This window comes from Cricetulus griseus, chromosome 6 (genome assembly GCF_003668045.3).
Source record: "Cricetulus griseus strain 17A/GY chromosome 6, alternate assembly CriGri-PICRH-1.0, whole genome shotgun sequence".
In the NCBI taxonomy this organism is placed as follows: domain Eukaryota; kingdom Metazoa; phylum Chordata; class Mammalia; order Rodentia; family Cricetidae; genus Cricetulus; species Cricetulus griseus.
Window position 1 is genome coordinate 83,487,179 of NC_048599.1, and position 70,055 is coordinate 83,557,233.

The 70,055-nt window shown below is 51.9% G+C and overlaps 2 protein-coding genes across 4 annotated transcripts; one reads left to right on the forward strand and one right to left on the reverse strand.

The window, feature by feature from the left end:
* Positions 1–30,895: 30,895 nt before the first annotated feature.
* Positions 30,896–49,308, forward strand: Tspan18 (tetraspanin 18). The gene is made up of 7 exons (XM_035446132.1): positions 30,896–30,958; positions 33,644–33,838; positions 42,526–42,600; positions 43,490–43,588; positions 44,687–44,869; positions 47,949–48,032; positions 49,261–49,308. The coding sequence occupies exons 1-7, from the start codon at positions 30,896–30,898 to the stop codon at positions 49,306–49,308; spliced, it is 747 nt and encodes a 248-aa protein (XP_035302023.1).
* Positions 49,309–53,730: 4,422 nt separating this feature from the next.
* On the reverse strand, positions 53,731–57,522 carry Tp53i11 (tumor protein p53 inducible protein 11). 3 transcript variants are annotated; one of them, XM_035446978.1, is made up of 6 exons: positions 57,254–57,522; positions 56,666–56,724; positions 56,419–56,467; positions 55,979–56,075; positions 54,275–54,376; positions 53,731–53,924 (listed from the first exon to the last, which is right to left on the reverse strand). In XM_035446978.1, the coding sequence occupies exons 1-6, from the start codon at positions 57,425–57,427 to the stop codon at positions 53,791–53,793; spliced, it is 615 nt and encodes a 204-aa protein (XP_035302869.1). In that variant the 5' UTR covers positions 57,428–57,522; the 3' UTR covers positions 53,731–53,790. The 3 variants fall into 3 exon arrangements, with proteins under 3 accessions (XP_035302869.1, XP_027278241.1, XP_035302870.1); XM_027422440.2 differs by lacking the exon at positions 57,254–57,522 and having other exon boundaries at positions 56,056–56,075; positions 56,666–56,705; XM_035446979.1 differs by lacking the exons at positions 55,979–56,075; positions 56,666–56,724.
* Between the last annotated feature and the right edge of the window lie 12,533 nt (positions 57,523–70,055).

A 70,055-nucleotide genomic window follows, 5' to 3' on the forward strand; every position in this document is an offset into this window, starting at 1 on the left:
CTGCCTCTGTTCTCTAGAGTGGGGAGAATTCCTTGGCATCTTCACCTCCTTTCACATTCTGGTACAGATTATGAAGTTTCCCACAGGGTATTGGAAGAACTGCATCTTGGTGTTTGGGATTATTCTCCATGCCAACCCTCCAATGTGTGATTCCCTTTGGCGTGTAACATGCTTTCCTGCTTGTTACATCCATTAGTTTAAGTCAGTGAGGGAGGTGCGGCCACAGTTATTAGAAAGATCTCTAGCAGTAGACTTTTACTGAGGACCTGCCTGAGGCAGGAGACACGGCTGAGTGAATTGGAGTCTGTTGAGTAGCATACGGGATAATGTACCATGAAGATGTCACAGAGACTCATTAGTCACTCAGAAGTGCAACTGTGCAGAGTGTGTGCCAGAAGCCATGCTGCTTGCTCAGGGAGACTCTCAACCAGGACGAAGCATGTGAGTTGGGTCCTGAAAGATGAGTTGGAGTTCATCAGAGACCAGCAGAACTGTCTGGTCAAAACCATGGCCCTGGGACTTACCTACAATCAGCAGGCCAGGAAATAGGTGGCGTTCTGCTCCAATTCAGATGTAGGCATTAAGCTAAGAATCGATGGGAATTGGTGTTATGAAAATAGGAATGCCCACCTCCAAATGTAACATTCTTTTGAATCTGATGATGTTCAGTTCCTGATGGTACAGATCCAGGAGTGGACTTGTTGGGACACGTGGTGATTCGGTGTTGGAATTCTTGAGGGTATGGCACCTCTTTGAGTACTAGATTGGAGATGACAATGATAGCCACCAAATGAAAGACAGAATGGGCAGCAAGGGCTCCGTGTGCCACACAGGCAGTACCAATGAGGCTGAAGGGTTGGGAGGGAGGTGAGGGACAGGGGTCTTCTGTGCCTAGTTGTCTGCCTCTGTCTCCGGGCCAGTGAGCACTTGGAGGATTCCTGTTCCTCAGAGGACAGGAAGGCAGAAGCAGGTGGCTGGTACCTTCTGAGCCAGCCCCACTTGCAGCTGGAGGGTCCTGGAGGCCGCCCCCTCAGGACATCTTCTCCCAGGAAACTACCATGCCAGAGAGCTCCAGCACAGTGCCTGGGTGGGATCTCTCATCTGCCAGATGTCCCTCACTTGCCTTTGGAGCTGGTCAGGCTTGGCAAGCAGCCCAGCCTCTCCCTGTATCCCCAGCCTCCCCCTGTATCCCCAGCCTCTCCCTGTATCCTCAGCCTCTCCCTCTGTCCCCTAGCCTCTCCTGTTACTTGCTCTCCTCTGAAATAGCCAGAGTTGGAGACTGGGAGGGAAGGGGAAGGCAGTGGCAGTGAGATCACCCAGAGGGGATCCTTAAACTTGCTACAGGGCAGCAACACCCTGGTGGCTCCTATTCTTGCCTTCCCTCCTCCCAAGTTGCCTCTCCAGAGAGGCTGGGCATGGAAGTGCATGCTGGTGATCACAGTAGTGGGGCAACTGAGGCAAGAAGATCATTTATGAATTTAAAGCTAGCTTGGCTACAGAGTGAGATCCTGTCTCGAACAAATGAAAACAAATGTTTTAAACTTACAGGACATCAGGCCACTGGGGAGGAGGCTGGGAGCCCACCTGGGCTCTGAATGGTTAGAACACTAGGAGAGCCATGGTGGGGAAGGTGGGGGTGGGAAGAGGAAGAAAGCTCACTGCCCATCAAGTGCCATGTTATTACCAAACCCTCAGTAATAAAATATTTCTTTTCCATGTAATTGCAAGGTAATTACGCAGTGTGGCTGGTGTATTAATCGTGTTGATTAATTACACTCAGGTAGTAATTAAACATCTGCTTCATAATCACACACAGCTTGAAGCGTGACATGCACATGCACACAAACGCACACACACACACAAACACACACACACACACACACACACACACACACACACACACACGCATGAGGACCATTGGTGGCACACACACACATGTGCAAGCGCACACACTGAATTTAGAGACAACACAACTACTCACCCCAAACACAAATTCATGCAATGAGCCTCATCTGGGACCCAGAGAGCTACTGACCTAGGTTGGAGACAGAACATCTATTGTCCCTCAGTAGTGAGCACACTGTCCCCAGAGTGTGTCTCTTTCCTGGTCAAACTTGGTTGGCACGGGCTCAGCCTCACTACACAGGCAATGTGCTAGAGTGACTTAGAACTGTCTGCCAACTTGGCCATCAACCTGTGCCCTTTAACTCTGTGGCTTAAATGACTGTCTCTGTCTCTGTCTCTGTCTTCCTCTCCCCCTCTCTCCCCCTTTCCTCTTCCATTTCTCTTTCCCTCTGCTTCTCTCTTCTCCTCTCTTTCCCCTCCCTCCCTTTCTCTCTCTCTTCCTCCTCCTCTCTCCTCTCTCTCCCCCTTTCCTCTCTTCTCTCTCTCCCTGTTCCTCTCTTCTCCTGTCCCCTCCCTCTCTCTTCCTTCGGCTGCTGGTCTGTAAAACAAAGAAATCTGTGTGCAGAAGCTCCCAGGCCCTGTCCAGCTCTGCCATACATGGATTCTAATTTCACTCTTACTAATTAGGAATGAGAGACAATTTAAATTCAGCACCTAGCATCCTTGGTGTGTGAACAATGGGAAATAACTCCTCCTTATGACTTCCCAAAGACCCCATGAGTGAGGAGAAAATGCTGGAATCGACGACTGCTCTCCTGCAGCCTCCCCTGCTGCCAGCGTCCATATTCATTCTCGAGTTTTAAATTTTCATGTTGATGTTTATGGGCTACCATTAGGTGATATGAGCCCTCCCGAAGGTTGGTTTTTCATTAACTTAACTCATTTCACTTATTAGCTGAAGTTTAATAAGCAGGCCGTGCAGAGTCATACAACAGTCTTTCTCTTTAATAATATTTTAAAATCAGACTGCTCTGAGTCATCGTGTTTATTTGCTTGTAACTTGCTTCTCCTGGGATGTGCGGCCTGATGAGACCCAGAGAGGCCAGCCCTTGCTGGCTGCTCGACCTTGAGCATCAGTGTCCTTCTTCGCAATGTGGGAAGGCATGCTGGGAATAAAATCAATAGCACATCAGCACTCAACATCCATCACTAAGCACCCAGCCCTTGCCGACTGTACTCAGAGTGCTTGGTGAACTCTATATCCCTATGGGGTGGGAAACTGAGGCCCAGAGGAGTGAAATAATAAGTAACCTCAAGGTTGGTGGCAGTGACAGACTGGGTTGTGAACAACACAGTTCATTGTCTTCCTTCCAACAGGGTCTCTGCCCCATCCTGCCTTGCCTTAGCGTCCCTCCACAGCCCCTATCTTCCAGAACCTCTCTAAGCCAGGCCTCCGAGGCCCCCATCTTCTGTCCAAACTATCATCCTCTGTTTCCACTTACCTATACTCCCGCTGTCTCCAGCCTGACAGATGCTCACCTCTGCTCCACATCCTTTGGTGGGTCCCCATTGCCTGTGGATACAGTCCAGCATCCTCAGCCTAGTATGAAAGGACCTAAGTCACTGCCCTCTTCCTTCCTCCTCTGCCCATGTCATCTCCAGATGGCTACTGTGGCACATGGCCTTGAATGCCTATTCCACTTCTGGGCACCCTTGTCTCTGCCACAGTGCCCTCCTCTAATCCCCAGACATTCAAATCTGCCCTGGTCTCTGAGAAACCTTCCTGGTGCCCGTCTCCCCTCTGAACTCAGCCACACACTTCTTAACTCTCCCTTCCTTCCCACACTTGGGCTGTCTTCTCCTTTGGGTTCTGGGCTCCTTGGATAGTGAATATATGCTCTGGTCCCGCACACAGCAGGTGTTCAGTTAGTGCTTTCAAATGAGTGAAGATTCTTGTTCCTCCAGGTTCCTGGGGTATTGAGCTTGATATCAGGCCCTGGACACTTAGGGAAAGGCGCAGTCCAGGTTCACTACGCTGCCAGCAGTGTGGTCAGCCTCCTGTCCTCCCTCCCTTCCTCCGGCCCTCCATCCATCCATCCATCCATCCATCCATCCAGTCATCCCTCCACCCATCCATCCTTTCCACCATCCCTCTGTTGGCTCCATTCCCCCGTGTTTCTCTCCCCTTCCAAGGTTGCCACTTTCTTTCCTGGCATCAGTTCAGACATGAGCCACTTTCTTTTCTCCTCTTGTCCAAATCTTCCAGCCTATGACTGCTCATCATCTCCTGCTGCTGGAAGGGCCTCTGGTCTCTAACAGGATCCAGTGAGGACTTGAGAAGTGTGAGATAGTGAAAACAAGACATGGGGTTAGGGAGCTGTAGTTGCCTCCCTTTTTGTTTTAACTGCTTGGGCTGGAGCCAGGGCCTTGTACATGCAAGGGACATCCTTTACCGCTAACATATATCTTCAACCCAATCCTCAGTTTTATGGAAAGGGAAACTGAGGCCCAGGAGTGACAAAGGGATTTCCATAAAGGCATGGTTAAGACCTTGGGTCAAGGCTCATTGGGAACTCTGGACTATTTCTTTGGCCCATGCTGGCCTCTGGGATGGGGATGTCTGAGGCACCCAGCTTCCACAAGTTCAGATAGGTCTTACCTGCCATGATCACCCAGGCAACAGAGGCCAGGGTGTGAATGCAGATTTGAGGCTCTACCGGACCTCTCTTCCTTCCTAGCACATATGAAGTTCCCTACATGTGACAGCAGGCCTGGCATACACCAGTCTCCATCTGTAGGACCAGTTTCCCTGGGCTGGACAGGCCACCCATGGGTGGAGATGCTGAGCCAAGGACAATGTGAGGTTGAGCAGCAATGAGCAGCAAAGCAGGTCAGGAAATGTGAGGGCCTATTAAGACCCGTAGGGACAGACCTGACTCACAGAGGCTAAGTGCCTGTATAGTGACCTGAGGCTGTGAATATCATAGGAGCCTTGTTCCATGTCCTCGCTAGCTGGCCCTTCTGGGGTCAGGAGCTTCACTCCATGACAAAGATGATACTTGCACAGCAAATGTGCTACTAAAACTTGGAGCTGCCCATTCTCCCTGCCCTGTGTCCTGGTGCACACATGTCTCTGACACTATGGTGTTCTAGTCATGGTCTGTTTTCAACATGCTTGGTGACCAAATCATGAAACCACGCACAACTGGGTCTGCTGATTTGATCTCTCTGAGCCTCAGTTTCTCATCCATAAAATGGAATGACAACCCATGAGGATTAAATGAGAAGCCTGTGGCATGCTTGCAGACCACAGGACTTTGCCATCTCCTCAGACGTGAACCTCTGCTCTGCCCCCAAGATCTTGAAGAAGCAGGTAGAATATGCACGCACGTCACCTTTCACAGGTGGAAAAATTAAGGCACCTGCAGGCCAAGCAGGATTCAGGAAAGTTAGCTTGGCTTTGGGACTAGAACCTTGATTCCTCACTGTCCAACTGTCCAACTCTGAGAGAAAGACCCCACCCCAGGTTACCTCCTTGTCCATGATGTGGGTTAGGGGGATGGGATCAGGAAAGCAAGGGCCTCCAAAATAAGCCTCTTTAAGTGTGTGGGACAGAGAGAAGAGGATTGCTGGGAAGAAATTCCCTAGAGAGGCTGAGAGACAGACTCAGTGGCTGAAGTGAGGGCAGGGACAGTGGAGAGCCATCCAGAGGCACCATGGCATACCCTCCTGCAGAGACAGTGTCCCTGGTCCCCTTCCTCTTGCAGCTGTTTGCTCCTTCATAATACCTTTTTGGAAAACCTGGGACTATCCATGAGCCTCCGAGACCCTCCCCATCCTCAGCCCTGGCTGCCTTCTGGTGCAGCATTAGCACACACCAGCTCATGCATTGCTAATGACATTGACATTTTGCTGGCTGGCAAAAGGTGGTACTTGGTGGCTAGGGTGGAGGACATCACTGGTAGGTGAGGGATTGGCAGCCTAGAGAGAGGACCAGGCAAGCCAGGTGGAGGACGAGATGGGCTATGAGAGGGACACTTGGGGTAGAGGGGGGAGCAACTGGAGGAATTGAGAGTCACTGTGTATCTAATCATTTGCCAGGACACCAGGCAGTCCACCAAGGTATGCATCACCTCCCTTGTATATGTGACTACACACACACACACACACACACACACACACACATTCTATGACCTGCCAACATTTGCTAAGCAATTGCCCCATGTCAAGTGCTCTCCATGGGCTTCAAGACAGATGAGGCATTTTAACTCACAACAACCTTTGGGAGAGAGATACCATTTCCATCTAAATGAAGAAACTAATGCTCTGAGAAGACAACTGATGTGCCCAGGGTCCTACTTATGAAACAACGTTGTTGTCCAAGCATGTGGCCAAGATCTACCTGTCTCTCATGCTTCTGGCTTCTGGGCACAATTTCCCACCCCTTGCCTGGACTCAAACACAGCCAGGAAGCAATTCTTTGTTGTGATCTGTGACTGAGCAAAAGTGGTGCCCCACACTCCTGACAACATGTCAGGGAAGCTCCTGCGCAAGCCTGACAAGGAGAAAAGAGTAGGCCTACCTGGAGTATGGGGCATGCATTTGGAGAGACCCACGTTTGCTCTGCCAATTTGCTGTGTGGCTCTAGTCAAGTCACTCCCCCTCTCTGGGTATCAGTCTCCTCACTGGTTACAGGAGACCATGGATCTATCCCGCTTGCATACCACAGGTGTATTTTCACACAAACAAGGACCTTTTCTCCAAGAGGCTCAGACACCAACACTTCCACTCATTTGGACCACTGAAGTTATGAGTGAATTGGGCACATTCATTAATATCCCTTCTATAGGACACTTTGCTCTGTGCAGCTTGGCAGCAGGCTGGCACATGTTACTCTGCTACTCTGGCATGCATACATCCATGTACCATGTGCACATACCTATATGCTTCTGAATTGTTTCCTCAATACTTCAGCTGGGCCCTGGTGGCAGGTCCCCACATCAGACCCCAGGCTCCTGCAGACTTGGCTCTTTGTACTGTCTCCTGGGAGCACAAGGGCATTGCAAACAAGACCGGAAAGGGAAGCCTGGAGCATAGGGAGGTGATGGCGTCAACCTGGCCAGACAGTCAGGACTCTCCTGCTTCCCTTACAGGTAGACACCTGCTGGATAGCCTGAAGAAGCCAGCCCCCCTGATACGGCCATCTCTGCAGGTGAACTCCTTGGTGTGCTTTCTAAAAACAGGAGCAGGCTCCCCAGCACCGCTTACCAGGTAAGGGAGTTCTGGCTTGCCCTTTAGGACAAGATGACTTCTGCTGTCTTCTTTGTTGTCACTGAGACAACCAGCAGGGTACCCTGTCCTCCTCCATAGCCCTCACTATCCCATTGGTTAGCACAAGGACTCAATGATCAAAGCATCTAAAAGGCCATGCTTTCCCACTGCGCAGCTACTATCTGCCAGATCCGCAGGTGGCATCAGGCTTTCTCATGAGCTTCCATCTGCTTCCCTAATGGTCACCCTGCTGTTTGAGCCCCCAGAGCTTGGAGTTAACTCCATTCAATGGGAAGGGTTCCCCCTACCTCCTCATGAAGGAGGAACTTGATTTAGCCTCAGAAGACCCAGGTCTAGGATGAGCTCTCTCCCTGGAGGACCAACCCAGCCTGGTTTCTCCAAATCTCCTCAAGGAGAAAAGGAGTGGTGGGAGACAGTCCCAGAGGAACTGGTAGCCCCCATCTGGGAACCCGAAAGCAACAGCTCTGCCCCACACTTAGAGTGTGATATAGGATTTCATGTGGAAAAAAAGATCGCTCTGCAGAAAAGCTTGAAAAGCACAGCTTAGCACACGGCTACCAAGCAGCTGCCATCAAGGGCTGCTTGAGGGCCATCCTGTACCTGGTGCTGGTCAACCACAAACCTACAAACCTCTGGGCACTCCACCAGCATGGAGAGCTCTCCCCGCTCCCCAGCTCAGACTCACCACACAGACCTGCCCTTATATGGTGTGGCTAGCTCCTCATGGTCAAAGCCTGCTCATCCCCCAACCAGCCTCTGGGTCCCAAGTGGCTGCTGAGTGCTGTTTTGTTAGACACTGGGAACTGAGCAGGGCACAAGCTCACTGCCCTGATCTCCAGGAGTTCTTCTGAGGGCAGGATCCTCTTCTGGGGTTTTATCCACCACCACTCCCCAGGGTCTCCCTCCATGCCCAACCCTGGTCAGACATGGGGGATGTTTGAAGGCTCTGTCAGTTCTCACCATTTTGCAAGAGCCTCCTCACATGGATCTGACATATTAACAATCATATAACTACTTGGTCCTTGCCCTCCAAGGCTCAGAGCTCCAGATGCCCTAGAGGGGAAAAGGCCCTACCAGAGAGCTCTGTGCAGACCTCTCAGGTTCTAAGCCATTCTGCAGCGTAAAAGCAGGAGCCTCTGGTGCCAATACTCCAAGTTTCAGGGGCTCCCAGCCCACTCTGCGGGAGATCTGGGGCCCCAAGCTAAAGGGAGACGATGCCTCTTGGCTGGATAGTAAATCAGGGCCTTGGTGTCTAGGAACTGGGTTTGAAAATTGGTTGGGATACTGGGCAGAAGATATGGGAATGTCATGCAGAAGGTGAGAGTAGAAGCTAAAGAAGATGAGTCCTCAGAGCAGGCCATCCTGGTGTACCTTGGAGCTGGCTGGAAGCCTGTGATAGATTTCCTGCTAAGCTGCTTGTGCTGGAGCTGACGGGCCCTTGTCTTAGTCCCTCTCTTGCTCTTGGGAAAGCATGTAGGTGGCCTTTTGAGAAGCAGGCACTGACTTCATTCCCTCGCTGTCTGCAGGATTTCTGTGTCTTGCTCTGGTGGGTTGTTTCTTGTCTTCTGAAACAGGTTCTCACTGTCTTGTCTAGGCCATTCTCAAACACACCATCCTCCTGCCTCCACATTCCTAGTACTTGGGTTTCAGGAATGCATCATAGCAAGCATCATGGCAGACCTTGAGTTAGATGTTGGTAATTTGCTTTGTTTTTGAGTTAAGCGCTTATGATGTAGGCTAAGCTGACCTTGAACCCCCATCCTCTTGCTTGTAGCTCCCAAGTGCTGGAATTGCAGGGTGTACCACTGTGCCTGGCCTCTGCTTTTGTTTTCCTCAGTTTTTACAGCCTCCCTGTCCTTCAGTTTGTCATCTGTGAAGTGAGAGCAAAACCCCTCCCAGCTTTACTCATGTTATCCCCAGTCAGTCCCCAGCCACACACTCTTCCCAGTGTTCCTCCACCACTCCCAAGGGCCTTCCCCGTGTCAGGAAGCACACACATAACCCACTTCTTCCAGAGCTCAGGTGTAGATAAGATGTGCCTCCAGAGTGCCGTTGATGAAGCATGCCAATGCCATTAATATTTAGGTGTGTGCGTGTGTGTGTGTGTGTGTGTGCGCGCGCACTGCGCGCGCATACTGCTACACATGTAGAGGTTAGAGGACAACCTTCATAAGTCAGTTTTCTCCCTCCACCATGTAGGACCTTGGAATTGAATTGGGTCCTCAGGTTTTATGATGTAGTGGCTTTTTGTTTGGTTTGGTTTGGTTTTGTTTGGTTTTATTATGGTGTGGTGGTTTGAGTGATACTGTTCCCTAACATTTTAACAATTGGTTGCCAGTTGGTAGAGCTATTCGGGGATGTGTAGAAAATGTGGTCTTTCTTGGGTGTTGGCTTTGAGGTTTCAAACCCTTGCACTGTTCCCAGTTTTCTCTCTGCTTACAGTTTAAGGTGTGAGCTCTTAGCTGCTATTCCAGCTGCCATGTCTGCCTGCTATTGCACCTTCCCACTGTGATGGTCATGCACCCTTATCCCTCTGGAACCATGAACTCAAATAAACCCTTTCTTCCATAAATTGCCATGGCCATCGTATTTTATCACAGCAACAGAAAAATAACCAAGACAGGTGTCAATCACCTTTATCAGTTCAGACATCTTGCCAGCCCTTGGATTTCAACTTGAGCATCTTAGGCAGGGTTTGGAGCACAGGTTATTCATCCAGGCACTCAAATCCTGGTGATGAACTGGGAGCCATGCCCCTAATTCCAGATGGGGTACAGCTTTCTTCTCCCCATCACATTCATTCATTTGTTCATGAGCCCTTAGCATAAGCCTGGGTCCTGAGAGTCACATACGATATATCCCCTTGAAGAGACCACAGAGCATCCTACTCACAGGGCTCTGGATCTGCAGACTAAAACCTTGGGCATAATCCCACTCTTGCCCTATTGATTCCTGGAACTTTAGTTAAGCCCCTCTTGCCTTCCTAGACTGAAGTACTGTTATCCCTAGACCCAAAGTGTGTGCTGAACTATCAAGTCCCAGCTCTGCTCTCTGCAGATAGATGTGTCCCAGGGAGGCAGTAGGGTCTGCCTGTAGGTAAAAATAGTGGCATAGCACTTAGTTTTCACTGCTTGGAACCTGAATTACAAGAGATTGGGATATTTGTAGACAACACAAATATTGGAAATTGTAGAGAGTCCTCCCTGTCCAGCATCCTCCTTGCCCCTTCTTAATGGCTGTGGACATCTCTCTCCCGTCTCCAGCAGTGTGCAGAGCCTGGTGTGTGAGGCATCTGTCAGTGGCTGGCAAATGGGTGGGACCAATGGATAGATTGCAGTGGCTCTCCACAATCTATTCTTCCCAGTCTCAGGCCACGTGTAGAGATGCTAGTCTCTGGCTTTGTGTCCCTGACAATTTGATTTTGCTCCTGGAGAATGTCATTAGTTTTCCAGTAGTGCAGTGGACAAAGAACAAATAGCTTTGAGTTTATCAGTTTCTGCATCAGTAGCAGGAGGCAGCCTGTGGGTTGGCTGTCAAAACTGAGAATTTAGACCCAGCTTCTAAGCAGGAAGGCCTTGAACCAGTTCTTGTAGTGTCCAACTATGGAGGGCTATGGTAAGCTATAAATTAAACCCTGTGTGCAGGCCACCTCACAGCATTTGGGATGTGGGATAAGGGCTTGGGAAGGATACTTGGAGGGTGTGTTTATGGCCCCACTTTAAGAATTCCAGCAAGGCCAGGCGGTGGTGGCGCACGCCTTTAATCCCAGCACTCGGGAGGCAGAGGCAGGTGTAGTTCGAGACCAGCCTGGTCTACAAGAGCTAGTTCCAGGACAGCCTCCAAAGCCACAGAGAAACCCTGTCTCAAAAACAAACAAACAAACAAACAAACAAAAGAATTCCAGCAAGAAGCCATGCATGGTGGCACACACCTTTAATCCCAGCACTCAGAAGCCTGAAGCAGGCAGATCTCTGTGAGTTCAAGGCCAAACTGGACTACACAGGACAGCCAGAGCTCCATGATAAAGAGACTATGTTGCAGAACAAAAAAAACAAGTAGCTTTGTTTCACCTCTTGGCTCCTCCATTCCCACCACATAGCCATGTTCTCTTTCAACATGGAGCTTCCCCAGACTGCAGTGTGCCTCTGTGTCTTCTCTTGATAAGGACGGGAACAGTCAAAAGCAGGCAGACAGTACATGCTGTCCAGGCTGTAAGCCTTGAGAGAGGGCAGTACAGAGTAGCCCCAAGGGAATGGGGCAGCCCAGCCTCCCTGCACCTTCAGCCTCTGACTCAAGGTCGCTTGAGGTCTCAGAGACCTGGGGAGGCCAGAGCTTACACCCAGCCACATTCAGCCCAGGCTGGGAAAGCCAAGTAGGCAAATGTGGCCATATTCTGCATCTGTCTCTCCAGTCACATGTCCCAGAACTTGGCTCAGCCCAGCTTCCTGTTACCTGGCAGGGCAGCTGCTGGCTTCTCTCCACCTGTGGAGGGTCTGGGCTGTCACACTCAGTGTCTTCCAGTGCTGCTCTGGGGAAGCGGCTCGGGTTGAGAGAACATAACCGAGGCCCCCATGTCAGTGCTGAAGGGACACCCAGCACATTTGAACTTGACCCTGACACTGCTGTGTGAGTGGTGCCATCTGCCCTTTCCTAAGCGTTGGACTAGGATGGAGTGGGAGGGTTGAGAAGAGATAGGTCTCTATGTGGGGCTCAGGCTTTTCCCTAGGGGTGCTAGGAGCCATGGCAAGGTTTATACAGAGGAGACAAACAGTCCTGTGCCCTTGGAAAAGTGGTGGGAAGCCATGGGCAGTGGTCAAGAGTGAACCATTGCCAGCTCATCAAGGGTGACGGTATTTCTGGCATTTGGAGACTGTCACTGCAGGGTCCCCTCCTGGTGACAGCTTCTTTGGAACAGGATTAGCCTGCAGGTAGATGGGAAAGAAGACAGGACAGACTTTAGATGCCCTACATCAAGGAAGAGCCCTATCCTATGGCTAGAAAGTTCTTTTACCAATGGAGCCTAGTGCCTTTCTGCTTTTCCTCCTTGCCTGAGGACTTGGAAGCTGTCAAGAACCATCAGGCTCTGCAGTTAAGTCTTGGCCACATTATTCTCTAGGTGCTCTTTGTCTACTTGGGACAAAGGAGACAACATTCCAGCTGCACTTCTGGGTCCTCGATTGTAATGGAGGCATTGTAAATGCCAGAACAGAGCCCGACTTCCCCAAGAGGGACTGCTTGGGGCCTGGACCTGCAGTCAGCACATTTGATGTCAGTAACTTCTCTTGCTGTGACAGAGTGCCCAACAGAAGCTACCTCAGGGAGGAAGGGTGTGTTTAGGATCTCGGTTTGGGGGATGCACTCCATTGTGGTGTGAAGGTATGAAAAGGACTTTGTACAGCAGTTTGCAGCTCATCTTGCTCCATCTCAATGGATCAGGAAGTACGGGGCTTAAATTGGAAGGGGTGTGGGATGTCCAACCTGTGGCTATTGGGACACAACCTTGTCATCTACAGAGTTCATGCTGGGAAACCTTGGGCCATAGGTTAGACACATCTGGGCTTGGAAACTTCAAAGCCTGCACCTCTCCAAACTCCTCTAGCTGAGGACCAAGTATTCAAACACATTAGCTGTGGGGACCTTCTGCACCAAATGAGAACACAGGTGAAGGGGAGCCGGCAGACCCTTCCTCATGACTTAACCTCCTTCTCCAGGCTCTTGAGTCCAGCTCTGTGAAGGGAATAGTGTGGAGGGACCCTGCAAGACCAGGCTCTTACAGGGGCAGGACCTCAGAGCTCATTCTGTGGAGACTCCAGTCACAGCAGGGAGGCGGGACATTGTAAAGGGTGCACTGAGCCTGGTCCTCAGGGCACTAGCAGTAGAGAGGGAGAGCAGAGCCCTCAAGGGCCAGGAGTAGGCAGGGATAAAAGGGGCAGCCAGGTGGAGTTCAGGGCCCTGTTTTATGGGGGTGGCAGCAAGCAGGCTTCTACATGCAGCCACAGCTCAAGCTAATTTAGGTTAAAGTGAGTTGGCACAGGGCCCACTGGAGGCAGCCCTGGCCCCAGTTCTGGGCCTGTGTGTGTTCAAATGTCACATCAGCTCCATCCAGCTTTGCACTGGGCTCCAGCTAGAAGATGCCAGTCAGATCCTACCCACCAGTCCCTTCCCTTGGGTGGCTTTGAGTTTCTTCCTCACTTGACCCAGGACATATAACTCCCTACGGGAAAAGTCTGGGAGGATTTGTCCCTCTGAAGGCCACTTAGCTGGGAGGATGTCCAGGTCATCTCTTTTGACTCTCTGAGAGGTGGTCACTGAGTCTCTGATTACATACCTCTAGCAATGGGCAGCTCCCCTCCAGCTAAGAACGCCAAGTTCAGACTGTTTTGAAAGTTATTTCCCTGTTTTCACGGGCCCTGGGTTGAATTCTGTAGCTGCCACTTGCAGTGTGCCTCAGTCAGGAACTTTGCTCCTAGCACTCAGAACCCTCTTATCTGAAGTGGGCTTGGTAAATGTCACCCTCACCTATAATCAGGTACCTGCTGTGTTAATGGATGCTGTTAGAGGAGCACTGAGCAGTGAGTCCTTCCCTACCTGGCTGCAATTGACTTTGTGACAACCTACTAAACATACATTATTTAACAACAGCAGACATGTCACATGTGCTTCAGCCCCACAGCCGTCTGGTGAGAGGTTCACTCTTAGCATCCTCATTGTGCAGGTTTAAAAAAATCTGAAGCACATAGAAGTGAAGTAACTTGCCTAAGGTCACACAGCCATCACCTGCCCGGTAAGTTAATAGCACCCAGTTAATTATTCAAGTCATATTTATCAAGTGGAGTCTGGCTGCGCTGGCCACCTGACCCTGACCTCCAGAGAGTCAATCTTGTAGATGAGACAGGGCTGTGAGGAAGTTTCCTAGAGGAATTTTTTCATTTGGAATTGGAAACAAAATGGGAGTTGGGTTTGGATCCGGTCTGAGGTAGGAAAGTACATGGTTGGGGTTCTTGAAGGATGGCGAGCTGATAGCTCTGCAGTCCTGTGAGGCTCCACAGAGCCTAGAGACCCCAGAGCCTCATGTGTAGCAGCTTAGAGAGTTCAGATTGGTCCCATGATTTTGGCAGGAGTCTTTACAGTACCTAAAGAACCCAGGAGCTCTAATCATACTTTGACTGCCCAGAAATCTCTGAAATTCTCTGGGTCCTGGGCACGGTCATCAGGGGCACATGACAGTGGCAGGATGACAAGGCAGCTCCAGGGTCCTGTGTCCCTGCTGCTATGCCTGGGAAAAGGAGAATTTGTAAACTCAGGGTGGGTGACCTAGTTACTTCCCTATGGATGTGATAAAACACCATGACCAAGGCAACTTATACAAGACAGAGTTTAGTTGGGCTTCTGGTTTCAGAGGATCAGAGTCCATGATGGCAAAGGCATGACAAGCAGGAACCACTGGGAGCTCAAAATTGCAATCAGGAAGCAGAGACTGTGCTGGGGTGGCAGTGGAAACGTTTGAAGCCTCAAGGCATGCCTCCAACTAGGCCACACCTCCCAATCCTTCCCAAACAGTTCCACCAACTGGGAACTAAGTATTCAAACATATGAGCCTTTGGAAGTTATTCTCATTCAAACCACTTATAGAGGATAAGCTCTTAGCTGGGAGTTCAAAGGCTGGTAAAAGGAATGGGGATGGAAGTGTGTTTCAAGACTCTGCAGAGAAATGCCCATACAAGGGACCTGGAAGCCCTTCTCTATTAGTTGATTTTTCTATTACTGGGATAAAACATCATGGCCAAGACAGTTTATAGTTCCAGAGGTATAGAAGTTCACCACTGTCACTGTAGGGAAGTATAGCAGCTGGCAAGTAGGACTCGTCAGAACTGGGCTGTCCCAGATTGGCATTGTTGGGTCTAGTATAGCTGCACTGTACTAGGCCAGCTGGGCCATGTCTTTGTGCCAGACTTAACCCCACCTATGGCATGGGGATGGTGTTACTCATTGCACTGCTATATTCTGGAGCCCTGTGTGCAACCTGGGAACATGTACCTGGCCTCTTGGCTAAGTCCTTCACACCACCAGCCTTGGCTTCCTCAGCTATGGAAGAGGTGAGCTAGCACAGTATGAGCCACACAGCGTTGTCATTAGCTTATCCCTGGGCATGGGGCAAAAAGTGGTTTCTTCTTTTTTCTTTGTTGTTTATTTTGTTTTGTTTTTTCAAGATAGGGTTTCTCTGTGTAGCTTTGGAGCCTGTCTTAGAACTCAGGCTGGCCTTGAACTCACAGAAATGTGCCTGCCTCTGCCTCCTGAGTTCTGGGGTTAAAGGCATGTGCCACCAGCCTGACTGGAGTGTGGTTTCTAAGAGCACAGGTCACTCTGGCCTCCTAGCAGTCCCTGGTCTTTATGCCTTTGCCTCTGAGTGACATGTTCCTCCTGTGTGTCAGGGCCTCTGGCCAGGAGCTGTTCTGCCTGCTTGGCTGAACTGCATTCCTCTCAATATGTGATAGTGTGTACTGACCCCAGGGCAGATGAGCAAACAAGGACATAGAAGGCAAGTGGCATTGGGTCACACAGCACCAACTTCTGCCAAGCCTGTCTAAAGGACAAGGTTTAACATTGGCCACATGTCTTCCCTGGCCTCCTTCTAGAGCATCTGAGGCAGAACAGGCTGGTGAGGTAGGACTAGCTGGAGAAGAAACGTCAGCTTGGTATCTCAGCCTGGGTGCATTGTTGCTTTAGTTCTGGTGAGAGCAGCAATTGCTGTCCACAGACAGCTGGGGGTTGGGTTAAGGCTGGAGAGATTGAGGCTGGTTCCACCCAAGCCAACTCCATGATCCCTGGGAAGGTACTCAACCCTCAGTCACAGGTGACCCGCTGGGTGTAGCTCTTCCCTTTTAGTGGCCTTTTCTCTGGAAACTCTCCAAAGACAGGTAGGGTCCTCTGGCTTAATAAGATCTGCTGCTGCTGCCCACAATCACCAGAAGATGCAGGAGAGAATCAAACCTTGGGGTCCAGTCCCCACCCCCATTGTTCCGTCCCTAAGGCCTAGGAAGCAGATTAACACAAGGAGAGCCCGATTGCCATTTTTGTGTTTATCCTACATTCTGCTGCTGGTCTTACCCAGCTCCACCCAGAGTCAGCCTCATACATACTTCTGCCAAGTACCAGACCCAGTACCTGCCCACCAAGTGCCAGCATCCCCAAGCAGGGCTCCCAGCCTGCAGTTGGGCCCAGTACAGGCTCTGCGGTCCTCCCAGCAACTTCAGACATGGACTGGCCCTCAAACAACCTGCTCTTGTCAGGAGCATGTCTGGGCCTGGGTCTCTGGGTAGGGTCTGCCGAGGGCTCCCAGGACACTCCCTGATCCCTAGTGCCTGGCATGGCACTCACTCACCATACTCAGGGTTACTGAGTCCTGGGCCTAAACAAGGATCTTATCCAGGATGTAGGATGTTCTAGAACTGTGTTTACCTCCCTCACAGACTCAGGCTCAGGTACCACTTGCTCTCAAGCCTGCACCTGCACTTTCCTCCTGTGAAATGGGCAATGTGACACCTGCCTCCTGTGTGCCCTGTGAGGAATGTTGTGCTTCCATGCTGCTTCAATGCAGGGCTCTACCGTGTGATATTGTCAGTCAGGAAAATGAGGGCCCAGAGTGAGAAGAAACTGCAAAGTCAGCCACTGGGAGAGAAGTTGAGATCCAGGCCTGGGCCCTATAGGCCTGAGTGGCTGGGCCTCAGGGGCACCACGGCTCTAGCAGGACTCTGCCTGAATGCTCACACTGGCCCGGGAGGAAGGCAAAGCCCATGCTTCCTTCCCCCACCTGGTGAGACAATTGGTCACTCTGCTATCTGCAGGTGTCACTGTGATCTATATCTCTGGAGGCTGGGAGACCACCCTGGCTCATTCCTGGGAGGGAGAACAAAGTGTATCTGTGTTTGTCTTCAGAGACACAGACTCTGGGAAGGCAAGATGGAGGGTGGGAGGGTTGGAGGGAATCAGGCAGCAAGGCCCCAGCCTCCATGCTGTGAGAATCACCTATGTGGACCACCTTTGCCACCCATGGCCTTGCTGTGTAGCCTTGGGGTCTCTGATGCCCACTTCCTCATCTTCTCTGTCTCTAAACTGTGGGCAAGAACTAAGCAAAATGGACTTCCACCTGCATTGGAGAAACCAGGGAGGGCTTCATGGCAGAAGAAACATTTTAGTGGGCCTTGCAGAGTCAGCAGGAGTTCTCTGGGTTGAAAAAGGGGCTCAGGTATTCTAGACCCAACCACATGGTTAATGGAAAATGATTTAATTTCATGAGGTATGTATTGCCCTTGTTTTAAAAATAGAAATAAATGTAATGCACAGAATAGAATTGAAATTCTCAGGAGTCAGCTAATATTGGGCATAATTTTTAATGTACGCAAGAAGGGCCTCTGGTGTAAGGACTCTCTAGATTCTAGGCAGAAAAGTGTGAGCAGTGAGATGTCTCTTGGAAGCAGAGCTGGACCTGTGGACAGACAGATTTCCTGGTTTGGGGTCTGAGGGCAGAAGGGACACTGGGTGGACCCGCAGGAAAGCACTGGCCCTAGAGGATCAGAGGGGATTCTTGGCCCCTAGAGAAGGGGCTTTGAGTACATGTCTTGTCGGGTGAGCCTGATCAGTGGCCCTGGGCTCTGGCCAAATAGCTAGGGGTCCCAAAATGGCTTAGCTGTGGTTTTTAAAGACTGTGTCTGTGGGTTGTGGCATCTGGAAGAGAACCTGGTGACACTGAAGTCACAATGGGACCATGCCAGGTCTTTACATGTCTTCAAGATTTGGAACCTCTAACAGCCACTACCTAGAGTGGGGTATGTCTTACAGGAGAGGGTGCAGAGCCATCAATGGCATTTCTGTCATGCAGTGGGTGGTCCTCTGTCCTTCTGGGGACAGAGCCACAGGCCATGGGCTGTGAGGCCTTAGCGCCCTCTCCTCCAGCTCATGATGCCACTCACTCTCCCACTCTCATAGCCATTTTCCTTGTTGGACCCAGTCTCACCATCCACGTGAAGTAGTCAGAGCAGTCTGGGCACCTTGAACCTCTGTCACATTGTCTCCTGGACAATCCCAGTATCTAGAGTCCAGGTGAGGTGGAGTGGAGAGTACAAAAAACCTGTGGTCACCAGGAGGTCACCTCACCAGCTGGAACAAGAAGGGCAGATACGTCTGGTTCAGTATGTTCTCTGCAATTAGGAGATAACAGGAACTACAATCTCTGCTAATTAGTGTTAATGGGGGCCACTGCATCAGGCCCTAAACTTAGCGGGCTCTGTTTGCATTTGAGAGTATACTGTGTGGCTATCTTGACCATCACAGGCAGGTGCTCCACCCCATGTCCAGCTTCTTCTGGCCTCCACTGTACTCTGAGGAAAGGCACACAGGTACACATGCCCCCAACTTGTGTGCATGTGTGCATGCGCGTACACACACACACACACACACACACACACACACACACACACACAGACAGACACACACACACACACACACACACACACACACACAAACAGGCACACACAGGCATACACACATACACAGACATGTATGAGCAACTCTCTCACACACAGCAGTAAAACAGACTACTAGTCTTTCTAGATTCAGACCTAGTTTTGCAAAGCAGACCCCCAAACCTAAGCCATGCTCCAGCCCTTACCATCATCCTCCCCCATACCCAATCCCTGCCCCCACACAAGATCCAGCCATGGTCCCCCACAGGAGCAGTGAACATGGCAGCTGAGCTGACTGTCTACACAGGATATCATGCTCCCTCTGCCTGCAGCAGCAGGAGGATGCTGGGTAATGATGTTCAGTGTCCCGCACTCTGGGTTCCCTGCCCTCTGGGTCTGTGGTCATCCTGAGAGAGAGAGACATGGAGGAGGCATGAACCTGACTTCTGCTGGGCAGTGCAAGCCGCTGAGGAGGCTGTGCAGGGCAAGTGCTTTGCAAGCAGGGGCTTGGTCCTCACAGGGCTGGGAAGCTCCTCCCAGGACTCAGGGATTAGCATTGAGCATACCAGAACACCCTGGCACTTTCCAGATCTGAAAGCAGCAGCCCAGCTTTGACATTAAGCAACTATGGATTATGAAATAAAATGCAAAAAATAAAATAAAATAAAGATTTCTGAGGTAAGAGGTGATTCAGAGGCAGCTTTCTCACCTCTGGTCAGAGTCTCCAAAGTTGCAGAAATGTGGGGTATTGTGTATCTTTTTGGAAGGTACTGAGGGCTCTGAGGAGGGACAGTTTGGATATCCAGGGTCATAAGATCACAAGTGCCATTTCCATGCTGTGTGACATTGGACAAGCCTGTCTACCTCCCAGATCCTCAGGTCTCTCAATATAGTAAAGCAGATGACTTTTGTTAAATATCACAGCTGTCTTAGACTCTGGCTGTGTAGCTAACCTGGTACTTGCAACCTTCCTGACTTGTTCTCCCAAATGCTGGGACTACAGGGATATGCCATGTCTGAACCTGGGACCACTCCTTGTTAGTGGGCCTCACAGTTTGTGCAGCTGGTCCCGTGTCTCCCAGGAGGATTTAGCCAAAGCCCATGAAAGAAACCCAGGCCTCTTTTCTTCCCTCGTCGTCTCTTCTTTCCTTTTCCTTGCATCCACTGGGTGCCCCTCTCTCTGCAGCAAACATCACACTCAAGGCTGGAATTCTGCACAGGTCAAACAGATGAGGTCTCTGTTCCCTCTGAGTTTTATAGCAGCCCTTTCTGAAGTAACTGGACACCTAGTGGGGGCAGAACGGGAAAGGAAGGGGTTTTTGCTTGGGCCCTCTGAGAGAAGGCCAAGCAAACACATGCATATTTTACAGAAGGAATCTCCTAATGCTATCCAGGAGAGAAGGGCCTGGGCAGGTGGGCTACGGGCCACACATAGGTTCATCGTTCACCAGTCGTTCCTACAGTGCACACGTGCCAGGGCCCTCTGCTGTCTCTGGAGTCATCTTATGGAGCTCAGACATGAAATGACTTGGCCAAGTTCACATAGCACCCACAGGTAGGGCCAGACCCACTCGGGATGCCTGCTTTGAAACATGCAACAGTGTTTCTGTGGTCCCTGGGAACTCCACAGAGCCTGGCGGCCTTCCCATCCCCTAATTACTCAGCAGAGTGAGGAAATGAAACATCTTTCACATCCATTCTCTCCCAGTGAGAAGTCTCCCAGGCCTCCTCATCTCAGCAGGGCTCTGCACTTCTCAGGCCACCTCACTAAGTAGCTTTGCACAGTGATGCCCACATGCAGAGCCTCTAAATGAAAGGCAGCTGCCTCCTTCTGGGGGTTCACAGCCCAAGGGCAAGGCTAGGGGACTGATGTCCTGGCCCCACACGAGGCTTCAGTAAGAGATGTGGTCCAGCTGAGTTGGTAAGAGACCATCCATCTGGCTAGGAAGAGGTTGGTTTGTGTGCATGCGCGTGCATGCGTGCGGGCACACTTGCATTCACACACATGTCCATTTAGAAAGGAGAAGGCGCACCAACAAAGACTAAGAGATAAAAGTCAGATGGAGGGCCAGAGACAGAGCCTGCCACCAGGGACCCAAGGCTGGGAGGGTAGAGCTTGGCAAAGCCCCAGAGATAGCTGGCTGGCCTTGGAGTCTAAACTTGACTGGCGGTGGGTCCCTTATATCTTTAGGAATTGTGAGGAAGTTCCTATTTTTCCTGATTTCAGTACCTGGCAGGGTCTTATTTAGGGGACACATTCCTGATAAACACACTCTTGCTGTTATGTGAACATGTAAGCATGTGTGTGACCTTCTCTAGCAGGCTAAGATATGAAAGATTCACACGTGCGTGCATGTGCACGTGCTCCCCCCCACACACACACACACCATGTGGTCCTGTGTGTGGTGTAGGCAGTGCCAAGATTCAACATTCACAGCAGATTGTCTTCTCTATGCTCTAGGGAAACTAACTCTTAAACCCTGACCCTGCTAAGGACCTGGGTTTGGGCCAGCCTTGTATTTTAAGGGATGAAGCCTATTCACTGAATGTGCAGACCACAGGCCCATCTCTAGAAGGACCAGTCTAAGGCCTGCTGGCCCTGCAAGATGGCCTTGGGGACCTGAGACCTCAGGGTGTGGCTCAGCATCATGGGCTAAGGAGTTAGGATAACAGCTCACTTCTAGAGGACTTCCCTGCTCTCTCCTGTGTGGACACTATGAACATTCCAATGACCTGTGAGACTTCAGGAGAATTTGTGCCAGAACACCTGAGGTCATACAAGGTGATGAGTGGGGAGAAGATCCCACTTGGATGTCTATTGCCCTTGACCATTGTTCTAGTCTTATTTCAGTTACTATAATAAAGCAATCCCACCATAAACACCGTAAGAAAGAAAGGTTTTATTTAGCTTACAATTCCAGGTGACAGTCCACCATTGCAGAGAACTCAGAGAGGCAAAGAGCTCGAAACAACTGGTCTTAATGCATCCACAGCTGAAGCAAGGATAAGCAATACACCCACACTGCTGACTGCTTCTGCTCACCTCGCTTTCTTCACTCTTACACAGCTCAGGGCCCAGCCTGGGGAATGATACCACCCATAGTAGACTGGATCTTTCCACATCTATGAGCAATCAAGACAATTCTCCAGTTAAGGCTCTCTTCCCTTGTAGATTATGGTCCCTAGATTGCCACCACATCATGTTGATTGAGGTGGACATTCTAATTTTGGACTGTTCCATACCTTGCCTGCCAGCTTTGAGACACCACAAACACTGTCCCAGCCCAGGTGCCAGACGGAACCAGACTCTCTGGATTCAAATGTCGACCCAAGAGCTGTGCTACTCCAGGCGCATAAGATAGACATAATAATTATACGTACTTCTTGGGTTGTCACAAGAATTAAATGAGTTTCTAGATGCAGTGTTGACATTTGTGCCCAGCACTTAGTAAGCATGTGTGTCATCTCTTCTCACTCTTGGCATCACCATTATTGCCTCAATCTCTTTTCCAACACTCATGTTTAACACTCTGGTCCAAGCCAGGTCCCTCATTGTTCCTTAAAATTAGGAGACCACTAATACAGACCCCAGCTTCTGCTCAGTCTTTCTCTAAAGCTAGACTATCCTAGAGCCAGGCCCACTTGGCTCCACTCCAGCCCTCTACAATGGCATTCTCTGGCAGGGCTGATAGGCTGTAGCCCAAACTAGATAGCAGCAGAGCCCCAAGTGTGTCTTGCCAGTGTGAGAAGTCATCACTTCACAAGCTTTGGCCCCACCTTTCTACAACCCCTTCAAGTCTCTCCTAGTCTGTCCCCCTTAGTTCCTCCCACCTGCCAGCACCAGCCAATGGGAGGAGCCAGGTGGAGGTCTCTGTCAGTTCTCCACATGCACAGACCAAGAAGCCAAGAAAATGATGACAATGATGACAGTCACTGTCTCAGAGCCATGCTTGCCCATCTGAAAAAGTGAAGCACCAAGCTTCTGGAGAGCTCACGTGATACTCACGAATGTGGGGTTTGGGTAGCAGAGATTAGCGGTGCTCAAATAATCTAAAATCTGGATAACTCAGAAATCTGTACTGCTTCTGGTCCTAGGCATGTTGGGTAAAACCCAGGAAGAAGTAGGAGACCCTGCTAGAGCATTTCCCAGGAGAGCCAGCATCTTCCCATACCTGGGAGCCTCCAAGTGTGGTGGGAATGGTGAGCAGTCTCCTGGCAAGGCTGCATGTCTAAGCCCCTGTCTGTCTCCCGCCCATTCGCCTCACACATACTTTTGATGACTCCGGGGAATAGCTGGACTGCTGCTTTTAATTTTTAAAATTTATTTTATTAATTATTATGTGGGTGTGGGTGTGTGTGCCATAACCATCATGTGGAGCTAGAGAGCAATGTTGTAGTCACTTCTCTCCACCATTACATGGGTTTCAGGAATCTTACTGTGTCATTAGGCTTACATCATTGGGTTGCAGGCACTTTTACCCACTGAGCGGTCATGCCAGGCCCCTGGGGTGCTTCTCATGGGGAAGAAAGAAAAGAGAGCCCTGCCTCCCTCCCTCCTACCTTCCACTAGGCCTAGCCTCAGATTCCATGATTCATCTTCCCAAAGGCCTTCCTGGGCCTCGGTGGGGCTCTGTCACAGCCCCTCTTCTTTCCTTGTTTGCCTCTTTCATCATTTGAGCTGGATACCTGCAGTCCGTCCTCTTTTGCACAGGTCTCTGCCACCCCTCCTTGAGTTATATAAGTAGACTGGATTGTAGCTGCCCTGGAGACACCCCCCTGCCCCGCCCAGCTGTGGGTCTGAGGAGCTGGTGAGGGAAGGAAAGGGCCCAGAATTGCTGTCTCTGCACCAGTAAGACATCTGCTGCCTCTGGGGAGATTCAACTCCAGCCCCAGTGTCTGAGTTTCCCAGCAGTTCAGGCAAGAGGAGAGGAAACTCACTGCAGAGAGGCAGGTGGTGAAGCTGACAGGACGTTGACAGGTACAGGGTGGGGGCTGAAGGAACTTCAACATCATATTGGCAGGAAAATTTAAGATCAAGTGCCTGGGCCAAAGCAAGAGATTCTAAGTGTAGCTGTGTCTTCTCGGCCCTGCTCCTTAATCTCTCTGGACCCTTTTCCCCATAAAACAGTCACTCACCTTTGCCTCCCTGGGTGTTGTGAGAATCAAGTGAGGTCATGAAATGAGGGGCTCCAGGAGCTGTCAGGCAAAAGCATTGGTGCAGAGTTGGGCTGTGACTGATGTATCACAGGTGTGGATTTGGTTAGGTACCAGAAAGAACTTCCCCACCTGAAGAGACACAAGAATGAGGCTGCCTGTCCTCTCTGAAGGTCTCTAGGACCATTGTCTGTGTAGAGACAGTGCTAATTCAGGCCTCAGTTTCCCCATCTGAGAAAGGGAGTTGCAATGGCTACCCCATAGGGTCACTGTTGGTCTGTGCACATGCCTCCTGTTAGCTGCTGTGAATGACTGGCTGGCACCGTGTTCCTGAAGTGGTTCCTGACAGGCTGACTGGGTAGAAAGAGCACTGCCTTAGGAACCACACAGCCCTGGCTTGCAGCCTGCCGCTTAGCAGCTATGTGAGTTTGGGCAGGTTACTTAACTCCTCTGGTCAGTTCCTCGAGTGTCAGCCAGGGATGATGATGATAAATCGGCTTCGTGGGGTTATGGGGAGATCAGATGAGACAATGCCAGCAATTACAGGGAAATGCAAGTAGGGAATTCCTTCAAGACACCCTGCAGCCCACCCCACCACATTCTCTCAGCCAGCATGTTCCTTGTCTCTCCCTGGGCCTGACATGTCACCTGTTTGAACCTGTCAGACACTTAGTTGCAGAAATAATGACCAGGAGCCTTCTCACATTTTCCTTCAGGGACTGGGGGACAGGTCCATTAGGAATTCCTGGGGTTCCCTACCCTCCTCCCTCCCACTCAGACCTGTGCCCCTGCCCTCCCAGTTCCCAGGCCCCCTTAATACCCATGAACCCATTCAACATTTCGGTCTTGGCTGTGTGATGGGCCAGGTTGCCCTAGCAACAGCACTAGTATTTTGGGATGGATCGCTAAGCCTTTCAAAGGGTTTCATTACAACTCCAGGCTCTGAGGGATGAAGGGTAGGAAAGGAGAGCAAATGAGGTTGAGGTACAGCTACCATGAGGCAGAGAGGACTTGCTAAGCAAGGCCTGGGAGCTGGGCTTCTGCAGCTGATATAGAGCCCAGCACTTGGGACTACTGGGAGTTCAGCAGACTGGCTGTCCCTGGAGTCACCTCTCTGGAGGACCTAGCCTGGGGAAAAGAACTTTGTCTCGGTAGTTCCTCTGACCTCTAGTGCACTGGGGCTAATGAGCCACGCCTTCATCTGAAACACAGAAAGCCACCTCCCAACGCGGAGGACCCAGCAAGGACAGTGTGCCAAGTGCTTTTGGGAGTCAGCCCAAGGCAAAGTACATTTTGAGGAGGACACAGGGTAAAGGGTAGAGCAGCAGGCTGTCGGAGCTTGGGGTCCCCAGACACACATTTGCTTTGTGAAATGAGAACTTGGAGACAGTCCCCACCATGTTGCTGTCTTTGAGGGCTGCCTGGTGGAGGTACCCCAGGAAGGGTCTGATTGTGACAGGGGAAGAGGAGGGGTAGCAGGGGCAGAGCCCCAAACCTGGCTGAACTCACAAGCTTGATGGGGCCTCCCAGATGCTGCTTTGCCCCATGGCCCCTGGACATTCACGGCTCACTGAGCACCCAGCAGGAAAGGCTATCCTTCAGTTTCACTACAGCGGCCCTCCCCTCAGGCACCACCCCTCTGGAGCCTAATTAGGCTTTCACACCACCCCCCTTCACTGTGTCTGCCCTGTGCCATGGGCAGACTCCCCAGGATTTCAGGCCAATTGCTTGTTTATGAGCCCAGCCCGTCTGTCTTGGGAAGAGGCCCAGAGGCACGCCAGTGAGCAAACAAGCCCTCCCCACCCCCCAGCCAGAACTTGATGGCCAAAGCTGGTGCTGCTCTCACAAGTGCTTTACATGTTAGTGTGGCTTTAAGTGTCCCATTCAGCTGTGTATCTTTTTTTCCAGTTCTGGGACCTTATAGCCACTTTCGGGCTTCATGGCTTCATCCAGCCCAGAAGAGTGATAAGACCATGCACTTTGCTGAGCTTTTTGGAGAATCAAGTGAGCTTACAGGCCCTGGCATCATCATCCTCAGCTTCCGTTTAAAAATGTCAGTCCCTTCCCTGTCTCCCCCACCCCCATCCTTTGCCCGACTTCCAGGCCCCCTCCAGACACACTGGGCTGAAGCGTTTTACTCCGTGTCTGGCCTGGCATGGCCAGGGCACTCAGAGGATGTGTCTGTTAACACCGCTATATCTGAGGATTGTTTATTGATCTTCACTAGACTTGAGTGGTGGTGGTGGCAGCGAGTGTGAACACAGCCACTGGCCTCTATTGGACCAAGCCCAGGGTTGGCTGTAGCAGGTACTGAGAAAGGGGGGGGGAAAGGAAACCAATATGTTGGGTGTTTAAATCTTGGCAGCTCATCCAGACAGTGACCATGGGTAGTTGGAACTGAGTGTCTTCATGTTCCAGGTGAGGGATGCAGGATCCTCTGGAGGAGAGAATACTATCAGAGATACCCCCCCCCCCACACACACACACACATACATACCTTATTGGAGTAGCATGGAAACATTGGTTCCACTGGGACCCAGCAATGGCTCCGCCCTGGACCACAGCACCCTCTGCTGGCATGGGTGTTTGCAGGCTAAGCTGGGCCTGGGTGTGCTTTCCCAGATGGGGGGTCTCTGCTTCCTGCTCTGGGGGTGGTAAAGGCAAAAGGAGTGATTTATGAACCCAGTTATTCTTACTCAGAGCACCCCTCCCGGCCCCATATCCCTACAGATGGGCCGAGCTGCCATCTGGGGCCATGAGAGGGGTAAGATTAATAAAGCTGTCTGGCCTAAGCAGGAGCCTGCTGAGGAAAGCCCCAGGGCGCTGCATAACCTCAGCCCCATTCCTGCCCTCTCTGGGCCTCCGGGCTCCCATCTGTCAGGGGATGGCAGGGCCGGGTTCTGCCCCTACAGCCTCCAGCTGGCTCAAGAGAAGAAATGAGCATCTTTCCCAGGCTTTGTGCTTGGCAACTTAGCTCAGGTCAGGGATCTTGGGGACCAAGGCATGGCTCCTCCTCTCCCAGGGCTGCCTCTGCCTCCATGTCCCATGGACAGTATTTTGCCAGGAGCTCTGGTTTTCAGTTAAATGACCTGTGTCTGGATCAGAAATATCTTACTAAGCAGGTCAGCGAACTCAGGCAACTTGGTTTTATCTCTGAGTCTCCGTTTCCATGCCTGTAAGAGGACCCACCTCCTAGGTAAATATTTAATGAGAGAACACAGGAGAAGGCCGAACAGAGCTGGATGCTTGGTAAACACTATCTTGTAGTTACTATTAATTGGCACAGTATTGGAACAATTAATTTGAATGTGGAGCCACTTAGGACAAAGCGATTTGTACCCATGCTGACCATGTATGGCATCCATGGGCCTCCCCACACCCTGCTTCAGTCATAACCAGTGATTCCGCTCAGACACTGTTTACTTACTCCTGATGTGTGATGACACTGAGAATCACAGTGCCTCCACCTTCCAAGTCTTCTCTCTCCTCTGGCACTGTTGATTCTTTCAGCCACCTTTGGTTTCAAAGCTAATCATGGCAGTTTGATTATCCCAAGGTCTCAAGGGACTTGATAAAGTAGGGTCTATCCCAGGCTCTGAAGCAGCAGTGAGGAAATGAATGGAGCCATATATTCTAGGGAGACAGGAGCCTAACTGTGGGACAGGCTCTCCAGGAAGACAGACAGGAAAAGGAGTGTGGCAGGAGCGGGGCTCAGCCTCAAAGATGGGGATCCCTGTGTGCCAGCAGGCAGCATGGTGGATGATCCTTGGTGAGGAGATAAGTGCTGGCCACCTACTCCTCCTGGACACTGGATTGGTTCCTGTGCAACCTATATTCTCTGCCCCCAGCAGCTGTATTCAGAGGAAAATGATGCCTGACGGAATTAAGACCATGGCCTGGGGTGATAGACAAGTGTGATGGTGCTGGGACCAAAGCTGGGATTGGGCAGGGGAAGAGGAAGGCTTGGGAAACCATGACCCAGCCCTGCTCCCCTAAGTCCCATGGCCAAGCATGGATTAGCTGTAGAATCACACCTCTCAAATGACCCCAGAAATGTGACAAGTCAGGTGGCTTCATCTTGTCCAGTGAGGTATCCCTGTATGAAGATCTTGGTCTTGTTTGACCTGGATTCCCTCTCCTCTGGAATTCCCTCTTCTTTCCTTGACTTCTTCCCCCTTTAAGCTAAGTTATGCCAAGGCAGAGTACATAGACCCTCCCCCCCTGACAGGACCAATTTCTAGGGAATCCTCACCAGACAGACCTGGTAAGATATCAAGCAAATGGGTGGATGGATGAGTGGATGAGTGGATGGATGGATAGATGGATGGATGGATGGATGGATGGATGGATGGATGGGCTGATGGATAGATGGATGAATGGATGGATGGATGGATGGATGGTGGGTGGATGGATGGATGGGTGGGTGGATGGAGTATATAACTGAATAGAAACTGAGTGGATGAGTGGATAGGTAGATAGATGGGTGGGTGGGTGGATGGATGGATGGATGGATGGATGGATGGATGGATGGATGGATCGGCTGATGGGTGGGTGGATGGATGGATGGGCTGATGGGTGGGTGGATGGATGGATGGGCTGATGGGTGGGTGGATGGATGGATGGGCTGATGGGTGGGTAGATGGATGGATGGTGGGTGGGTGGATGGATGGGTGGGTGGTGGGTGGGTGGATGGAGTATATAACTGAGTAGAAGTTGAGTGGATGAGTGGATAGGTAGATAGATGGGTAGGTGGATGGATGGATGGATGGATAGATGGATGGATGGATGGATAGACAAATGGATGGGTAAGTAGATAGTTGAATGGTTAAGTAGATATAAGGATGAGTATATTTCTGGGTGGATAGATGGATGGGTTGGTAGGTGGGTGGGTAGATGCATGGGGTGGGTAGTTGGATGGATGGATGGATGGATGGATGGATGGATGGATGGATGGATGGATACATGGATGGGCAGGCAGACAGATAGATTAATCAGTGAATTGGTGGATTAGTAAAAGAAGGAATGGCAGGAAGAAGGAGAATCTGTCACCCAGCATGTACTTAACTAGTTCCAAGTGGGTTTTCACTTGAGGGAGAGCATCTGAGCAGGTGTTTTGGGACCTTAAAATCTTTCTATCTCCCCTGGGAAGGATTCTCAACCAGCAGAGTACAGACCTTCTCCTGGGTCTGTTCTCTAACACAGCCTGTAAGCAGATCTGGGCTGTAGAACTTCCCACACATGTGATCAACACAAGGCTCCACAGAGTAAGTGCAGCTTCCTTTGCCCTGCTGAGAGCTGGCTCTCCAGAGGAACCTTCTAGCAAATCTTCATGCAGAACCAAGACAGGCTCCCTGCATCAGACTTCTCTCTGATGGCAGCCTATGGCTTCTGGAAAGGACTTGGTGCCATGATCCCATGACAGAGCTGTGATAAATGCTCAAGGGGCATCAGATGGGTGTCCACCCAAGCCTGCCACCTCAGGGTAGCATTGATAAGACCATGGCAGAAACCACATGAAGGCACAGCTCCAATGCACCCAGCAGGGTACTGGGGACTGCTGTGTAGGCAGGAGATAACCAGTGCAGCCCTCCCCAGCTGGCACAGCCCCACGTCTTGACAGCTTTTCATTAGTGTCATAGGCCAGTTAGCAAGCGGTTGCCTGTGTGTACACCAGGAGCCCTGCATTCATTGTGCCTCAGTACCCAATATCTTGTAACAGTAAACTTGGCAAGCTGAGCTGGTGAAAGACACCTGAGACCCTCTGACTAGGAGACTTTGTTCTGCTGACCTGTGGAGAGCTGCCCAGGTGACACATCTGCCCCCTGACATTGACCTCCACTCTGATTCTGTCCAATCCGTGTATCCTTTACGGCACCCCTCCTTGATCACTCTGTCATCTGTCCCCTTCAGTCTCTCCCTTGCATATGGGTCTCTGTTTCTGAGTTGCAGACTCTGCCATTTTGTCTTTTTGTTTTCTCTTTTCTACCATGCATTCATTCACTCATTGGTGAAGCTGTGTTAACTGATGTCACCGCACCGGTCTGTCCTAGACACTGTAAGTGTCTCAGTGAACACACTGGCCATGGCTTTTGGGGCAGTATGTCTCCCTGAGGCCCATGTGCACTTCTGAATAACCACCCAGCACCTACAGCAGGTGGTGCCCGCAGGGTGCCGGGCTGCTCCAGGCAGGGCCCATCACTGGCTGGCTACATGTCATTGGCCACATTAATGGTTGTCAACTCTTCAGGAAGAATGATGACTATCAGTGATATGCTAGTGGCGTAAGGGATCCCAGGCCAATCCTAAGTTAGCACTTAGTTGTGTCACACATAAGTACCTCTCAAAGCCCCGAGCTTTTAGTCTACTTGAAGCAGTAAGTGCATGACATGCAGCTGTAAGCATAGGACCCTCAGATGCTTGGGTCAGTAGGTCTCTAACTGGGTTTCCTGACACCAGGCAAACCCTGGTTATTTTCAGTATTCTCCACCTCCAACACTCACCCCCACCCCCAAAGCCCAGGACTCAGCCCTCCATCTCCAGCAAGCTTAGGGGCCAGTGTCTTGGATTGGGAGCAGACAAGTCCTCTTGGGAGGAAACCCTGTTTTCAGATTGCTCAGGGGAATGATGGATGTTTGATAAAGGCAGGCCATTACATAAACTCCTTCAATCCTAGCCCTGAAACATGGAAACGGAGCCAGCATCAAGGGCCAACCTGACCTGGTGTGAGCCCAACTCTTCCACTGGGGGGTGTAGGACAGGGGGAGTGCAGTGGAGAGCAGGCTGGGAGTTACCTCCTCATGCCCTTCTACAAGGAGGAGACAGGAGCAACAGCCTGGACCTGTTGCCCAGAGGCCCCTCACCCAAGCATGCCTCCCAGTGAAAACCCCTATCCTTTTAACTGTCCCAGTTTCCCAACCTGGGTCTCTGTGTCAAGGTCCCTGGTGTTCAGGGAGTGTCTGGGCAAAAGGGAGGAGATAACAGGATGGATACTTCAGCTAGGTATGAAGCCAGGAACCCTGCAAGGTTTCAGCTTTTTAATCCTGAGATTCCCAGCTGGGTGGGATCGAGTTGGGCTCCAGCCGGAGGAATCTCAGTGTCTCCAGGTGAAGAATTGATTGGCCTTGTTTTCTAGGTGGAGCACCATGGAGGGCGACTGTCTGAGCTGCATGAAGTATCTGATGTTTGTTTTCAATTTCTTCGTATTTGTAAGTGCCCCTGGGTCTCCCCTGGGTGTCCCCTGGGTCTGTGGCCTCTGCTAGTGACAGGCCTAGCCTCCTCCCTAAAATGGCCCCGGGAAGTTGAGTACCTAGAGGTAGCCGAGCCTGGCCAGTCAGCTTCCTGGGAGGCCTGGCATTGACTGTCTCTACCCCCTTCACGGTAGACATTTCAGCCAGGCCCTGAGATGGAAGAGCTGCTGGCAAAGGATGAGCTAAAGGGACTAGGGAGATGGCTCATTTACATCCCAAGTTCCATCCCTAGAACCCACATAAAAAGTCAAATGTGATGGCACATGCTCATAACTCCAGCTCTGGAAGACATTCCGAGGCTTTGCCTAACCTAACACTGACTCAAAAACAGTGTGGATGGCTCCTGGGGAACAGAGCCTGGGATTGACTTTTGGCCTCCACATGCATGTGCGCCTGCCTGCTTACCACCACCCCCAACACGATCAAGCAGTGACCTCAGAGCTGTTCACGCCAGCCTTGTAGCCACCTGTGTAATTGGGAGCTTCTAGGAGGAGCCTGCCTTGACACCCCAACTCCGAAGCTGAAGCACATCTCATCACTCCGAACCTCAACGTCTTCATCTCTCTTGTTTTGTCTGTTTTATTTTGGTTTTCAAGACAGGATTTCTCTGTGTAGCCCTGGCTGTCCTGGACCAGGCTGGTCTTGAACTCAAAAGGTCTGCCTGCCTCTGCCTCCTTAGTGCATGTGCCACCACCACCTGGCTAACATCTTCATCTCTTAATGACTCACCAAAACAGGCTTTTTGAAAATTTAGCAAGATAGATAACAAGGTGACTAGAACGTGGCCAGTACAGAACAAGCTTGTCCATCTCCCTCCAAACCACGGGCTGTGTATGAAGGGACAGAAGTGCTGGCATCAGGAAGCCTCTTCCATGCTATCAGCCCACCCTACTTAGGCTCGAGGCCCCTTCCAGTAACAGAGCCCCCACTCCCCACTTCTTGGGCCTCCATAGTCTTGTCTGACAAATCCTGGCCCTCTAGCTCAGGCACCACCACTGGCCCCTCGGGACATCCTGGAGGAATAAAGTCCCTTTGCTGGCAGTGGCAGGCTGTCTGCGTTTCTGCCTGTCCATTTTCACGGCTTCTTATGTTTTCCTGGAACCCACTTCCTGGACCTTGGAGCTAGGCAGCCTACAGACAAAGTGGCATTTTCCTAGCTGGGGACCTCAGCCTATTTTTCCCATGCCTGGACCCTCCTTTGTCATCTCTCAGTGGATGACTTTAACTCCAAAGCCACCCATAGTGATGAGAGGAGCAGACCTTACTGGAGGATTTGTGGGGAAACTGAGGTAAAAGTTAGCTGCAAAAACCAGCTGTGGCCTCTCCTGCAGCCTGCCCTCTTCTCCTCCAGTCTCTCCACCCACCCACCTTATGCACCTGCCAATAGCTCTCACCCAGCTTTCTAGCCCACAGCTTACAGACCTGCTGGGTCAGCCAGAGCTGGTAGTGACCCCCAGCCTACCTGCTGTTCTTCACCTGCACACACACCCCCCAGCATCAATGTCAAACCACTTCCACACACGGCGGACCCACTTCCAATACTGTCCCTACTCAAGAAATAGAATATAGGCCCACTGAAGTCTGCTGTGACTGCTCTGCTGGAGCTGCTGTGGGTGCCATGAGGGTGCCAAGGCTTGGAAAGAGTCAGCCACTTACTTAAAGTCACACAGCTAATAAACAGCAGACACAGCCCCTACTCCAGCTTAGGCCACTTCTCAGCCAAGATGAGCAAGATGTAGAGAGAGGTGGGCTATGGAAAAGGCTTTGGGGTACATATTTAAGAATGGGACTTCAGCCAGGCAGTGGTGGCACATGCTCACCTTTAATCCCACACTTGGGAGGCAGAAGCAGATGGACCTCTAAGTTCTGAGACAGCCTGGTCTACAGAGTGAGTTCCGGGACAGCCAAGCCTACCTACACAGAGAAGCCCTGTCTTGAACCCTCCACAAAAGAGAGAGAGAGAGAGAGAGAGAGAGAGAGAGAGACAGAGACAGAGACAGAGACAGAGAGAGACAGAGAGAGACAGAGAGAGAGAGAGACAGAGACAGAGAGCAAGAGAGAGAGAGAGAGAGCAAGAGAGAGAGAGAGAGAGGAATGGGAGTGGGAGTTCATTGAGCAAACCCTGCCGCTCGTGTGGCTACTATGAGCTCAGCGTCACTCTCAGAGCTTGTCCATGGAGATTTGTTCAATGTCTGGGAGATCTAGGCTGCAGCCTTGACTCTGCCATGAACTTGAGAGGTGACCTTTTGCAAGTCATTGACTTCCCCTGGGCCACAATGTGGAAACTTCATAAGCTTGGAGCTGTGACATTTAAGAAGCATATGAGAGTCACAAATAAACCCTGTGTAACACAGTCCTCCATAGGCACACAAATAAACCCTGTGTAACACAGTCCTCCATAGCCTGCAGAGGCACACAAGTCAGAAAGTAGATTGAGAGGGTGTGAGCTATGAGAAGGCCAAGGAACCACAGGCCACTTTGAGTCCCACAGAAGACTCTAAGTGGGCTGTGGGCTGTGGAGATTTGGGCTTAGCATGTTGAGATCCTGCCCAATCCTGCAGATCTCAGCACTGAGGGGAGGCTGTGGAAGGAGAATCTAACTGCACTGTCTGTCCTCTTTCCTCCATGCCTGCCTATGGACAGCTGGGAGGAGCCTGCCTGCTGGGGGTTGGCATCTGGGTCCTCGTGGATCCCACTGGCTTCCGGGAGATTGTGGCTACCAACCCACTGCTGACCACCGGCGCCTACATCGTCCTGGCCATGGGCGGCCTGCTGTTTCTTCTGGGCTTCCTGGGCTGCTGCGGGGCTGTCCGAGAGAACAGGTGTCTGCTGCTATTTGTGAGTGACCCATCCCTCACCCCGACTCTACCTGCAGTTGCTATGGGTGGGATAGAAGGCTGCTGACTCCCAAACCAAAGGTGGTTTCAGAATCCAAAAAGTTCTTCCCACCTCTGTGACTGTCAGCAGTAAGGCCAGTAGGCCCTGGGATCTGGGGGTGTAACCCAGTGGTAGAGAACCTACATGCCACACACAAAGTCCTGGGTTCAATCTCCAGCCCACTGATTGATTTCAGTGGTCTGGAGGGCCTGAGATGTCCAGCTATTTAATCACAGTCCTGCGGGAGACTGTGCAGAGGCTGTTACTGAAACACTAGACTGTTGTCTCACCCTTGGGTGAGGAGGCCTAAGGTCAGGGACACCATCCCAGTGTACATTTTCAGAAGCATGAAGCAGAGACCAGAAGAAAGGTTGAGAACGCTTTGAATTTGACAGAAGTAGGAAGCCACGTTTTGGAGGATCAAGATGAGACTGTGTGAGAGAACGAAGAACCTGGTTCCTCAAATCTTGATACAATGAGGCTTTTGAGGTGGACGTGAAAACTGAGTTCTGCCCAGGATGATAGCTGAGCTTTTGGACATGGAAGATGTTCTCCACTTGCCTAGACCAATAATGGAAAAAATAGCTAACCACGTTCTATTAGTTTAACTTCAGGTCTGGTACGGTCTGTACTAAGTAGCTCTGAGACGAAGATGGCTGTTTAAGGATAGGAGATAGCTAACTGAGTTGCTATCATAAACTTGCCTCTTAGCTATGGGGCAGGAAGCGGTTGGTAACTGTATTTAGTGTCATCAGTTTACATTTTAGCTTTGTGACTAATGAGAGGCCCGAAGTGTTCTAGTTCATTCGTGGCTCAGCTGTGACGAGTAGTGTGAGGATGGCTTGTTGGAACACTTGTGTTTGAAGATTCTTAGCTGCCTCCTAAGTCAGCCTCCCTCCTCTCCCCCACTCTAACTCCTCACCATCCATCACACAGAGTGACCCTGTGCAGCCCTGGGACTTCCCACAATGCCTCTGGGAGTTGGCTTCTCCTGCCCCCCACCCTCAGAAAGTCACACCAGTGCCCTAGGCCACTGCACACTTGGCTGTGTTCATGCTCAAGTCTCCCTGGGGGCTAAGCTGAGTGAGTGGACTGCCCTCTAGGAGCAAGGCAGTCCCTGAGCTTTGCTGCCCCAGCTCCTAAGTCTGCTGTTTGTGTGGGGCCTCTGCTCCCAGTTCTTGGAGTGACCTTGACCTGTTGAGTCTAACCAGTCAGGCTTCTCAGGGTACAGTCCACTGAGGACATTGGTGTTGGCTATGATGGTTTCCTTCCTCCCAAAGCCCTGACCTATAGAACCTTAGTGATGAAGCCAAGCTGGCTGTTGGACAGATCACTTACCCTGCAGCTCCCCATGTCCCCACGGGATATGGAATGCTTTCTGAAGCTGCTTGTTAATTCTTTGTATTTGTTACTTTTCTCGTGGCTATGACAAATTGCCTGACAAAAGCAACTTAGGGAAAGAAAGGTTTCTTCTGGCTCATTTTGGAGGTGTAATCTATCAAGGGGGGAAGGCATGGTGGCAGGATCTTGAGGCAGCTGGTCACATTGTCTTTGTGGTCAGGAAGCAGAGAGAGACTCACTTTCTCCTTTTTATTCATTCTGGGATCCCAGCCTATGGAGGTGGTGATGCACATATAGGGCACATCTTCCCTCTGTGGTTAACCCAACCTAGAAACTCCCTCACAGATGCGGCTAGAGGCGTGTGTCCTAGGTAACTCTAGATCCTGCCAAGTTGACAGTCCATGTTAACGATCACAACCTTCTACTCCTGCTTTGGGGGTACCTTTGCAGTTCCCTTGGTGCTAGAGATGGGTCAGGGACCTGGAGTAACTAACTGTCCTCTCCCTCGTGCCCAAACTGTGAGAGGTGACCTAACCACTGAGGATGTACTAGGCAGGAGGCAAGCCTGGGTGTGAGGGTGTACCCTACTCTGTGCTTCCCATCTGGTTTCTTAACCTCTCAGCCTCAGCATTTTTGACTGTCAAGGGATCGACTAGCTCTGCTGGAGGAAGCTCTACAGACCAAGCAGCAGCAGACGGTCTTTCTCTGGATTCCCCTGGGCTGGGGTGAGGTGGGCTTGCTGTCCTGGTCTTGGTGGGTGGGTTTCTCTTCCAGGAGCTTCTGTGGACCTGGGGCCAAGAAAACTTCAATGTTGAGCCCAGCGCTGCTGCAGGGTTCCCGCTTAGGAATGTATACATACCTTAAACCTGCAAATGTTCCTTGTGCATAGATGGAATGCAATTCAGTGATGGGACCACCTTGGCTGGTGGGCTGAAGGACTTCCTCATAGGGGACCCATGGAGGGTACTTCACCAACTATGGACCAACCAAGGCCCAGAACAAATGTCAGGCTCAGGAGCTGGTGTAGGAAACACTGGTCAATGTCTTACTCCTGGAGGGCAGGCCACTGGGTTCAGACCCCAGGGGGATTCCCCTGAGCAAGGACACAGGCAAGTGTGCAGAGATCAAAGGCACTGCCTTGCAAGTTTTTGAAACAGGTTTTTTGCTTTTTTGCTTTTTTTTTTTTTTTTTTTTTTTTTTTTTTTTTTTTTTTTTTTTTGCCACAGATAGTGGCAAAAGGCGTGCTAGAGGAAGACATCTGGCCTGGGGCTCCTCCCCGATTAAGACACCCCCCCATGTGGCTCATTCCTACCATAGCTGTGTGCTCCACCTCCCAGAGAGGAAGTGCAATGGCCTGTGACATGAGCCGCAGGGGAGCTGTAGGTCCTTTTATTTCTCAGAGCATAACATAGCCAACTTTACTGGGAGAGACAAAGAAACCTGCGGGTGCCCCCTGGTGGAATGTCCCTTCTCCATCAGTCAGCTCCTGTATGTAGCAGCTCTGTCTTGGGAGCCAGGGCTCAGAAGGACCCATCTGTGCCACTCCTAGGCATGTACTCAAAGGGTTCTATATCCTGCCACAGAGACGCTTGCCCATCCGTGTTCACTGTTGCTGTATGCACAGTAGCCAGAAAATGGATGGATGGATAATGAAAATGAGGTGTATATACGCAACGGGATTTATTCAGTCATAAAGAAAACTGAAATTTATTAAATTTGCAAGCAAAATGGGTGGAAGTGGAAAATATTACATTAAGTGAGGTGACTCAGGCTCAGAAAGACAAATAGCTCATATTCTTTCTCATGCACATCCAAGCTTCTAATTTTTATTTATGTGTATTTATGTGGGAGTAAGTATTGGGTAGAGGCCAGAAAACTAGCAAGGGGCCCAAGAGAGGGGGGAAAAAGAGGCTTTAATGGAGGGATGGGAAGATACCAGAATACATATGAAAAGTGGATTATGGGTGCTAAGAAGGAAGGTGTGAGGAGATGGGGGGAGATGAGGGAGTGCATAGGCGGAGCAACCCAAACTAAAGAGGTATGAAAATGCCATAAAGAAACTTGCTACTTTGCATGCTGATTGAAAATACATATACAAATATGCACGCATAAAAAGAGGGTTTGTGAACCCTGCAGGCTGGTATACACCTGTAATCCCAGCATTAGGGAGGCTAACACAGGACTGCTGGGAGGTCAAGGCCAGCCTGGGCTACAGTGTTAGATTCTTTCTCAATGAGAGGGGGGAGAGACAGAGAGGGGGGCAAAGAAAAAGGATGTGGAAAGCGGGTCGTGTCTTCCCTGCCTCTCCTTGGCCTCCGGGGATGTATCACTGTTAATGGGTCCATCCCTGCAGCCAAGCCCGGAAGGCAGCCTGTGCTCTTGGCTGAGAGCAGGCTGCGCTCTGCTGCTTTGCCAGCCTCGGCTAAGTGTGCTCTGCACTCTGCCAGCTGGAGAGGAGAATGGGCCATTTGTATTTTGTGAAGTTTAAGGAGAAGGTTGAGAGCTGGGGACAGGCTGAATCAACCTAGTCCCCTTAGGACAGCTAAGAGCTGTCCCAGCCAGGTCCTTGCTGACCCTCTCAGTCTCCACTTGGTCCTTCTCATCTCTACATCGGCTCCTCCTCTCCCCTTTCTGCTTCTGCCATCTCTCAGTTTCCCTTCCTGCTCCCTTTTCTTTCCCTCCCTATCACTCTGCTGCTATCTGTTCTCTGCTCACCCTGCTCCCAAGCAAACCTAAAATCAGTGTGGATCAGAGGCAGGGCAGAATACTCAGACTGCTGCCATCCAAACCAGGTCTGTTCAGGCCCCAACCCAGAACAGATCTTGGCAGGCCAAAATACTGTGCAAGAGGGATACACTAGGGCTGTAGGCATGTGTGTATGTGTGTTCTAAATGTGTGCATGTAGACGTGAATGTTTGTTTTGTGTGCATATGTGGTATGTGGTACCCTGTATAGTTTATTATGAGGGCATGTGTATATATTACATGTACATATGTGTTTTACCATGTGTATATGCTGTGTGTGCCTGTGTTGTATGCTTTGTGGGTTATGTAATAGTGTGGGAGTTGTGTGCAAACACTGTACTGGCGGTATGCATGTGGTGGGGTGGCGTTGAGGGGCATTGACACTTTGAGAAGCTCTTCTGTTTTTCTAAGATAGTGTCGTGAAGCCCGAGCTGCTATGGGAGCAAGATAATGATCTTGAACTTCTGCTCCCCCTGCCCCCACCACCCCCCCACCAAGTGCCAGGATTCCAGGTGTGCCCACAGGTCCAGTTTGTACAATGCTGGGGATTCAGCCCAGGACTGAATATGCTAGGCAAGCATTCTGCCTACTGAGCTACAGCCCTAGCTCTTCTGGAAGGTTTTCTGAAAGGTTCCAACCAGTTCTCTTTCCCAACCTGAAGCTGGCTGTGTGGTTGCTCCTGTTGAAGAGGGCCACTGAGTCAGACCCTGGTGGCATCTCTGGCTCTCTGAAGGCTTTTGACTTCCTCCTTAGCCTGGCTGTCTGGGCAGGGAAAACAGAACATGGCTTTAGCCGTCCCAGGATCCTGGCCCCAAGGTCTGTAGCAATAAGCCTTGAACATGGAGCGACCCTTATCTGGTTCTGAGGCTAAGAACCCCAAGTCTGAGGACAATTGGCCCAGTGACTAGTCACCTAATGGCTAGCCTAGCTAAGTGTGGGTCAGTGTCCCCAACACCAGCTCTTGCCATGCCTCTACTAATGGTCTATCCTGGCCATTTCCTGTGTGTCTCCTCCGAATGTCACAAGGAGTCCTATGTCCAACTTACCTAAAGATTCTAATTTTAACAAGGGCAGGGAGGTGAAAGAGGGAAGAAAGTGAGTGTATTTAACAGTTACATGAGCTGTACCATGTGGACACTGGGGACTGTTTATTAGGAAGGAGAACCAGGACCTTCCCCATAGATAAAAGAACCCAGGCTCTTCAAACCTCAGAGGTAGAAATCAAAGGGTGGGAATTCCCTGAGAGAGAGGGCATCCTTGGTTCCCTGGGGAAAGTCCGCAGCAGCAGGAAACTGTGGGCACAGGAGGAAGTCACTGGGCTGGAGGAGTCCAGGGGAACCAAAATAGCATTGTCTCCAGAATAGGTATTACAGCCTGAACTTTCCTCTTGAAATTCACACCCTGAGCAGGGCGGATCTGTCCTGGGTGGGAGCTCCCAGGCTCCCTGCCTATGGGCAGGCTTCTCTTCACCTTTCCCAGGCCAAGATTTGCCACACTCATTCTTGGCATCTCTCCTGAGTCTACAGATCTGTGCAGCCCACCCCAGGGTGAGCCTGTGTCTGCTTTTGTGTGTTGGCTTGTCCATGCCTAGAATATCTCAGAAGCTTTGGGTTGGAGGCACAAGGAGGTGACAGATCCAAGGTGTTGGTGAGAGCTTGAGCTTTGACGTTTGACTGTGCATCCCAGGGCTGCCTGTTTAACCTCTCTAAGACTCTTCATGTGCAAAATAGGGACAACCAGATCTTCGCAAATGTCATTCTGTGCTCACAGCCGACTGGGGAAATGTGCACCTTACTTAGCTCTGCTCTGACTCGATACATGGCAGATGAAAAGAATCAGAACTGGCCATTCACGATTCTTAAGAACTGAAAGCTCCTGCAGTCACCCCAAAATTGCAATACCACCACCTGCAATCACCCCCAAATGGCAGCAAAACCACCTCCTCTTAGAGCCACAGCTCGGCAGTAAAATGGAGGGTTGCTGCCCAGAGCGCATGCTCCTCCCTAAGCTGCAGAAAGGAGAGCACCATGGTGGTGAGACTAAAGGACATGGCAGTACTGTTTTCCTAGATGGTGCTCAGGCTGGTCTTCGGGTTCTCGGTGGTCTTCCAAGTACATCAGCAAGGTTGCTCTCAAGCAAATCTATCTCATGGAGAATGCAAAATGGCCACGCATGGGCATGTGCCAGCCATAATTTGTGACTCCTGGATATCACTAGCATTGCAGGGATCACTGTGGGGTCAACAAACTAAGAACCTGCCAACAGTCAGGAAGGACACAGAACAGGGAGGAGCCCTGGAGAGCTTGTGTAGAGTAGAGCTGATGACTGGCCAAGTGAATGTGCCAGATCTCTGCCCGGGTGGAGGGTGGGGAGGCTCCAAGGACACTCTCTCAGTGGCTGCTCAGCCCAGAGACAACCAGACTCATGGAGGCCAGGTCAAAAGGTGACAGAAAAGACTGGGGAGCAGCAGCCAGGTTCCTACCCCAGGCCTCGGAAACTTTCTGTCCAATTTCACACTGCTCCTTGTCCTCAGCCCAAGACTACTCTAGTCTTTGAGAAGCGCTGGGTTTCTAGTTGCAGTCAACTTTCCACCTGCATGTGCCTGGCTGTCCCACACTGTCTCCAGCATGGCTGCTACTCAGCTGTCAGGCTTCCCCTGGGCTGCAGGCCTTCTCTGAGCACAGAGGCAACAGGAAGTCCCAAGAAGGAGAAAGTTAACCTGGGGCTTCCAGTCTTCATACCTTTGGGCCAGTCATCACCTCCCCAGCCTCCTCTTCCTCATCTATGGACAAGAGAAAGCCATAGATACAGCCATGGGAAAGTCAGGGGCTGATGCCATACATCCCAGGCCAGGGCCTGTGTCAGAGATCAGAGACAGCTTGAACCTGAATGCCTCCCCATCCACCTCCTGGAACAGTGGAGTGCAGGGCCATCAGGGATACAGAGAACCCACAGATTACTCCCACTGTAAAGCAGTGGGCCAGGGAGACAGTCCCATCGTGGATAGTCTAAGATAGGCCTTCTTTCTTCGGACATTGCATTGACAGACCATTTGACAGGTCTAGGGGCCTGTCTGTGCCTTACAGCCATCTTTCATTCTTCCCAAAGTGGCCAATGTTCAACAGTTGGGACGTCTCTGGGGAAGCTGTGTTGGAGCAGAAAAGCCATAGTAGGAACACGACTGGGGTCTCCCAGGATGAAGATAAAGTGATAGAGTTTCTGATGGGAAAAGGAAATTGTAAGAGAAAACCCCTAAGAGCCATCCACCATGGCCCAGGGCATCTAAGAAGTCATGGCTTAGTTCTTAGTAGGAAGTAGGTAGGTTCTACAGCTCATCCAAGTGGCCTGGGGACACTTTCATATCATGCAGACATTTTCACTCCATTACATCATCCATCCTCATTACCAATCCCATGTTACTGAGAAAGAGGGACCTGAGATATCCTCGGGCCAAGCCCAACATCCCCATCTCCTTCTGGTCCAGTACAGCCAATAAAGGCTGACCAGCCTGAGTGTGGCCAGGAGGATGGGATATAGGGACCAGCCTCTGTGTATGCTCACTGTGGGTCCTCTGCTGTTGGCTCCATCTAGCGTGTGGAGTTTATAAGTGTACTGGGGAAGGAAAGCCAAAGTGCTTCTTCCTATGTTCAAAATAGTGTTGGTGAGGACCAGAGACTGAGACACACAGCATATCACAGGGTCGTCATGACAATTTGTTCATTTTTGAGGCCTCTCATGAAGGCAGCCTGCAGCAAGCGGCAAAGTCCAACATTAAGGATCTGCTGGGATGCCTCTGTCTGATACTATGATGTAGATAGGGCCTGCTGGGAGAGGTCAGGAAGGCCTCTCAGGAATGAGGCTGGAACTCAACTTTGGCACAAGGGACCACCCAGCCTGGGAGGACCACACACCAGAGCATCCTGGTTAATCTGTGGAACAGGAATTTAGTGAGTGGAGCAGACAGAGTTCGGTGTTGAACATCTAACTCCCTCCCTGGACTTTCTGGGAGTCCCACTACCTTCCTTACCACCTCACGCCTCTATTTCAGCTGAAGACAACATGGCTTCCCTGCTTCCACTGAAGATAGCATGGCCTCCCTATTTCCATGGCAACAGAGGCACTGGGGCAAGAAAAAAGTGGCCTTGAGGTTGATAGGGTGGGAAGCCCAGCCTGGGATCCCCGAGGATCCAGGATCCCCCATCTTGGATAATTCATAGAGGGAAATATCCCCAAAGAGAGCCCAAGCAAATTGCAGCAGCAGTAGCAACAGCAGCAACCTCCTTCTGGGGCCCCCAGGTAGGGCTCTTCAGGTTGTACACTGAACAAAGCAGCCTCTCTCAGTGACCATGTGCTCAGAAGACAGATTTATTTTGTCTGCGTTGCTCATACATTTTATTGCAACTCTGTGGCTCCAAGGGTAGATCTTTGGTGTGTTTGTTATGAAAACAGTGATTTATGGCAGTGAAGGTCTGTCTTATAAGATGAGTACACTCCATCTATCACGGAAGGGTGCGTGGTAAAATGGTGCCCCACGTGGGCCTCATGCCTGATCTTTCTCTGCAGTTTTTCCTGTTTATCCTGATCATCTTCCTGGTAGAGCTCTCAGCAGCCATCCTGGCCTTCATCTTCAGGGAACACGTATGTACCACTCAGCTTCCCACACTGCTACCCTCACTACCCACCGAGCACTGGGGGCCTCCTCAAAGAGCCTCTTAGAACTAGCTAAGTTCCACAAGCCTAAACCTGCACCTCAGGGAGAGGCCAGGGGCCAGAGCAACCCAGCCCAATGAAGTCTCCTCCTGTAGGAGTATTTCCATAAGTCCTCACCCAGGGGTGCCTATGCGTCCCCTCCTCTGAATCACCTGATATAAGCTCCAGCCTGGTTCTAGAATTTATATACAACCCAGTGACATTCTGATGATGGGTGTCACATGGTCAGGTGGTTGGAGAGGACAACCCCAGTCTGGGCATGTTGTGTGCCATGCTAGGCTACCAGTCCCTCTGAGTAGCCTACATCATAGGACATTCATTCCAGAAGCTCCAGCCAGCATATTACCCTGAGCCTAGTGGACAAGGCCTGGTACCATAGCTGGAAGGGCCTGAGCTCCAAACAGGAGGGTAGGAAGGACAAGACACATGGGCCCTCCTGATTCAGGGAGCCAGCTTGAGGAAGCTGTTGAGAACAGTGACTTTGAAGACATAGCTGGGAACTATGGGTAACTGAAGGCTTTCTCTTTACCCCCACCCTGGCTCCTTGTAGGTTGGGCCTGGCACCTGCTGATTCTGAAGGATGGAATGACAGTTGCCCCCTCCCATGGTCATCCTCTAAGAGTTGCAAGGTTAAGCAGGTTTCCCAGTGTGTTCCATCCTGAGGTTAGCTGAGGCCTATGCATGCAGATATCCTTGTCATAGCAGTGGCCTGTGATGACACAGCAAGGCCCCAAGCCTTAGGAAGGGTGCCTGACCAACATGGGTAATTTAAGATAGCCAGGCTGAGAAGATTCAGCACCCTCTCCTCTGTCCCCAGCTCACCCGCGAGTTCTTCACCAAGGAGCTCACCAAGCACTACCAGGGCAATAATGACACGGACGTGTTCTCTGCCACTTGGAATTCGGTCATGATCACAGTGAGTGCCCCTGCCCATGCCATCCTGGGATGCATGAGCATTCAAAGCCACAGTGTTGACATGAAAAAGCTCTAGAGGTCAGCCTCTAGGGCTCTTCCAATCCCCTGCCTGTGCCAGACATCAACAATCAATCAAGAATCACTGATCCCACTCTTGGCCTGTGAATCATCATTTGTGCAGCACTCTAAGCTGTCACAGCTAGTAAATCACAGCACAGATTCCTCACAAAATCTGTTCTCTGCCCCTGACTCAAGTCTCAAACACTAGCTATTGTCATTGATGTTAATAATAATCAGTACAGAGGCTGGGGAGAGGGTTGAGTCAGTAAAGTGCTTGCTGTTGCTATCATGAGGAACTGAGTTTCATTTCCGGCATCCATGTAAAAAGCCAGGTGTTATGATGTATACTTACAGTCCCAGCACTCAGGAAATGGAGACAGATATATCCTTGGGGCTCACTGGCCAGCCAGCCTAACCTAACCTATGAGCCTCAGGTCCCAGTAAAAGCCCCTGTCTCAAAACATAAAATGCAGTTAGGTGGTGGTGGCGGCACACACCTTTCATCCCAGCACTCAGGAGGCAAAGGCAGACAGAACTCTGAGTTCAAAACCAGCCTGGTCTACAAGAGCAAGTTCCAGGGCAGCAAGGGCTACACACACACACACACACACACACACATTCACTCACTGAGAGAGAGAGAAAAGGACAGCACCTGAAAAATGATATCTGAGCTTGACCTCTGACCTCCATACACACACACACACACACACACACACACACACACACACGCACGCGTGCGCGTCCCCAACACCCACAAATACATCTGCACGTGAACAAATCCACATATAATATACACATGCCAAATGTAACAATTATAATTAGCATAGCATATTGTAAAATCATAGCAACTACATGTGAAGTGCTTACCAAGTGTTCATAAGGTAAGGAACATACTGCCATGCCCCTCTTACAGAGAGGACTTGAAGTGCAGGGACATGGGCCATCACCACCGTCACACTGAGGGCACAGGGAGCTGGCATGGCAGAGGCTAACATTCCCTCTGGTCCAGCTCTAGCTCCCACTTCCGGGTCTCTTCTAGTTTGGCTGCTGTGGGGTCAATGGACCTGAAGACTTCAAGACGGCCTCAGTGTTTCGGCTGCTGACACTGGACAGTGAGGAAGTCCCCAAGGCCTGCTGCAGGAGGGAACCCCAGACTCGGGACGGGATGCTGTTGAGTAGGGAGGAGTGCCAGCTGGGGAGGAGTCCATTCATAAACAAACAGGTACTGCCCTGTTCCCTGCAGGAAGACACTCCACAAATACCCGCAGAGCTGGGGGAAACAATGTCTGTCCAGGGGGTCTGAAGATGGTGGAGAGCTTTTTAGGCAGAGTTCTGGCTGTGGCACAGGCTCCTTCCTACTCATCATGCCTCTGAGATTTAAGGAAGTGGGGAGAGGATCACAGGAACAGGAGATGAGCTGGGTACAGGGTGCAATGGGAATTTGGGATGTGGTTCCAAGGTGAGTTTTCCAAACTTCTAATAATAAAATCAGAGTTGGGTGGCAAGAGTGGGGGTGCTCCTTAGGCATGCACTCTATGTATGAGGATACTTACTCTGGTCAGTTAGGGGCATTCCTTGATCCCAGGAGAGCAGACTCTCATTGACCTGACCCTAGACAATCAGAGAAACGTCTAGACATCTTTCTTCTCTTGTAATCTGAGGGTTTCATTTCAGCCTTGTTTCCTTTAGGGGGAAACAAAGGTCCCAGCTGTGTCCCCTCAACAAGGAGCACACCACCACTTCACCCTTGGTCCCCTACTTTCCTGATGGCCAGAGGCCCTGCCCCTCCATAAAGAGGTTGGGCAGGGCAGGCAGGGAGGTAGGAGGGAATGAGGATGAGAGTCATACCTGGGTTTCTCTCCTGGTCAGACTTCCCTGGGAGAATTCCAAATACCAGGGTACAGGTGAGCACAAGAGACAAGGCCCAGCTCCCATGGGGATCTTGGTCTAGGGAGAGGTGGTAGGAAGATGGTGAACCAGAGAAACAAAAGTGATCCTTGCCCTAATGGTAGTTGTAAGGGTGAAAAAATTGTTTGAAGAAAGTGCTGGAATGTGCATGGGCTGGAGCTTAAGGTTCTTAGAGTCCCAAGGGAGAGCATCATTGGGCTGAGGCCAGATGCCCAACTTGACACCAAGAATTCAGCTCTTGCTGGGCAGTGGTGGTGCATGCCTTTAATCCCAGCACTCGGGAGGCAGAGCCTCCAAAATCACAGTGAAACTCTGTCTCGAAAACACCCCCCCCCTGGAAAAAAAGAACTTGGTGTCACAAAATATCAGCTCTTGTCCCTGTACCTGGATTGGGACAGGCCAGAGCTCAGCTCCTCTGCCACACAGCCTGCCTTCCTATCCCAGGGAAAGAGACAGACATAAAGATGGAGAGCACTGGGATGCAGATGCTGTGGAAAGAAAAGGCCACTGAGGGTTTGGATCACAGGGACCTATGTGAAGAGCAAATAGGATTTGGGAAGCACCGAGGATGTGTGGAGTCTCATGCTTCCAGGAGCGCACTGCTGATAGGCCTCAGCCATTACCTGCTCACTGAAAGCCAAACCAGATGACCCAACTGCTCCCTTGCTCCTTCCCCTGCTAAGAAAGAAAAGTCTGCCACAGCTCAGGAGCTCAGGATTGTGAGGCAGAAGCCTTGCCTCTCCCGCTGTCTCTCAGAAGCCAAGGGAATATAAACAAAAGACATTTGGACAACTGAGTCACGCCCTTATGAGAAAGTGTGACACCCCCACCTCACCAGAAGGCAGCCACCCAGGGCCTTGCTGAGGACAGGGAGCTCTGGACAGGGAGCTGAGGACAGGAGGTCTGCAAAGAAAGAGCACATAATAGAGAAGGCAGTCTCCTCACTGAAGGAGCTGCTGAGGGCTTGGGAGTTGGGTGGGATTGGGAAAGAGTCCCACAGCCAGGCTCCTCCCCCTCCTGCTTCCTGAACTTTCTCCTGCAAGCTCCTGATTTCTAGACGCTTCCCCCAGGAGCACACTCCTACTGTCTCCTGGGCTGAGGACCACAGAGCCACAGTGATTCTCCATCACAGAGCCTCTCAGCTTAGTGGGGCTAGCATCCACTGTCCCTGATCAGATCCCACTAGTGTCTTCTTGCTCAGAGAAAGCTTCCTCGGTTTCACTTCTAATCAAAGATACTGGGGTTCTGGGTAGGAAACAGCAAGAGATTTGAACACCAAGACCCCAGTCTCAGTAGAACCCGAAATCCAACAGTCACCCCACAGAGATGGGCATGATTCCCATCCTCACCAAACCACCAAGCCAGTCCACTTGGAAGTCCTCCAGTTGAGCCCAAAGAATATTCAGACAGTCACAAAAGAAAGAAAACTCTTGTTTCTTTAAGAATGTGTTTCAGATGTCTGAACGTATAGCTCAGCCAATAGACTTGTCTAGCATGCATGAAGCCTAGGTTCCATCCCACCACCCCATAAACTGGGTAATCCTAGCACCCAGGTGATAAAGCCAGGAGAATTACAAGTTCAAGGTCATCCTTAACTACAGAGTTCTAGGGTAGCCAGGACTACATGAAATCCTATCTCAAAAAAAAAAAAATGTGTATATTTCATTCGGAGCTGGGGTGGGTGTGGCTCTTTCATAGTCAGCATTAGGGCCTAGCTTTGATCCCGGCACTGCTGTATATATAACCCACAGAGAGGACTCGTTATGGCCTGGTGTCTGTTGCCACCATGGGGTGGACACAAAGTATAATGTGCCTGGGGCCCAGTGGGGGAGGTCTTGTCTCCCCTTGCTTATTTGACACCCAAGATTCTAGGAGGCAGTAGGCACAAGAGTCACATGGAGGTGGCTGTTCCTATGAAGCTGGCTTGCCTGGCCTTGAGCCACAGGTGAAAAATCCTTCAGCAGTCAGGCTGGTCAAGAACGGGGACTGAGGGGCACTGTGAACCTCTGCAAGCTGCTGTCCCTCTTGGAGGGCAGGTGAGCACCATAGGACATTCACATTGAAGAAGCCTAGCCCAACTAGCACTGCCTTTGGGGTCCAATCCCCACTTGTAAGGAGCACCAGGAAGCCTGGGTGTTTGGACATTTCCTTCTACTCTGGGTCTGAGGCTGAGTTAGCCTTGGGAAGTTTTCAGCCTGTCTCAGGGACCGGAAGCCACTGAGGAGGGATGTTGTCAAGTCTGTAAATGACCTGATATTTCCTTCTCCCCACATTGGTATGGAAATGGCAGCCTGCAGTTGCTGAACCTTGGGACTAATGCCAGGGACTTCAGTGCCAACCATGGTGCCCAGCTGCAGAGTGCACCTCCCTTATCCCTGGCCTTTCTTTCCCAGGGCTGTTACACGGTGATCCTCAACACCTTCGAAACCTACGTCTACCTGGCTGGGGCCTTTGCCATTGGGGTGCTGGCTATTGAGGTGAGTAGGGCCCCCTGGAAAAGCCCCGGGGTCTAGACACACAGCCTGCTTCCCAGGTCCATGACTGCTGACTGTTGCAAACATCTGCCGCTGGAGACATTCTTGTAGCCTAAAGAAAGCTACATGTCTGCTTGTCTCAGAATAGTGAGAGCAGGCAGGCCCACCCCACCCCAGCTCTGCGATCCAAGCACACTTTGTGGGATATGTGAACTGTTTTGAAAGCTGGGGTAGGGGACTTCTTGATAGGACCCTGCCTTTGCAAGTGTTCAGGGTGTCTCTTTAATTTGGCAATGGAACTTTAGTACCCTTCATCCCAGGCCCCAGAGCATACACACCTGAGTGGCTGCTGACATCTGAGCTACCACTAGATGGTGCTTCAGTCTTCCTTTCTCATGGCCCCCAGCCAATTCTAGGATGAACTTTGGGGCAATGAAGCCAGGCATCCTGATGCTTGGCCCTTGCCTCCTGCTCTTCAGGGCCCCCTTCAAGGATGCTCTGGTCACCTGGCACCCTGGATATCTCCTTGTTCAGTGTCCCCTGTGCCTTGTCTCTCGGGATAATAGTTCTGTGTAAGCCTCAGGGGAAATGGAGGTATCATTTGTTAACTCCACAAGCATGTATTGAGCCCTTTGCTGTATGCTAGCACTGCTGGAAGTAAACAAAGCCTCCTGTGGGAACTAAAACCAGCAACAGACACACAGATCTTCCCAAGGCTGGGCAAATTTCAAGAATGTGTCCAGTGTACATAGCTTTGCCTTGCTGAAGCCACAGGTCAAGCTTAGAGTACTGTGACCTTATCATGTCCCGTGAGCTATCAGAGGTTGCAGGGGCTGGAAGAAAGGTCTCTGGGGGCAGTATATCCCTTCTCAAGCCAGGCTACCCCACTGGCCCTGTGTGACCTGAATCAGGTTGTACCACTTCCCTGTAGCGCCTCACTTCCTGCTGGTTAGAAAGGCTGCTGACACAGCACTTAAAAGTTACTTTGCATGGTAAGTGTTTGGTACACACTCGGGGCCCAAGAAGGGTTATGCTTTGCTTAAGGTCTCTGCCAACCCAAGGAATACAGATTTGAATTGTTTAAACAGACCGCTCACTTTCAAAGCTCCCTTCTTGGATGGTGAACATGTGCTTGCCCTGGGCGGTGTCAAAAATCCTCAGGAGGCATGCTGGGTGGTCCCTCGACGAGCACCAAACCTGACTCTGGGTCATCTTCTTTCTTTCTCTGCAGCTTTTCCTCATGATCTTTGCCATGTGCCTCTTCCGGGGCATCCAGTAGGCCATGGTCTGAAGATACCCAGCCCACCACTGCCCAGTAGCCAGTCCCCTCCCTTCCCTGTTCTCTGACCCCAGGGGAGGAGGCAAAGCCAGCCTGGATGGCCAGGAGCATAGAAGCTCATTTTTAAAACAAAACAAAAAAGACAGATGTGAACTGAAGATGTCTCACTTGGCTCCGAGGCAAGAACCATGGGCTCAGCAAGGACTTAGGGCTGGCCTGGGACCAGCTGTTCCTGAGACCAAAGGATTATCAGCCTCAGAGCTCCTGGACCCTGTCAAACTAGACTGTCCGCTGGCCTGGGCCCCCTCTCTTAGCATTTCCAGGATCTGAGCAACCAGAAGGCAGAAAGACACCCTGGAGGACGAGCTCAGAGTCCCCAAGGAGATGCACTTTCACACCACGAGGGTGGAATCTGCAGCGCCATCTGCTGGATGGCAAAGCTGTCTGGGCTCCTGGCCGACTGAAGGTGGTTGTGTGTGGATCTGACAGTGACAGTCTTTGGTTTCCTCATCTCTTGGATCAAAGTCTCTCCAAGGCCCAGAAAAGGGCAGTGACTTGTCCACATTCACACAGTATGTGCATGACAATGTCATCTCTGGGCTGCTGTCACTCCAGCCAGGACCCTCAACATCCCAATGTAAACTGTCCAGGAACTGCCTGCATCAAGTTCTTGTGACTCTACCTAAGCCTACTGTCACCCATCACCTGTCCCCTTGGGCCATACCCCTCCCTATTCTCCCCAGTGGAAGACACCCCAATATTTTTCGTTTCTCTTTCTACCCAGAGCTGAGGCTTGAATGTGTTCTTCAAGGTCCCTGCCAAGAATTCACCCCCTTGCATACTTCCACAAGTGGGGCTCACTACCTCCCAATGCAGCCTCCTGCCTTCAGAAGCTCTAACTTCACTACACCTCAATAGACAGAAGGGGTTTCCATTTTCCTGCACTCCTCTTCATGTAGCCCCTTCACTCTCTCCTTCCTAAAGGTTAAGGTCATAACTTTGCTCTGAAGAACCCCACAACCGCTCAGCCATTCCCACCATGACATACTTTCTGATTTTATGCTGTCCATATGACATTTTGTTATTTTCTCTAGACTCACACTCACAGGCTCACAACCAAAACACACACACACACACACACACACACACACACACACACACACACACACACAACTCTGACAATAGAATAGGTTGCCAACTGGGTTGCAAGATGTCTGACTCTGTCAGGACTGTGTTGAATCCATTAGTGTTGTCCGTCAGGATTTCAAGTTTGATTAATTATGTCTGCCATGGGCTCAGCAGAGGAAGGATGGGGCAGTGTTGGAAGGAATAGCGTGGTGTCTGCTCTCCTCAGAGCCTGATCTAATTCCAGCTTCCCTCTCTGCCTTCCTGCCACCTGGGAGTCATAGTCAAAGCCTGGAGACCAGAGCTACCCTGCTACTTGGGCTACTGTCTGGGTCCAAGGGGACCCTTCTCTCATTTCTTTCCTCTCTTCATGTCCTGATCCATCCTGGCCTTCCTGGGGGTCTTTGAGCGACACTTTTCCAAGTTGTCCTTATGACAGCTTACTTGGCATCCCCATAAATGAAGCCTAGAGACCAAGTCACGAGGTTAGAGGACCCCACTGCTGGTTCCCAGCCCAGACTAAGAGAACCTTGTCTCTGACTCAGACCCCACCACATACTGGATTCCAACTGCCTAGGAGGGCAAATGGATCAGCTGAGGTCGATTGGAAGCTCATGGTCCAGCTAACCAGGATATAGCCCAGCCACAGAGGATGCTGCCCAGAACTATCCCAGGCTTCCAGAGACAGCAGGGCTGGGACAAAGAGGGCTGAGAAGACAGATGTGCAGCCGAGGTGGTTCCAGGGTAGATTAGGCTCTCACCAAGAGAACTTTGCTTACAGATGTTGAAGAGCCCCAAGGTAGCCCAGATGCATCCCAGCTGTGAATCCAACTCTTCAGCCAACACCCCCATGGGATGAGAGGGCAGTCCACCCATCTACTAGGCTGTCTGAGGTGGGCTGGTGGGATGCTCTGTATGCTCTCAGGTGAAGGGAGCAGAGTCCTCCTTCACCTCTCACTCCAGGACCAATAGCTTCACCTGAGATGCCCTGTGACTCACATACAGTAGTGAACAGGCCCTGCCTGCCCAGAGCAACTTGCCAAAGAGACAGCAGTATCCTACAAACGGGGACTAAGACTGGATCTGTGGCCCATGCCCCTTCTCAGCATCCTGTCTCAAGCCCCTGACATACCCAGGTCCTGAACCCACCACCATGCCCCGAGGAACCCCAACACACACACACACACACACACACACACACACACACACACACACACACACGCACAGTTTATTTTGGAATCTGTAAATGTCCCTTACAGTAGGAAACAGAGCTAATTTATCATTGTAACTCCCAAACTCCCACCCCTTTTTATATTCTATATCAAGAGAAATTTTGTAATATAAAGCAGGACACACAGAGATCGTTTTTGCACTGGTTTTTGTGACTGTTTCTTACAAAAAGAAGGGCTAAGGAATAAATAGTGACCATGACAGAGGTGGTCTTGGGGGCTGAGGCAGAAGCATGACAAGAGGAGCTGGGGGGCAGCCAGGGCACCCCAAGCTTGGATTCAGGGTGGAGTTCCTATCTCCATCTCCGCCTCCTTCCAAGCTTAGTTTCTCCTGGAGGCCACAGGTGTGTCTGTACTGCCAGCCTTGCTCTGTCCTTGACCCTACCCCCTGTGAAGATATCACACCAGGGTGACCTGGCCACCCCACCCCAACCCCAGGGCAAGACCTGCCATCTCTGTCACCGAGGGAAAGACTGGCAGATGTCCACGAAGGGCTGAGCATGGCTGGCATTTTCCACTTCTCTGACTACCTCCCTTGGGACTCTGTCTGCATTCGCAGAGGATTCAAAAGGATAAATCCCCGTCACCACTGAAAACAGTCAACAATACCACCCAATCTGCAACAGCTGGGACTGTACTGAGAGGTGGCAGTGGCTGGACCTGTGGTGGGACTGAGGGACTGGCACAAAGCCAGTGAGCGGCAGAAGGTGGATGTACACAACCATCCCTTCTTTTTATGGGGGCGGGGGTCAAGACAGGGTTTTCTCTGTGTAGCTTTGGAGCCTGTCCTGGCGCTCGCTCTGTAGACCAGGCTGGTCTCAGAACTCACATAGATCCCTTCTTGAAAGCACAGATACTCATCACTCTGTCAGTCACAGAAGCAGCCTGGGCCTCTGCTGGACATGTTTTCCACTGAAACTTCCCTGGAGTGCCCCCTGATGGGCGTAGGCCATTGTCATGGGGCACATGGCTGCAAGGCCACATGAGCCTGGGGAAGCTGAGCCCAGGTGCCCTAGAGAAAGGTTCCTCAGGCTGGGGGTGGGGCTGGGGATGGGACACAACCCCCTTGCAGAAGGGAGCGAGATAAGCCTCTGGGTACCCCTCTTCCTAGTGTGCTGGCTGCTGAAGGGAAGAAAAGTGCTGGGAGCAAGGGAAGGGGACACACAGGGTAGTGGTGACAGGTGTGTCTTCAGCTCTGGAGGCCCACTGTCAGGGTGCTGGGGAAGGACAGACCCACTTCTGTTTCCTTACTTCTAAAGTTTGAGGGGCTGTAGGCCTTGGGACAGCCTGGGGGTAGGGATCTTGAGGAGGCACTGAGCCAGGTGTAGCCATGCAGGCCTTGGAGACCATGCCAAGGAAATGTCCCTGCTTTTCTTCAGAATTCCTCAAGCACTGGGAGCCTATGGCCAGCTGAGGTGCCAGGGCCTGTGGGGGCCTGTGGTATATTGTATAACCCTGGCCTGTCGGGGAGGGGCTCTGGGGCTCTGGGGTGCAGACAGCCAGAGCACCAGAACATTCTACCAAAGAGAATGTCAGGCCAAAGAGAGGGATAGGTGTGCAGGCCAAGGATGGGGACCTAGGCCCAAGGGAGGCAGCCATTCCCCTAGCTGACCACAGTAGGGGCTCCGAAAACTCTGTGCGCGCACGAGCATGTGTGTGTGTGTGTGTGTGTGTGTGTGTGTGTGTGTGTGTGTGTGTTTGGGATGTGAGGGACTCATATGGGAAGACCCAGTTTTGGGGTTTCTGGATGAAGAGAAGCTGAGACCTGCTGCTGGGGCTGATACAATCTCCTAAAGAGAAAGGGGCTTCCTGGCAGAGGAACTAACCTTGACTCAGCCCAGATACCCCAACAATCCACTCTAGACTGTGTGTCTATTAGAGTCTAGAGGTCAAGAAAGCTAGGGCAAGGGGTTGTCCCTGTATAGGGTAAGGAGTGGGGTGCAGAGGCCCCAGCCTGCTGTCACTCCTAGAAGCCCAGGAGGTCCAAACCGACTCCAGGGAGTACCTGGGAGGGAAGGAAGGTGCGTGCACCCTGCCTGCTTGCAGGCCTGCCTGGGGCCCACAGACACTGAAGTCCCCAGCCACTCTGGCCCAGGTCCAGGCCCAGACCCAGGCAGGTCCCAGCCAGCTACACTTTCTTGGGTTTCCGGCCGACTTGGTAATAGTAGTAGATGCTGACAATGACAAAGAGGAGGCGGCTGGCCAGGAGCAGCAGGGTCCCCAGGGGCATGAGGCCTGTCTCAGCAAGTGTGGCAGTGACCACTGTGAAAGAAGTCAGAGAGCCAGCAGTCAGGAGCAGAAGTGTGCTCAAGCCCCTCCCACCACGGTGCTATGCCACACCCCCTCCTTCATCCCTGGGGAGAGGGGGCTGGTGGGGGAGGGCTGGCTGACCTCCAGGAGCTCAACACCAGCACAATCCAGCTGACAGATACTCCTATTCTGCTGCCCCCGAGTGACAGGTGACAGCAATGTACAACCCTGAGTGTCAGTGGGTGGCTTAAAGAATGTGCCTATGGGAGGTAGCAGGTAGGTTGTGGATTCAGGACACAATCCCCAGGTCTCTATCCATTTCCTCCTGTACCCTGCCAGCCTCTCCACACTACACTACTCACCCAAAGACTGCACCCCAAAGTAGCAGGCCTCAGTGAGCAGAGTCCAGCGGATGATGACCTTCTCGGCGGTGTAGAGTGCATTCCACATGATCAGGGAGATGCCTGTTGGGATCAAGCACAGGGTGGGCCTGACCCTCAGCCCGGTGATCTGAACCTCTTCTTATTCCACAGCACCCACTCGCTCCTCAGGTTGAACTGCCCCTCTCCCCGTCCCCAGTCCTTGTCTCTGCAGACCCAGCTCTGCTATTGAGGCTGTTCACATCGCTTGTACAGCCCCAAGGACACAAGCCCGGCTCTCTTCCCTGGAACTTAGTGTCTTCATCGACACAGTTGGGACAATGACCTCCTGCTCCATGCTAGCTTTGTCCTTGTGATGCTGTGTGGAGAGGTCTCCAAACTCAGTTACCAGGGCCTACAACTTGGTGTCCTTAACAGAGGAGCCCCTGGAGACAGAAAACCTGTGCCAAGGAAGGACTTCCTCTCAGGAATTCCCCTGGGAGACCAGGACAGGCATTGATTTTAGTGGAAGAACAGCCATTGTGGCTTACCCCCTCGGTGTCTGATCTCTGGACACCAGAGAAGTAACCACAGTGTGCTCAATTGATGACAGCCACCCTGGTAGCCAGCTCCACCACTGCTTTGCTCACAGCAAGTTTAGATCCAACTGGCACAAGACTGAAGAAGCTGTATGTGCAAAGGCCCAGCAGCTTTCTGAAACTGAGGAGTAGGCATCTTCCAGTGTGGCTGTCGTTGAGACCCAACATATAACACAGAGGAAGCAGGTAGGGGAGTGAGGTTGGATCCACTGATGTGCCCAGACCCCATACGGCACCTTGACTGTCAGGCATAAATGCAGAACTTCAATCTGCATATGGTGGTTTTAGGGAAGGTGATGATGGCCCTTCTGCTGAACTTTAAAGCTATAGTTTGGCTTCTTCTTCTTCTTCTTCTTCTTCTTCTTCTTCTTCTTCTTCTTCCTCTTCCTCTTCCTCTTCCTCTTCCTCTTCCTCTTCCTCTTCCTCTTCCTCTTCTTCTTCTTCTTCTTCTTCTTCTTCTTCTTCTTCTTCTTCTTCTTTCTTCTTTTTGGTTTTTCGAGACATCGTTTCTCTGTGTAGCTTTGGAGCCTATCCTGGCACTCACTCTGGAGACCAGGCTGGCCTAGAACTCACAGAGATCTGCCCGCCTCTGCCTCCCGAGTACTGGGATTAAAGGCGTGCGCCACCAACGCCCAGCTTTCTTTCTTTCTTTTCTTTCTTTTTTTTTTTTTTTTTTTTTTTGGTTTTTAGTTTGGCTTCTTGTGGTCTGTTGTACACTCAGATTAGAGAAGAAACCAAAAGGATCAAATGCATTGGGAATAAAGATGGATTGGGAGAAGGATCTGGAGGACACTGTGCTGAGTCTGCCCTCCTCTAGGCTTTGAGACCCTGGTAAGCAGGACAGAAGCTTCATTCAACTCTACACCTCAATGCTCACTGCCAGGGCAGTGCACTGATTAGCCTCAATACGCCCAACCAACCATGTGTATCCCACTAGTGGCCACAAGGTGGCAGCCCATGCTCAGCACAGCCACAGATGGAGGCGCCCAGGCTGCCAGCCTGCTTGGGAATGAAGGGAGGCTGTATCAGAGTCCCCAAGGGGTCCGGGTGTTGCCCTGAGGCCAGCTGGGCCTCGCCATTCTCCCACCACTGACCCAGAAGTACTCACTAAGGAGGGCACCACCGTAGAGACGGATGGGGGTCTTGCTGGTAACCTCAGCCCCATCAAAAACTGCGTCGTAGAGCTGGTCAGGGAGGGCGAGGGCCTGTGGGCAGCAGAGGACTGCAGGGTCAGCTCCAGGCCGAGAATGCTGGGGACATCCTTCCTCCAAGGACATAGACAGGGTCCCCAGGGGAGGACCTGATTGCCCCCTCCCTGGGATTCCCAGAGGTTGCTTTAGGGCACAGCACACTGGTGAGGGGCAGAGTGCCAGCCCTGGAACTAACAAAGACCCTGATAGATGAGCCTTGGTATAGAGATAGCACCAACTAGTGATGGGGTGGAAACTCTGGGGGAGGGCAAAGGGTCACACCCAACCACCTTCTCCCTCCATCTAGTCAGGTGCCACCAGACAGGCTTGCAGCCAGGGCCGAGACACAAGGACTCACCATGATGGCCACACTGGAGAACAGCATAGCAGAAAGAAACTGCCAGACCCTGGGAAGATGCAGAGGGGAAAGTTATAGCCATACTGTCAACTCAGACCCCAGGGGAACACTCTGTGAAGCCCAGAAACCCAGGGCTATTTGGGGAGGTCTGAACAAGGTATGCTCTGGAATCCAGAGCAAGGCCCAGTAATGTAGGACCTAACACATACCAGGACACAAAACTATCAAAACAAGTTCTGCTACTCACCTGAGCCCCAGAGGCTCCCGCACAGCAAACTTGATCTCATTGCCCAAGACCTGGCTGATCTGTGGACACAGAAGTCAGAGGCATCAGGGAAGGCGACCTTCAGCATCCCACCTACCCACACTCCTCCCCACACCTGTGTACACTCAGGGCCCAGAGCACCTCTGACTGACATAGAGGTCTCCTCACTGCAAATTCAAGTTGAGGCTCTAAAATCTCCTGCCTCCCTTGGCACTCAGATAAGAGAGAAGTTGCAAAGAGGTGGCTAAGAACGAAAGCTCAGGGTCTGCCCACCATGGGCTGAAAGCCTGGCTCTGTCCATCCCTGATGTAACCTCAAGGAAGTGAGAGTCTCAGCTTCCTCGTCTGTACATTGGGTCAATAATCACATGGACAGCTTGCAGGGCAAGCAGGGTCTGCTCGTGTCTTTAAGACAGTCTATGCCTGTCCCCTAAGGAACACGGAGTTCTTTCCACAAATCTGCTACCACTATACATATCATTCCCCTGTCATTGCAGAGGTCCTAGAAGCACAGGGAAGTTGTAGGCTTCAGCAGCTCTCTGGGCCTTGCCTCCTCCCTAGCGTGGCCCACCTTTGACCGGTGCACTTCGCCATCATCATCCTCCCCGCCCACGCCCAGGATCTTCCTGGTCTTCAGGCGGCTCACAAGGTCCGTCTGGCTGTGCTTCTTCATGAGCGGAGGAGGCTGCTTGGCTGCCATGTTGTCCTCTGCTGAGGGACATGGGGAGACACTGGCCTCAGCCATCGTTCCTGCTGGACTTCCAGACCCCAGGTCCCAATGTAGGGCGAGAAGGGTGTGGCCAGGGCCTACCGGGGCCCTGAGAGAAGATGAAGCTGCTGCTGCCTCAGTTTCCTCTCCTGTAAAATGGGTTGAGGAGGATGCTGCCAGCCTGGCCCCTGGGTACATGGCACAGCCCAGGTGACTAGTCAGACAAGGCCTTACAGTCAGCCCTTGAGTGGCATGTGGGCTTTAGAAATGGCATTTGGACCAGGATGGATCTCACTGACAAGATTTATGGGTCATAGAAACAAGATTTCAGGGAGTTAAGGACTTGGCCCAAGTCCAGAGTGAGTCTCCTAAGTCCTAGGGTCTGGACTTGCCAAGAAGGACCTACCCAGAGAATCCCCACTGCCAGCAAGCCAGCCTGCTGGTCCTCCTGCCCCTAGATAGCCTCCTTCACTAGCCAGGACCTAGAGAGGGAGAGGGTTTTCATGAGGGAAGGAGGCATTAGGCCCAGAGAATGGGGCTTCAGGTAGTGGCCACACCGCCCAGGACTCACCCACTCCCTGCCATCAGCATCCACAGTCTCTACCCTATCACATCTGCCCGTCATCCTCCACAGCCCCCAGCCCTGCAGGCCAGCAAAACCATAGGCCAGTCCTGGTCACGTACTGTGAGATGGGCAGCGAGCCAGGTGTTGAAATGGGCACCAGAGTCTGAGACGAGCGCTCCTCTCCTTCGTTCAGTCCTCAGTCTAAGACGAGAAAGGGTGTGGGAAGAGGATGGCAAGGTGAGGCTCTGGCTGACCCCCAGGCAGCCCCAGAACTCTGCATCACAAGGTCCTGACAGATGGGCACAAATGAGGACAATTCCACAGGTGAGGAGAGCTCACCTGGAATGTAGAGGCCAGCAAACAACAGGACAACGGCATCCCAACCAACCTGTGCGCTGGCCAGTGCCAAATGCCCTCTGTACTGCAGGATCTCATTCTCTCCCATGGCAGCCTCTAGAAAACTCACTCCAAGGCAGAGCTCAGAAGCTGTCTTCCCTCCTCCAAGCCACCTGCTGCCCAATGCCACATCCTTGAGCCCATGTCTTCCAGCCCCAGGGAATGTCTCCAGATTACCCAGGTTCCTTTTCAACCTGCCAGACTCTTGAAATGAAATAAGCCATCCCAACAAACACATCAGCAGGAATGGCATTGGCTCTGGATGCCAGGGTGGAGCCCATACATTAGGAAGAGCTCCAGTGGCTTTGTTCAAAATGTCAAAATGACAGCAAAAGTCACCACTGGATCTGCTAGAAGAGCGAGGCCTGGGCCCCCGACCCTGACACCCAGTCCCCTTGCTCCTCATCTATAAAATGAGTGGCCATGTTTTTCCTTCCTGTGCCCCCTGAGGGTGCTGGCAGGACAGCAAAGGCTGTCCATGTTCCACACAGAGGCACTCAGCAGGCCCAAGGGGAAGAAGGGATGTCTTTTAGTCACACTGCTCCAGGTGAGGCCCCATTCCTCAGCCCAGGTCACCACTTTCTTCTGACCCCAGACAGACTGAACACACTCCCCAGCCTCTCTAACCCTTCCTCTTTCAGACCACACAGGGTTCAGAGCTCAGCCCAGTCCACCCCTCCTCTAAGGATGGAGATGTCAGTCACCTGGCCACATCCTTCTCATGTCCCCTCTGACCCTTCATTTTAATCCATGCATAGGTGACCTTGAAGATAATCCATGTCACTACCTCCTCCAGTCAGGACACCAGGTTCACATGCCCAGACTGTAGTGGGTATGTGCCATCCCAGCTATATACTGATCCCCCACTTCTGGCAGTCACGGGTCTGATGTCTGTTACTCTAGTTTCATCTGGATTTTCTCAAATGCTGCATAAACAGAATCACAAAGCATATGAACACCTGCCTGCCCAGCTTCTCCCATCCAACAGGTTTGTCTTTCCCAATCACATGAGGGATGTCCAGTTGTTTCTAGTCTTTGTGTGTATTTGGTGCAATCACACATTCCCATGCCTCTGAGTGTGTGGACAAAGTGAACAGCCAGGACTCCACATGCCTTCCACGATGTGCATACACGCCAGCTCCCCCCCCCCACTCCTACCAACACTTGCTGTGGGCCATTTCTGTCTTAGCCCCGCTCTTCAAGGCCCCTGGATTCCTAAACTTTCTCATGAAGCCAGATGTGACAGGCTGCTTGACTCAATGCAGCTGTGCCCCTCACTAGTCTTGTGACCTTGGGTGAGTCACCTCAGTAGTCTTGAGTCTCAGTTTCCTCATCTGCAAAATAGGACTTCAACTCCAACCTCCTAGAGACCTTGAGGCCATAAGGGAAATTGGGTTAGAGTATGCAGAGAGGCAGCTGCAAAGAAGAGAGCCAGACTGTTCAGTGAGGCCTCTGTGACAGCATGGGCATGGGGCACTAAAGCTCAGCCGGTGTCATTGGCAGTTAGAGCAAATTACTTCTTCCCTCTGAGTTCCAGTATGCTCATCTGGGATGTGGGAACCACCTACCCCAACCCCTGCTCCTAACCCAACCCCAAGCTGGTCTAAGGAGAAGCAAGACCCTGGACAGAGCCCAATTCAGAAAGCGACTGCTTGGGCCACAGCCAAAGGGCCACACACTTGCTTCGTGGACTCACTTCTGGAATCTCCATTGGCTTAAGTGGGTCTGTAAGCCAGCTGCTTAGTGTCCGTGACTCAGTCTCCCTACTCATGTGGGGAAGGAAGGGGCTAACTCACAAAAAAAAAAATGCTATGAGAAGCATGTTATCTTCCTCAAGTCTGCAGTCAATGTCCTTTCTTAGACAGTGCCCAGTGAAGATGACAGTCACGAGACAGGATACCACTACCCTCTGGAGAGAGAGGACCAGGTCTCATTATCACCTTCACCATCACTGACCAAGACCTCAGTGCCCTGTGCAAGACCAGTTCTAGCATGTCTCTCCTTGTTGGGCTGGAAGTTTCCCAGAACTGTTTTCCTCTGCCCCATGACTCACCCACCAACACCATACACACACACACACACACACACACACACACACACACACGCATGCGCGCGCACCAGCAGCCTTCTGGACTTCTGGACTTCCCTCCCCCACTTTCCCCTATCAAAGCCATTTGCCAAGGGTTTCATCCCTAATATCATTTTAACGTAAGTGAGGGCACCTCCCCCACTCCATTCCTGGGAATACTGGCCACACACTGGCTTTGAGCCAGTGTGAACCTGGTTTGAATCTTGGCTCTACCTACTTATGAGCTCTAGGCTTTGGAAGAGCCACTACAGAACTCTCAGCCTCAGTTTCCCTCTATGAAATGGGGACTAAGGATGCAGGAGTGCCAATGAATGTAGGCATGTACCCTCCAGCCAAGCGGCCTGCCCCGAGTGTGGTCTATCCTCCTTCCAACTGCCCTTTCTTTTCTTACCCAGATGAGAAAAGTGGGGAAGACCCCTGCCACTCAGGCCTGCCTGGCTTCCTACATGCTGCTCTGAGGGCCTCCACATCCCCACTGTGACTGTGGAAGGGGGAGGGGCAGCTAATCCTCCACCCTCATGCTCATGCAAAGCGGTATCAGTGAGGCCATGTCCTGTCGGCTGTCCCCGTCAGACTCCTTGGCAGCCATCTCCACTAAGGTAGCAACTCTCCATCCTTCTAAGAGTGACAGTCACTCTGAGCCCTGTCCTAGTGGGAAAGTCCTCCTTGCTAGGCAGGCCAGCTCAACCCTGTCCTCCTCCTCAGGGTTCAGCTGGTCTCCTGTTTCACCCCTGGCCATTTACAACTTACGTCCCATCACTTCTCATTTCCCCATTCCCAAGGCTGACCCAACAGGAGAGCAGCAAGCCTGTGCTCCTCAGAGCACTGTCCTCATAACCCAGGCCTCCCTAGCTGCAGTCAGAACTTAAGGCCCATGGTTGGGGAGGGGGAGCTGTCCTAAGTTGCATTCAAGCCTGTGGCCTGGGAGAGGAGAGAGGTATAGAGGATGAGGCAGGGCCATGCTCTAAGAGGCATGTGCTTTGGGCCGGTGGTTTCATCAGGAGCTCTGGTATAATGGCTTCGATGATAGTGCCTTCCTGGCCAGGGGAGTGGATGTCCCAAGACAGAAAAGGGCAGGGGATAAAGAGTGCTCCTTCTTATTTTTATTTATTTATTGTTGACAAGGTTTCCCTGAGTAACCCTAGCTGTTCTAGAACTCACTCTGTAGACCACACTGGCCTCGAACTCAGAGATCCACCTGCCTCTGCCTTCTGAGTGCTGGGATTAAGGAACACACTCTTAATGATTAGGAGAACTTGGACTCAAACTTCAACTCTTTCTCTTCACTGCTCTGTGACCTCAGGAAATATTACTTAGCCTCTCTGAGCTTCCAAGTCCTCATCTAAGAAACTAGACTGAGTCCACTCAGCAAGTTTGTGATGTACCATAAAGAGGGCAGCCTTGGAGCTGGGCCCTTGAACTGTGTTCCACAAATAACAGCAATACATTGTGTTATTAATGAACTCCTAACCAGACTCAGCCCTGGGCGGCAGACCTGATGAGGCAGGGGCCCACACCTCCCATGCTGATCCTGGAGGACTTCCCCATCCTTCCCAGGAAGCCTGGTTACCATAGAAACCAATGGACTGCAGAGCTGTCCTGACAGTGAGGCTGTGCCCAGGAGGGCTGGCTTAGGAAACCTGCTGCCCTGGGAGGGGGGTGGGGGAAGGAAGGGGCCCAGAACACCCACAGCTGCTCAGACGACTTCCCCTGAGTCACAGCCACAGCCCCTCAGTCGGGGAGCCACTTCCTCCCCAGTGTGGGCACAGGTGCAGTGGTTGCAACAGTCCTCCTGCCAGTGAGGGGAGAGCGGCTCACATGTCCTGCCCGAGCTGGGGACAGCAGCACACCAGCCTAAGAACCTCCTGAAGTCCACATGATTGCTTGTGACAATAGCTAATCCCATTCCATTTTTCAGATGCAAGCACCAAGGCCCAAGTGACTTACTTATTGAAGAGTCCCTGGCTTGAAGGTGTGGCAAAGCTAGAATTCAAGTTCGCTGTGACCTGAGCCTTCATTGGATCTCCTGAGAAAGTCTAGAGAAGGGAAGTGAGGGAATGAATATCTGGAAATCAGCCATCTTCCAAACAACTGAGCTTCCAGCCATCTTCCAGAACACTCTCCCTGGAAGTCTTGGTGTATCCACAATGTCTGAAAAGTCCTTCTAGGAATGGCCTCTCTTGGGTTCAGGGCTTGTGATGTGGGCAGGGCTCTGGGAACTAGTACCACAGAGCAGAGCTCATTGTTCTGTTATCTCTTGCAGCAGAATAGCTGGAAGTGGGTCTGAACAGCGCTGCTTCCAAGTGAGGACATCGAGAGGCAAAGTTTGGAGGGCCTGGTCAGAGGGTAGGCAGAGAAGGCTCTGCCCCTGGGCCCCAGAGCCTCTTCTAGGCTACCCCAGTAGTCTGGAACAAGATGGAGGTCTAGTCACTTTCTAGGAATCAACTGCTGGAGCCCTGTGGCAAAGTGACCCATCTCAGGGTATCACAGGGAGCAGAAGATGAATATACCATATTCCCACCATAGACTTGCATTTCCAGACCTAAATCAGGCAGGTCTGCTGCCATGTGAGGAACCATATTCCCTGCAAATGTGTGCCATGCCTCACCCACAAAGCCAAGGGTCGCAGGACACAGGCAGCAGTATTGACACACATAATTGACCCCTCTGTGGCACGGGTCTCTTTGGAGACCTTCCAGGCCCAAGCAAAGGGGAGATGGAAAGGATGCTGCTGTGCACAGCACCTGCTGGCAGCCAAGCCGAGCCTCAGTCCCCAGAGAATGGAATTATTATAGCATGCTGCCTAGGTGGACAGAGCAGTGATGGTGGGCTGTACTGTCACCTCTCACCAGCTCAATTGTCACTAAGCTGCTGTGAACAGCAAGGAGGACAAAGAAGGGAACCAACAGAAAAAGACCATGATGTGAAATCCTTTAGCATGGCAGCCCTGGCGACAGACCCACCCAGTGGCAAAGCTATGGCGTCCATGCCAAGTTCCTCGAACCTTCAGGAACCTGGCTCTTGGATCTGGAGCCTCAGGGTTTGCCCTGCCACTAGGTCAGGGTGCCGGGAGTCACTATGCTTCAAGGAGTTCAGCTGAGGTCACTGGCATAATGAGCCAGGGCTTTCTGGTGTAGAAGTTGGGAAGTGTGGTCCTGAGGGCCCTCCCCAGGTTTGACTAGGCAACCAGGACTCTAGCCACATAAGCACATTCATTTGCATTTCAGCTTGGCCCTGCCCAGCCTCGGCAGCCCTTCCTGCCTCTCTTACTACCTTGTGGAGATTTTATCTTCTCACTGGTCCTCTGTTTTTGGAAGATGGCTGATTTCCAGAGGGGCAAAGGAAAAGCCTAGACTTTCATCACTGGTATCTTCAGAGCATAGGGACAAAACATAAACAATCCTTGCTGTGTTGGAGAAAGTGGGTGGGGCTCAGGCCTGGGAGCCACATCCCTGGGGGTTGGGGGGAAGGGCTTCACTCAGAGGTCTGAGGCAGCTGCCCTATGCAAGGCAGCTTCTCACACAGCCTCTCACCACTCAGAAGTCATTGACAGGGCTTTTCCTGTCCTGCTGTCACTTGCAAAAGGCAACACACAGCATGGAGAATTCCTGTCCTTTTGAACCCTGAGTGGGCCAGCCTCCCCGGGGCCTGGTGACCCAGTCCTGGCCCTCAAGGGCAGCTGGCCCAGTCAGTCATTCAGTCATCCTTCAGGACAGCCCTGCTTCTAGTTCCCACAGGGCCAGGGCTCTCCTGTGAATAAGGCAGTAGCTCCCCTTCCCAGCCACTGCCATCCCCCCAGACCCCTCCCTGCTGCTCAACAACACAGAAGGAGCAACTGGAGGTCTCCTTGAAGGCATGCTCCATGCTAAGCCAGTGTCCTCAGACTAGATGGTCTGCAGCCCAGCTTTCCCCTGGGTAGGGACCTTAGTTCAAGGCTGAGACTTCCCTCCCCATAGTCAGGTTCTGGACGAGTGGTTAACAGGGCAAGTCACTCCTCTAAAGGTCCATGCTCACATCCTGGCTCTGCCCCCCCCCCACACACCCCAAGAACTTGTGTGGCCTTGGGAGAGGGACCTGCCTCTCTGGATCTCAATTTCCTCATCTGTTAAATGGGCATAATAATGACACTTACTTTCCCCAATTAGAATTTGCCTACCATCATCACTCAGAATAGCTTGAATTTTGTAGCCAGTGCTGTTTAGACCTGAAGATTCAACTTCTTCTTGGCCTCAGTTTCCACTCTTACTAAAAGCAGTTACTGAGCAGAACCCCTTCCAGGATCCCATGCCCACACAAACAGAATATTCCAAAGAGGATAGTATCCTGAAGGACTGGGGTCAGACAGAATAGGGCAGATGAGAAGTATGAGGGTTTTGGAAGACAGGAGTTCCCAGGGCCCTCAGTCTGGGTAGCTATCTCCCAGTCCCTGGCTACTGTGGCTGTGGGAAGGACATAGAAAATGCTACTGGGGGTGAGGCCTTCTTACTTGAATTCAGAACACAATGGCCAACCTGTGGATGTCCCTCCTGGGGGGGGTGCTGGTGGGGTGGAGTGGGGGGGATGCTAGCGTACAGATCCTCTCTCAGCATCACTTCCCTCACCTGTGAGATGAGGGGTGTTCCCCATCCTTTCTCACCAGTGCCTAACTCTTCCCGCCCCACTCCACAGGAGCAGTCTGTTGTGGCCTGAGGCCGCACATGCTATTCTGCAGGATTGGAAAAACATCGCCCATCACTCTTTAAAATGACCTCAACACCCCAACATTCTACATGTTGCCTTGACTCCTGCCCTACATTATAGAATTTGCTTTCTCCCCCGCTTTCTAAGACAGGGGGGTCTTCCTACATACTCTGGGCTGGCCTGGAACTCAAACTCTTCTGCCTCAGCCCTCTGGGTGCTGGAACCACGCAAGGCACCACGCATGACCCAATTGCTTATTTAACATTTGTTTGCCTCTCCTTGTTTAAGCCAAGAGAAGAGTCTTTTCAGCTTCCACAGGTGTGTAGAGACCTGTGCTAGCCATTTGTGTCATCACTCTTTTGTATAGTACTCACAGATACTTTAGGCAGTAAAGGGACATTCGGAAGAGACAAGAACAATGAATGACGACCTCGTCCCTAACCAAGAGCCTCTCTCCAGCAGAGGGGGCTGTCACAAGTTCAACCTTGGAGTTGGGTGGGGAGGAGCTGCAAGGTCCGGGGACGGGAAGGGTCGAAGCAGGAGACATCAACTAGAGGCAGCCAGATTTGAGAGTTCTGCAGAAGAGAAGCCAGAGCAGCGGGCTCCTAGGACTCTGAGACCAGAGGGGACTCGAGGAGGGCACCGTCTGAACAAAGGCGACAACAGAAATCTGAAGAATACTCTTATTTCCCAACGACCCTACGGGAAAATAATTTGTTTTTCCCTCAGACTGAGCCTGCGGCTGCCACTAAAAGGCAGGTGCTGTCCTTCCGGATTCTTCCATGAACCACCATAGTCCCGCCGCCGGCTGCAGGTTTCCAACGAAAGGCACAGATGGATGGGCGTCCCCGTAACCCAGAGACTTGCCCACTCCCGCCAGGCCCCATCCAGAAAAGTTTGTCTTAAAAAAACGAAACAGGAAGTGCGGGCGTGGGGACTTTGAGGAGGCCTTGGCCGTGTACTTCAGGCTTTGGGGCAAGGTAGGGGCGGTTCCTGGGTCTCTCCTTGCTCCTCCACCCCACAGCGGGAGAAGCTCCACCCAGGCTACAAGAAGGAGGGGAGCGGGGACCAAAAACCGAACGCCTGGCCCTGAGGTGCCCCGAAGATGGTGCGCCGAGTATTTTTGAGCACTACATAGGACCCCAATACACCCTGTGCCAGCCGATGGCCCCACGCTGCCCCCTTGAAGCTGACCGCGCGGCTAGAGAGGATCGCCCTGGTCCACCTGCGATCCCCTTATGACTCCCCTAGGCTATGATTTGGCCCAGCCGCTTTTCTGTTCGTTCCTCTCCAGCAGGGACTCTGGAGTGTCACCGGGCTTCCCCCTCCGATCTATCCCTCATCTCCGCCCTGCAGACACTCCTCCACTTTGTGAGGCGGGAGTCCGCGACTCCTCCAGGCCCGCACCCACACTGAAGGTCCGGCCGGACCAGTGGGCAGCGGGAACCCCGCCACCTCCTCCGCCCGCGTACCCGTGGGGGCAAGGACCCGGGAACTCACAAGTTTGCACCGCTCAATCCTCCGGCCAGGAGACAAAGGCGGGAGGGGGTGCGGTGGCGAGAAAGGGGGAGGGGACCGGGAACTAAGCGTGGAAGACAGAGACCCCGCGATAGAAGAAACTGCTACACGCCCGGTTCTCTCTGGCTCCAAAGCAAAGAGCTATAACCCGAGAGGAGGCCGAGGGCGAAATAAACAGCCCTAGGGGAAGGAGATGGCAGAGAAGAGAGCTGGAGGAGAAAGGGAAACCGAGTCAGTGCAAGCAAACAAACAAAAAGGGCAGAGGACGGTGCCTAGAGGAGCTCAGCGGGGGTCCCGGGCGCCTGCAGACCCGCAGGTGTCAAGCTGGCCCAGCGCCCGGCAGGAGCGCGCAGGGTGCTCTCTGCCCCCCAGAGGTCCCTAAGGCCCCCAGCGTCCCGGGCTCCGCTGCGCAGGCAGCGGCCGGCGCGGCGGGGAAGTGCGAGGCCAGCAACGGCGGGCAGCGGACTTACGTTCCTAGCGCGCCGGGTGCTGCGCTCGCGGAGCTGGCGTGCCCCGCAGACGCTTCGGCAGGGGGAGTCTCACATCGCGGCGCCGCGCTAGGCGGGCAGGGCAGGGCAGGGCAGGGCAGGCTGGACTCCTGTGCCGCCGGGCTGCCCGAGTCTGGCGGCCCGCACTGGTCCCTCCTCTAGTGCGGCGCACAAGCCAATGGCGCGCCGTCCCCTCCCACGCGCCTGGCTGCCTCGCCCCCGAGGTGGCCAGGGCGGGCACAGAGGGGTTGGGGGACTCAGGGCTGCAGCCGAGGCCTTGCCGAGCGCCGCCTGCGGGGGGCGCACCCCAGCTTGGCCAGCGGATACCTGGACAGGGACACCCTGTCGCTTCGCTACCCAGGACTTTCTCGGAAGTTCTGAAAACAGCGCCCCTTTCCCAGGACTGCAAACATCCCCTATGAGTTGATAAAATACTCATTCTCAGGCCTAGGTCGGTGTCCAGGAAGAAACGGGCCTGTTTTGGCTGGCAGTACCTCTACCCCCCGCAGTGTGAAACAACATAGTTAATAATGGTCACCGTTTCCTAAAACACTTTCAAGAATGAAATCTTGGCGTTCTCAACAGCCCAAGAGTATATAGGACTAGCCCCAGTTTACAAAACCTGAGTCATTAATGCTTAGCCTAGGCCTGAAGATTTTGGAGAATGGGTGTTCTGTCAGCCCAGCTTGTTCCCTCCCTCAGCTTGTCCCCCACCCCCACCCCCAGTTTAAAGTGACTGCCAAATGGCAAGAACTCTCACCTCTCTGAGACTTTCAACCTCAGTCCCTGTGCTGGTTGCATGTGTCAGGGCTGGGGTCTTCCCTGGGCTGCAGAATATTTGTTGGGGGAAATCAAACAGCCTTTTATCTCAGCCCGTGGCAAGAGAGTGTTTCTGGGTGAGCTTTGAGTGGTCCTGGAAGATCTTCAGGAGCCTATCAGCCTAAAGACAGACCCCTGCAACACCCCATCCCTTGCCTGGCTCTGGGCTGCTGGAGAAACTCGCTATAGCTGTTGATTGCCCAGGGCCTTGCCTCTGGCTGAGAAAAGCCCTGGGGATCTGGACTGAAGGTAAGTAACCAGAGCAGGCCTGGAGGGAGGGAGGGTGGGGATGGAGAGAGGCAAGGTAAAGAAGTGGGGCAGAGAGGAGAGGGGCTGCCCCCTAACCCCAACTAGGTGTGCCTCTACTCCAGGCTACAGAACCGGAATACCTGGGTTCAAACCCTGGCTCTGTCTTTTAGCATGGCCCTGGGCAGGCAAGTTACCTAACCTCTCCAAGTCTCCTTATCTACAAAATGGGTGTGGCTTATAGCAGGAAGTGCCCTGTGGCTGTTGCTGGGATTTCTAGTTACAGTAGCAGCCCCTGCTTACCAAGTCTAACCATGTATGAGGTGCTAACGTACCAGGCAGGCTCCATGGCCCTCCCAACAGCTGGGGCTGGACAGGAGGGGCTGTGCCCTTTGCAAGGAAGTAAACAGAACCTGGTGCGTAGCAAGCTCTCAGTGGCTGTTAGCCTCCTGATTACCAAGGCAACTAAACTCCCTTCCCACAGTGCCACCTGCTCTGACTGAACACCTGGCTAGTAATGGCCAGTAATGAATGAATCACTCAGCCAGTCACGTCTGTGGCTCTGCAGGCCTGTGTTGAGGTGTGTGGAGTGAAGCGCACATCCAAGCCACCTGTCCCTGACCAGAGGCTTTGTCATAATCTGTTATCTGAACAGTTTAGAGTCTCACCTCTGGATAAAAATATGATGATGAGTTCATTGTTGCACTATCTGTCCCTTTATCGTGCAGGGCTCTGGGCTGTGTCACTGGAACCCAGCGGCATCCTTGAGCAGCCTCAAGAAGTGGAGATACCTCCCAGTGTTCCACCAGAAGCAGGACCTGAAGGTAGAATTCCAGAGGCTGGACCTGATGGTAATGACTCCTACTCTTCCTTGATTAAGAGGCTGTATTAGGAGGAGTGAGCTCACTGTCACTAGAAGGATGCAAGCAGAGCAGAGGAGGAGGTGGCAGACAGGGTCACTAGTGGCAGGGCTTACCTCTTCAGTGGTGCTTGATGTAGACAGAGCCTCTGAGCTCTGGGTATCTGTGTTCTGGGGTTTCCATGTCCATCTATAAGGAGGTGGGAGCCCATAATGCTTTGCAAGGCAGTATGGGCCTTGTGTGCCAGGAAAAGTGCTGAGTCCTGGGGCCTTGGAGTAGACAGAGGGGTATCCCTGTCCTCAGAGGATTCCTAACCTCTTGGGAAAACAGATTTGTATCCAGGATCTCGAGAAGGAAAGCAGCCCCCAGCCTCAGCTGATAGACTGGGAGACTGAGAGAACACAGAAGGTATCCACATCAGCACCTCCAAGTGCAGACCCCTCTGATGGACCTCATCAACTCTCTCTGGCTTCAGCTTGCAGACAGCCACACACAGAGTGCTCACTACTGCTAAGGCAGCTCTTCCTAATTGGAAAAGTAGGGCAAGAGACTATCTACCCATCTCACTACCCATTTCCCCCAGAGTCCTCACACTTCTCCAAAGCCATGTGCATGTGTTTAAGAACATTCCTAAGACCACCACACATCCCTTGACATGTCCTCAACCAATAAATGGAGACAGTCCTTCCCAGACTGTCTTTCCCAGAGGTTCCTGGCAGTATAAGAAAGAATGCATGCTGAGCCCTTTGTCCAAACATGTTTCTGAGTTACCTCATCTTCCCATTGGCTAGAGGCAAGCTTACCTGGTCAGGCACATTATAACATGACGCAACACAGATATTTAGCCTGCATGGATTCTGAGGGTAAAGGCCACTCCACATTCCCTGTCCTGGTGACCTTCTGTTGCACCTTGGAGGGAAATGGGCATACAGCCATCACTGATCCTTGGAGCTTATGAGAAGCCAGTGAAGTGACTGGATAAATAGGCTTACCAAGTGAAAAC

What these genes read in the sequence shown, in the direction of transcription:
- Tp53i11 (XM_035446978.1), bottom strand. Translation starts at nt 57,427, where the DNA reads ATGGCTGAGGCCAGTGTCTCCCCATGTCCCTCAGCAGAGGACAACATG. An exon ending in GCGAAGTGCACCGGTCAAAG is followed by an intron (nt 56,725 to 57,253) that starts GTGGGCCACGCT and finishes CTGTGTCCACAG; the next exon opens with ATCAGCCAGGTCTTGGGCAA. An exon ending in CTTTGGGGTGCAGTCTTTGG is followed by an intron (nt 53,925 to 54,274) that starts GTGAGTAGTGTA and finishes CTTCTTTCACAG; the next exon opens with TGGTCACTGCCACACTTGCT.
- Tspan18 (XM_035446132.1), top strand. Translation starts at nt 30,896, where the DNA reads ATGGAGGGCGACTGTCTGAGCTGCATGAAGTATCTGATGTTTGTTTTC. An exon ending in TTTTCAATTTCTTCGTATTT is followed by an intron (nt 30,959 to 33,643) that starts GTAAGTGCCCCT and finishes GCCTATGGACAG; the next exon opens with CTGGGAGGAGCCTGCCTGCT. An exon ending in CCTTCATCTTCAGGGAACAC is followed by an intron (nt 42,601 to 43,489) that starts GTATGTACCACT and finishes CTCTGTCCCCAG; the next exon opens with CTCACCCGCGAGTTCTTCAC.